This window comes from Saccoglossus kowalevskii, chromosome 22 (assembly GCF_978046115.1).
Source record: "Saccoglossus kowalevskii chromosome 22, keSacKowa6.1, whole genome shotgun sequence".
Lineage (NCBI taxonomy): Eukaryota > Metazoa > Hemichordata > Enteropneusta > Harrimaniidae > Saccoglossus > Saccoglossus kowalevskii.
In genome coordinates this window covers 14,323,737-14,395,825 of record NC_140662.1, presented here as the reverse complement: position 1 = coordinate 14,395,825, position 72,089 = coordinate 14,323,737, and the positions used below count along the sequence as shown (strand labels likewise).

Sequence of the window (72,089 nt, the reverse complement as noted above, 5' to 3'; positions counted from 1 at the left end):
GATTCATTCCCATTTTTTGACACACTACATAAAATAGTATAGTATTATATTGAATAGAATTTATCTCATTGTTTCAGTGTTACCAGGCAACAATAGAGACCGTCACGTGAAAGTTTGATAAATGTTCTCAAAATAAGGAAAACGTATATTGAATATTTACGAACCTAGTGAAAAACTACGTAGATTGCAATTCACCCCGAGGGGAACCTATTTAACTTAAAAACAAATAGGCATAAATTCAACTATGACCTTCTCCCGCGAATTGACACTTTCCATACCTAGTAACTTAAATAAAATATAATTATCATAACCAGATGTTTTGAATTAGTGAGGGATTTAAAAAAAACAATGAACACTTTTAAGAAGTGCTACTGATGTTTTGGCTGTAATAAACCACATAGCACTGACTAAAAGTAGGAATAATTTTGAGATATTAGGTTGTAATATAATAATACTAGGAAGACATAAAATATTCTCTCTTTCTCTCTCTATCTCTCTCTGAACTCGCCTCTGTGTCGTCGTCAGGGCAACATACTATCGATCATAGATCATTACAATTACGTGTACGCATTTTTATATTACCTTGTCATGTCTATGATAATATAATTTAACAAAATTTAGTCAAATCGCAATTTTTAATATATATATATATATTTCTTACGGCAGTTACATAATCTGTTAATCTCGGTAGCGGTTGTATTGGTGTTGACCGCTGTAAGCTGTTGTTTGTTTTGATTGCAGATTATTTGCTTCACGTTATTCATACAACTGTAGCTCAATTTGATGGTGTTACGGCTGAAAATTTTCCTGAGTTTGTTTCCATGTTGGAAACACTTATCAACCAGGGTGAGGAATCTTCTCCCGACGCTGTTAGTGACATTTTTACGGGAGGGGGGTAAACCAGAGGATGTTTTTACGGGGTCTGTTTGCCCTTCTTCTTTCAGTGGAGGGTTCGAATTTGAAGTGATAATCATATCCACTTTGATTTAGAGCTGTCTGGTAGGGTGGTGCGGCTAGATCAAAGTGTCATATGTATATATATATGAGATAATATACTCTACAGAGAATACATGTAAAAGCATTGCTATCTATAGAATGCCTGAATTGTGAATAATTTACGTGTCAACCTATTTGCTGTCCCATATTTATTTGTACATATAATTACAAATATGTAATATAACGTATGTCACATGGTCTCCACAAAAAATGACATGTGTGTTGTGTGTATGGGTACTGGGCCAGTCACCCAGAATTAAACACATTCGCCACAAGACGAAATACAGTTACTTCAGTTAATTGTTCTTTTATTTTATTTAGAATTCAGTAAGCTATTTTACATAGTATTACTACTGTTTGGCTGCCTATTTGTTTTGTGTGTGTATGTGTGTCTTTCTCTGTGTCTGTCGGTGGGGTGTGTCTGTCTGTATGGGGTGTCTATGTGGGGGGCCGTGTCTGTGTGGGTGTACCTCTATGAAATCCGTCCATAACACTTACCTAATTTCAATATTATTAACCAATGTCAAACCCTTTCACTTGTTCAACAGATTTCCATGAAACATGCACAGACCTGATTAGTTTTTAGTTGAAAACCATGCATATAAATACACTAATTTGCGTATTGATTAGTCAATTTTAAGCATTTAGGCCGGGGGTCTGAAGAGATCGGGGGTACATGAAATAAAGTTCAGTTGCTGAGGGGGACTTGAAATAAACTGTACTGTTCAGGGGGGAGGGGGCTTGAAAGATTGCTTAATATCAGAGGACGAGAAAAGGTACAAAGAAAATATTTATTCATGATACTTGCAATGTTAGTATCCACTGTAAAAACTAACAATACTTTATTATTAAAGTAGTACGCCATATCTTAATGCATGGCCTACATGGGTTGGATTTAAATGTTTTACAATGGGTACAACAATTCTTAACATGTCAAAACTGTAACATACTTTGAGTGATATACTGTGTTCGTTACACACACCTGAGTAAAAAATCAATTCAAAAACATTAAATAGTATATGTACAGTCAATTTTATTTTTTAATGCACACAGCTTTGGCAATTTTCAAAGGTAAACAAGTTGTTAGTTTTTTGGTAATTTTAATATTTTTAAATTGGCTAAACGTCATCATGATGATGATCAGACCCCATTTCATTATCATCCGAATCATCACTGGATTCATCACTTTCCGTATTATTTTGGGGGGTTTCACGAGCATCAAGGATTGCGAAGAAGTTTTCAATTTCTTCTTTGCTGTCACATTCCAGACAATATATTAACAAAAGGTACTTTCACAACAACATGTCTTGTTTCATCACCTTAGATAAATTCATTTCTCTTCCTGTGGGTCTAGTTGCATTTTATAAATATTTTTTTTATAAATATTACTTTTTTTCTAAAAAATTACAGATTTGACAAATTTGCTGATATTTCCTAATTTTGATAAGCTATGTGCTAATGCCTGTGTATGGATCACAGTTCTGTCCATACATTGAAACATATTACAGGCAAGCTCACAGAGTTTTCAACTCCTTTGTAATTATGACCAAGTTTATTATAATTACATGAACTTTTTTGTCTTGGCAGGTAAATTATTCTTTCACACATTAATTATTTTCATGTTCTAAGTTTAATTGGGATAAATTCCAAAAATGTTTTTGACAGTATGTGATGTTGTCAGGGGTATGACTATCTACCAATAATCATTCGCAACATTTCATGGTAACACGCATGGCTGTGGTAAGGGATGTTTTTTTTATTCCATTTAGAGAACTGCCTGTGGTCTATAGTCAAATTATTAAAATCAGTGTTGGATAGTCTGTTATATGTTAACACTTGTCATTCATTTTGGCAAGTCGTAATTAGCCCATATATAATTTGTTGAGCCTGAGATAGCTGTGTGTGTTGAGGGGAGGGGTGCTGAATTTATTCTAAACATGTAAGGGGGGACTTAAAAAAATCTACATCTGGTTTTAGGAGGTATTAGGAATCATGAATTAAAATCCATCTCTTTAGACCCCCTAAACATTTTTAATGTGAGCAGCTTACACTTGTTTCTCAAGTACCATTTCACCGATTGTAATTACACATGATATAGATTTTTTCTGGGATAATGGGCCAATATGATTAGTTTTTGGGTAATGACCTAAATGATTGCATATTAATTAGTAAATATTTTAGCTTTTCCACCAAGAGCTCAACCACTCATCAGATTCAATGAAACGTTGTACAAAGATGCTCTGGAATAATGCACATATGTCAAAGTGTTCATTTCTTTGCATAGCTTACTTGGGTGGTGTAAACTTAAATAAACCCTATATAACTTAAACACACGCGTAATTAGTTCTTACTTTGAGTCAATTTTTTTTAGCTTAGTGTTAATTACCTACTTGGTATAAATTGTCACGTTTCTTGTGCCCCGAATAACATGCATAACCGTATTATCGTAAGTGTTGTTGTAGATTGTTCAACTCGTGCTGTAATATATATTGTTGCCTGAAAAAATATATGAGCAATTATTTCATTAAATATTTAGAATTATTAAACCATAGCTACTTGAACCACCCTGGTTATTGCTTGCAGTTATATTGTTTTTCAATTCAATCTGAGCTATGCCTCGCATGGAACTTTTTCAATTTTCCCCCACTTCAAAACGTACCATTTAATACGACATCATTGCTAAAAGTAACACAGCCAATTCACACTGCCATATTCCCCGACAAAATCATCAATGTTACCATGATCAGAGGCCAAGACACACAGTACTTAACTGATATAATAACCAATAAAGTTATTGTTTCATAGGTCTGTTCTCCATAAAAACTAACAATACAAATTCCTCTACAATAATAGCGGTACTGACACTTGTAAAATCCTACTTCTATTTTCAATAGGATAATACATTATCGACGGTGAAGGATTTTCTAAATGTACGCACTAAAGGATATCTTTCCGACAATTCTGCTAAGTTTAATCACAGTTCCCCCACACTTTGGTTGAATGGCCTGGAAATTCTCCAGACTTGCCCCGCCGCTTTTCTAGTATATTTCTAACTAGTTGCTAGGACTAATAACATATGCGAAAGCGAAAGTGTATAGAAGCATGGTCAGTTCCGAGAAAACACGTTTCAAAAACTCGTCACCAAAACGCCACCGGAAATTGTCCAGCAAAGGACTAGACACATAAACATTCACAATACGCTTCATTACTCATAAATATTTATGGACTTGTTTTTACATGGTGTTCTCCATAAAGTATTCGGGCGTATTTGTTCGATCTCGCATGACCATTGAATTTGTTTTCTTTTTTATTTGTAGAAAACATCCCTACATTATTTTATAATGATATAAATATATTGTATAAAACGTCATTGGATTTTATTTTGTACATCGAATTCTTTCTGCCAAATGTTTCGTTTAGTCTACGTATCTCGATGAGATTAATAAGCCATACTTCGACAATAATAAACTGATGATGAGTCTATGTAATTTCACATTAACGTAATTAGACTAATGAAGCATTACTAAGTAATATTAAAAACTGTGTACACGTATTTATAACGATCGATGAAGGATACCATGTTGCCCTGACGACACAGAGGCGAGTTCAGGAGTAAATATTTTAAGTCTCCCATGTATTATTATAGGGGACTATATTACAACTTATGGCTCTAAATTATCTGACATTGAGTCAGTACTATGTGGTTTACTACGATCAAAATAGGGGGTGAATTTAGTTAAGCACTGACTTAATGGTTATAACAACATCTTGTTTCCGACTAATGTGTTTTCAGTGAGGTTACATGAAGGATCGATTCAAGTTCAGTAAAGCATATAAAACCCTAATTTGTGATATGTACGATATGAATATCCCCGCGACTTTAACCTCAAGTAGGAATTGCATAATCATATACAGTGATAACATAGCAGCTGCATTGCTGTCACCGATATTCACAGCAATCTATAAGTTCGAAAACGGTATGTAATTAGTTATTATTCAGAAATAATAGTAACATGTATTACTCTTTATTAGTGATCTAATTGTGTCCTCAAAAACATGATCTCCCGAATCACTAGGCCGTTTGAAAATATCTTGCCTGCTGTTCTCAAATACGCTGCTGATGGCTTTCTTAGTGTGAGACATAAATATTTTGTAATTATGAGATTTGTCTGTGAAATTATTTCTCTGACATTGTAAAGTGCCCTTATGTTGTAGTTTTATTATTTTTTTAAAATTGCAATGTTTAGATTAAATACCATTTTTTTATTGGGAGAAATTTCTTCATTCACGTTCTCTTGATTGGTCAATGGTCGTCTTCCAGCATCCGCCATCTTGAATTTGTGTTCTGCTCGGTTGGCTGTAGTTTTCTTTTTTATCGCTGTTAATCCTAGCCACCCATTATTGACGCAAATGTCACTGATACGCAATGTAGTTTATATTGTAATTTCTTCAGCATTGTATTTCATGTTTTCAATGAGAAATTCATAATTCAAAGTTGTTGTCAAATCATGGCGTCTATGGACAGTCATATGTAGAGAGATTTATTGACAATTGTTATTGTTATTCATAATATAAAACTACAGACTTTTGCACTTCGGGTACACATTTAAGTGGTGCTTGATGCATTTTCTGTTCACGCACTTTATGATTTCATACCATATGACTGTTTTGATGCAAATTTGATTTAGTGTGTTATTTATGCATTACAATGTCGTGCCGAGACTGTTAGCTGAGACCGAACGAATAATGTAATATTGAAGCTGTGTATCAGTTGCGGTTCTACAGTCAAGGTAGGTTTGATCGGCTTACATTTTTTTGTAGGATTATTTACAGATAAGTTTACTTGTTTACTTTGTTTACATTTTTATAGTTTTTTTTGTTGACCATTGTGAACCATGCACTATATTTTCAAGTAAGGCTAATTACTTATGTGTTATTCTGATGTCGTTGACAACATATAAACACCTTGTTTGTATTGTTGACAATCTTGGCGGCCTAAGTTTGTGTCATGATCATGTATATAGAGCTACACTTTTAAGTAAATCAGGTCGCCCAGTGGTAAGCTCGTAGCCCGAAACGAATAGCTTTAATATTCCCAAACATCGTCTGTGTCATGATTTAAGAACATGTATATCGAATAAATGTGCATGTTATGCATGTTTCAGGAGCCGAGAAACGTTTCCACTTCAAAACACTCAACGTCTGTCATATTAATCTACTACGCATGCCAAGACAGTATATCACGTGACTTTCTTGATACTGTCGCAGCGTGATTTCCCATGAATGAACATCTACTGACCGAAACTTTCAGCGTAGACAGGATTCATTGTACTCACTCACGCTGTATATCAGTCCCGACTCAAACAAAACAAATAATGCTAACATAATTGCTGTGCTACTTTTCGAAGTAACATGTTCTTATCGATTAAAATGAAAATTTGAATATGACAACATAAAACGTGTGAAAGCTAGGTAGATGCGCAGAGTTCATTATGCAATATATTACTAGCACTTGTGTGAAAAATTTATGTGGCTTCACATACATCAACAGACTACTAGTATGTTAAAAGAAAATCGAAACAACGTGTTGTGGCACAGGAAGCCCAGGAACTAAAATAAATGCCTGTATGGCTATCCAGTGTGGGATATCGATTGGTATCTAGTGTAAAAAATAAACAAGGAATAAAGGCTCCATCGATCTCACATTTTTCAAACTCGAAAAACAGACGAAAGAAAAGTCGAATATAATTTATAAAAAATACCAGTTTGGAAAATGTTAGTTGCTCCATCGATCCCACATTTTTCAAACTCGAAAAACAGACGAAATAAAAGTCGAATATAATTTATAAAAAATACCAGTTTGGAAAATGTTAGTTGCTCTTACAAATTTCGCCAACGCCCCACCTTCCCTTCAACGATATTTATTTTATTATAATAAATCGCGAAAGCTAAACGGACTGACTCCATTCACAAATTCTGGGCTGTTTGTACAGTTTTACTAATCAGTCAGGCTACGCGTCCAACTGCGCCGGGCAGTAAAAGTTCACAGATTTAATATCTGAGGTTAATGAAGTGACTTTCAGGTTTTTTTTCATGTCGGATATATCATGCTGTTTTTCTTTGACAAGTCTCTGACAATGTGTACCACGTTGCATTGTATCCTGCATAGTGCTCTATTGAAATACTAAACTTGACCAATTTTTCACAAAGGACGGCACCACGAATTGTAAAATTGTGATAATAACCTGTATGGATAGTCAGTAGAATCTTGTTGCGTTTGGTTATACGAATGAAGATGATTGTGGTGAATGACGAAAAATAAACTAGACATCGACACTAACAAATAAACTGATGATGACTCATTGCAATATCGAATTAAATTGGTTTACTCAAGCATTTCAAAGTATTAAAAAATGCATACATGATAGAACCATAATAACCGATATTATTCCATGTCTCCTATGCATTAATATAAGGGATTATGTTACAACTTAAATATATCATAAAACAGATCAAGAACCTGTTGCTTTATTTTGAATGACAATTGTTTTATTGTCTAGATTTAGAAAAAAATTACAGTATTTTCTGTCTATGATATCATCACAATTACCTTTAACATAGTTGAGAAAACATCGAGTTTGGAGAAACACCTGTGGTATATACGTATTGAAAAATTTCCCTCTTCACGGTGGTAGCATTTGTCATTATTTTATGTCAACCATCTGCAGAATAGTGATGAAACCTCATAACGTGTAAGTTCTTTTGTTTTCCCTCGCCAATTATTTAAACTATGAGTGCAGATGTTTTTTATGTGTCCCTGTAGGTTCACTGTATCCTTGAAAACTGATGGTTTCTGTTATTATTCTTTTCAGAGTGTTGTATATATTATAACAGAGAGTTTTGTAGATATATATGCCAGTATTTCTTTATTGTTGTTGATGATGATTTGTATTAGCTACATCCATTTAACACATTGTTGTGGTTCGCTGTAGTCTAGAATACCGTGTTCCCGATTGCAACGCTTTCCTAGACGTGTAGTCTTTTTCGTTTGAAGTAAAGTCCCTGGTTATCGTGTTTTTGTAAGTTGTGTTTTGAATGCTTCATTCTCATCACATAGGAGTTGAGTGAGTGATGTTTTGTGTATATCAATTACATTTTGTATCTATTTTAATTGAAATTTAACATCTCTGTTGTGACTGAATGTTATTTCTGAATTAGTTACAACATGCTGTGAAGAGACATTGTTTTATTGCAGTCGAATACAGTAGAGGAACTATATTTAGTAAATGTGAGATACACAGGATATGAGTTGTTGTGTTGATGGACGATGTGTCTTGTTTGTTTAATGTAGTCTGAGAAAAGCAGTTGGTTATGTGGTGATGTGTGCTCTCAGATTATAGCTATGTGGTCACGTAAATTTCTTGGCACATTCCTGTGTAAAAGGATTAGTGACATAGTGCACGACATAATAGGAGCTTTGAAGCTATGGTATGGTAAGGTGGAGAATTGCGACAACTTGTCGCAGGCAATTTATAAAGACAGCTGGCAGAGATGATATAAAGGGAAATTATTTTGGTTTGAGTCTGAAGTTCACATTGAATGTAGTCAGATATCATGGGTGGATCGTAGATGTTGAAAAAATAAGAGTCTGTGGTGCCATGGCTGTATGGTGTAAAATGAAATCCAACACAAGTTTGAAAACTCAAAGACATTTTATCAAAAACGGATGAACACACCATGGAATAAATAGTAATGTCATAGAGAAGTACAAGTGGTCGCATAACTCAGTAGTTTGTTGGGAGACAATCGGTCAGCAGCAGGCAGTGGATGCATGAAAGTGAAATCAGTAGATACCCCGAGCTGTACAGACCCAGTCGTAGTCAACAACATCATTTTGTGTAAACTACACCCGTGGCTATCTCAATCCATCAAATCAAGAAGTGGGAGAAATGTATGACACGAGAGTAATGTGTTGTAACTATGAGGCAAATGTCATTATCAACAGCTACTTACTAACAATAAGTCTTACATGGCAAATCAAATAGGGTACATCAAAATTGCATCAGTCCAGCAGCAGACAACGACTTAAAGCGTTAAACAACCTGTAATGTAGTCATTGTGGTTAAAAAACTCATTCCACGTCAGAAAACCCATTCTAGGAGTAAGTAATAAGTAATGGAGAAGGTTAGTAGGACTGACACTGAAAGAAACAGTAATTATAAAAAGGTTAAAGTTTCCATGTTTGATTGATACAAGATCGCCAGTTTCGATGGCATTATATGAATACTATTAAGATATTGTGTGTTACTGGGAATAGTACTGTTAGATGAGTTCATTGTTACCGGTGCCAGAAGGGAAACACTTCCATACATGGGATACAAAGAAACAGTTATTTATTCCCTGTATTGTTGTTTGTGTCGTAAGTAGGTGAGTATGGCATACTTAATAGTAGCAGTCCAAAAGTGACATTGTAGGCATCAACTAATTTCTTTGTGGACAGTGTTACATTCCTGCAATCCGTTATCAATCGCAATGCAGGCATCAACTATTTTTTTCTAGACAGTGTTACCTTCCTGCAATCCTATTATCAATCGCAATGCAAGCATCAACTAATTTCTTTGTGGACAGTGTTACCCTCCTGAAATCTTTTAATCAATCGCAATGCAGGCATCAAGTAATTTCTTTGAGGACAGTGTTATCTTCCTTCAATCCGTTTATCAATCGCAATGCAAGCATCAACTAATTTCTTTGAGGACAGTGTTACTTTCCTGCAATCCTTTTATCAATCGCAATGCAGGCATCAACTAATTTCTTTGAGGACAGTGTTACTTTCCTGCAATCCTTTTATCAATCGCAATGCAGGCATCAACTAATTTCTTTGAGGACAGTGTTACTTTCCTGCAATCCTTTTATCAATCGCAATGCAGGCATCAACTAATTTCTTTGTGGACAGTGTTATCTTCCTGCAATCCTTTTACCAATCGCAATGCAAGCATCAACTAATTTCCTTGAGGACAGTGTTACTTTCCTGCAATCCTTTTATCAATCGAAATGCAGGCATCAACTAATTTCATTGAGGACAGTGTTACTTTCCTGCAATCCTTTTATCAATCGCAATGCAGGCATCAACTAATTTCTTTGTGGACAGTGTTATCTTCCTACAATCCTTTTACCAATCGGAATGCAGGCATCAACTAATCCCTTTGAGAACAGTGTTACCCTCCTGAAATCCAGTTATCAATCGCAATGCAGGCATCAACCAATTTCTTTGTGGACAGTGTTATCTTCCTGCAATCCTTTTACCAATCGCAATGCAAGCATCAGCTAATTTCTTTGAGGACAGTGTTACTTTCCTGCAATCCTTTTATCAATCGCAATGCAGGCATCAACTAATCCCTTTGAGGACAATGTTACCCTCCTGAAATCCTGTTATCAATCGCAATGCAGGCATCAATTAATTTTTTGTGGACAGTTTTACCCTCCTGAAATCCGTTTATCAATCGCAATGCAGGCATCAACTTATTCCTTTGTGGACAGTGTTACCTTCCTGCCATCCTTTTATCAATCATAATGCAGGCATCAACTATTTTTTGTGGACAGTGTTACCTTCCTCCAATCCTTTTATCAATCGCAATGCAGGCATTAACTAATTTCTTTGTGGACAGTATTATCTTCCTGCAATTATTTTATTAATCGCAATGCAGGCATCAACTGATTCTTTGTGGACAGTGTTATCTTCCTGCAATTCTTTTATTAATCGCAATGCAGGCATCAACTAATTCTTTGTGGACAGTCTTACCCTCCTGAAATCCTTTTATCAATCGCAATGCAGGCATCAACTAATTTCTTTGAGGACAGTTTTACCCTCCTGAAATCCTTTTATCAATCGTAATGCAGGCATCAACTAATTTCTTTGAGGACAGTGTTACCCTCCTGAAATCCTGTTATCAATCGCAATGCAGACATCAACTAATTTCGTTGAGGACAGTTTTACCCTCCTGAAATCCTTTTATCAATCGTAATGCAGGCATCAACTAATTTCTTTGAGGACAGTGTTACCCTAATGAAATCCTTTTATCAATCGCAATGCACGCATCAACTAATTTTTTGAGGACAGTGTTACCCTCCTGAAATCCTTTTATCAATCGTAATGCAGGCATCAACTAATTTCTTTGAGGACAGTGTTACCCTCCTGAAATCCTTTTATCAATTACAATGCAGGCATCAACTAATTTCTTTGAGGACAGTGTTATCTTCCTGCAATCCTTTTACCAATCGCAATGCAAGCATCAACTAATTTCTTTGAGGACAGTGTTACTTTCCTGCAATCCTTTTATCAATCGCAATGCAGGCATCAACTAGTCCCTTTGAGGACAGTGTTACCCTCCTGAAATCCTTTTATCAATCGCAATGCAGGCATCAACTTATTCCTTTGTGGACAGTGTTACCTTCCTGCCATCCTTTTATCAATCATAATGCAGGCATCAACTATTTTTGTGGACAGTGTTACCTTCCTTCAATCCTTTTATCAATTGCAATGCAAGCATCAACTAATTTCTTTGTGGACAGTGTTATCTTCCTGCAATTCTTTTATTAATCGCAATGCAGGCATCAACTGATTCTTTGTGGACAGTGTTATCTTCCTGCAATTCTTTTATTAATCGCAATGCAGGCATCAACTAATTCTTTGTGGACAGTGTTACCCTCCTGAAATCCTTTTATCAATCGCAATGCAGGCATCAACTAATTTCTTTGAGGACAGTTTTACCCTCCTGAAATCCTTTTATCAATCGTAATGCAGGCATCAACTAATTTCTTTGAGGACAGTCTTACCCTCCTGAAATCCTTTTATCAATCGCAATGCAGGCATCAACTCATTTCTTTGAGGACAGTTTTACCCTCCTGAAATCCTTTTATCAATCGTAATGCAGGCATCAACTAATTTCTTTGAGGACAGTGTTACCCTCTGCAATCCTTTTATCAATCGCAATGCAGGTATCAACTAATTTCGTTGAGGACAGTGTTACCCTCCTGAAATCCTTTTATCAATCGCAATGCAGGCATCAACTAATTTATTTGAGGACAGTGTTACCCTTCTGAAATCCTTTTATCAATCGCAATGCAGGCATCAACTAATTTCTTTGAGGACACTTTTACCCTCCTGAAATCTTTTTATCAATCGCAATGCAGGCATCAACTAATTTCTTTGAGGACAGTGTTACCCTCCTAAAATCCTTTTATCAATCGCAATGCAGGCATCAACTAATTTCTTTGAGAACAGAGTTACCCTCCAGAAATCCTTTTATCAATCGCAATGCAGGCATCAACTAATTTCTTTGTGGACAGTTTTACCCTCCTGAAATCCTTTTATCAACCGTAATGCAAGCATCAACTAATTACTTTGAGGACAGTGTTACCCTCCTGAAATCCTTTTATCAATCGCAATGCAGGCATCAACTAATTTCGTTGAGGACAGTGTTACCCTCCTGATATCCTTTTATCAATCGCAATGCAGGCATCAACTAATTTCTTTGTGGACAGTGTTACCTTCCTGCAATCCTTTTATCAATCGCAATGCAGGCATCAACTAATCCCTTTGAGAACAGTGTTACCCTCCTGAAATCCAGTTATCAATCGCAATGCAGGCATCAACTAATTTCTTTGTGGACAGTTTTACCCTCCTGAAATCCTTTTATCAATCGCAATGCAGGCATCAACTAATCCCTTTGAGAACAGTGTTACCCTCCTGAAATCCAGTTATCAATCGCAATGCAGGCATCAACTAATTTCTTTGTGGACAGTTTTACCCTCCTGAAATCCTTTTATCAATCGCAATGCAGGCATCAACTTATTCCTTTGTGGACAGTGTTACCTTCCTGCCATCCTTTTATCAATCATAATGCAGGCATCAACTATTTTTGTGGACAGTGTTACCTTCCTTCAATCCTTTTATCAATCGCAATGCAAGCATCAACTAATTTCTTTGTGGATAGTGTTACCTTCCTGCAATCCTTTTATCAATCGCAATGCAAGCATCAACTAATTTCTTTGTGGACAGTGTTATCTTCCTGCAATCCTTTTACCAATCGCAATGCAAGCAAAAACTAATTTCATTGAGGACAGTGTTATCTTCCTGCAATCCTTTTACCAATCGCAATGCAAGCATCAACTAATTTCATTGAGGACAGTGTTACTTTCCTGCAATCCTTTTATCAATCGCAATGCAGGCATCAACTAATTTCTTTGTGGACAGTGTTATCTTCCTGCAATCCTTTTACCAATCGCAATGCAAGCATCAACTAATTTCTTTGAGGACAGTGTTACTTTCCTGCAATCCTTTTATCAATCGCAATGCATGCATCAACTAATGCCTTTGAGGACAATGTTACCCTCCTGAAATCCTGTTATCAATCGCAATGCAGGCATCAACTAATTTCTTTGTGGACAGTTTTACCCTCCTGAAATCCTTTTATCAATCGCAATGCAGGCATCAACTAATTCCTCTGAGGACAGTGTTATCTTCCTGCAATCCTTTTACCAATCGCAATGCAAGCATCAACTAATTTCTTTGAGGACAGTGTTACTTTCCTGCAATCCTTTTATCAATCGCAATGCAGGCATCAACTAATCCCTTTGAGGACAGTGTTACCCTCCTGAAATCCTTTTATCAATCGCAATGCAGGCATCAACTAATTTCGTTGAGGACAGTGTTACCCTCCTGAAATCCTTTTATCAATCGCAATGCAGGCATCAACTAATTTATTTGAGGACAGTGTTACCCTCCTGAAATCCTTTTATCAATCGCAATGGAGGCATCAACTAATTTCGTTGAGGACAGTGTTACCCTCCTGAAATCCTTTTATCAATCGCAATGCAGGCATCAACTAATTTCTTTGTGGACAGTGTTACCTTCCTGCAATCCTTTTATCAATCGCAATGCAGGCATCAACTAATCCCTTTGAGAACAGTGTTACCCTCCTGAAATCCAGTTATCAATCGCAATGCAGGCATCAACTAATTTCTTTGTGGACAGTTTTACCCTCCTGAAATCCTTTTATCAATCGCAATGCAGGCATCAACTAATCCCTTTGAGAACAGTGTTACCCTCCTGAAATCCAGTTATCAATCGCAATGCAGGCATCAACTAATTTCTTTGTGGACAGTTTTACCCTCCTGAAATCCTTTTATCAATCGTAATGCTGGCATCAACTTATTCCTTTGTGGACAGTGTTACCTTCCTGCCATCCTTTTATCAATCATAATGCAGGCATCAACTATTTTTGTGGACAATGTTACCTTCCTTCAATCCTTTTATCAATCGCAATGCAAGCATCAACTAATTTCTTTGTGGACAGTGTTATCTTCCTGCAATTCTTTTATTAATCGCAATGCAGGCATCAACTGATTCTTTGTGGACAGTGTTATCTTCCTGCAATTCTTTTATTAATCGCAATGCAGGCATCAACTAATTCTTTGTGGACAGTGTTACCCTCCTGAAATCCTTTTATCAATCGCAATGCAGGCATCAACTAATTTCTTTGAGGACAGTTTTACCCTCCTGAAATCCTTTTATCAATCGTAATGCAGGCATCAATTAATTTCTTTGAGGACAGTGTTACCCTCCTGAAATCCTTTTATCAATCGCAATGCAGACATCAACTAATTTCGTTGAGGACAGTTTTACCCTCCTGAAATCCTTTTATCAATCGTAATGCAGGCATCAACTAATTTCTTTGAGGACAGTGTTACCCTCCTGAAATCCTTTTATCAATCGCAATGCAGGCATCAACTAATTTCTTTGAGGACAGTCTTACCCTCCTGAAATCCTTTTATCAATCGCAATGCAGGCATCAACTAATTTCTTTGAGGACAGTTTTACCCTCCTGAAATCCTTTTATCACTGTAATGCAAGCATCAACTAATTACTTTGAGGACAGTGTTACCCTCCTGAAATCCTTTTATTAATCGCAATGCAGGCATCAACTAATTTCGTTGAGGACAGTGTTACCCTCCTGAAATCCTTTTATCAATCGCAATGCAGGCATCAACTAATTCCTTTGTGGACAGTGTTACCTTCCTGCAATCCTTTTATCAATCACAATGCAGGCATCAACTAATCCCTTTGAGAACAGTGTTACCCTCCTGAAATCCAGTTATCAATCGCAATGCAGGCATCAACTAATTTCTTTGTGGACAGTTTTACCCTCCTGAAATCCTTTTATCAATCGCAATGCAGGCATCAACTAATTTCTTTGAGGACAGTGTTACCCTCTGCAATCCTTTTATCAATCGCAATGCAGGCATCAACTAATTTCGTTGAGGACAGTGTTACCCTCCTGAAATCCTTTTATCAATCGCAATGCAGGCATCAACTAATTTATTTGAGGACAGTGTTACCCTCCTGAAATCCTTTTATCAATCGCAATGCAGGCATCAACTAATATCTTTGTGGACAGTGTTACCTTCCTGCCATCCTTTTATCAATCATAATGCAGGCATCAACAATTTTTGTGGACAGTGTTATCTTCCTGCAATTCTTTTATTAATCGCAATGCAGGCATCAACTGATTCTTTGTGGACAGTGTTATCTTCCTGCAATTCTTTTATTAATCGCAATGCAGGCATCAACTAATTCTTTGTGGACAGTGTTACCCTCCTGAAATCCTTTTATCAATCGCAATGCAGGCATCAACTAATTTCTTTGAGGACAGTTTTACCCTCCTGAAATCCTTTTATCAATCGTAATGCAGGCATCAACTAATTTCTTTGAGCACAGTGTTACCCTCCTGAAATCCTTTTATCAATCGCAATGCAGACATCAACTAATTTCGTTGAGGACAGTTTTACCCTCCTGAAATCCTTTTATCAATCGTAATGCAGGCATCAACTAATTTCTTTGAGGACAGTGTTACCCTCCTGAAATCCTTTTATCAATCGCAATGCAGGCATCAACTAATTTCTTTTAGGACAGTCTTACCCTCCTGAAATCCTTTTATCAATCGCAATGCAGGCATCAACTAATTTCTTTGAGGACAGTTTTACCCTCCTGAAATCCTTTTATCAATCGTAATGCAGGCATCAACTAATTTCTTTGAGGACAGTGTTACCTTCTGCAATCCTTTTATCAATCGCAATGCAGGCATCAACTAATTTCGTTGAGGACAGTGTTACCCTCCTGAAATCCTTTTATCAATCGCAATGCAGGCATCAACTAATTTATTTGAGGACAGTGTTACCCTCCTGAAATCCTTTTATCAATCGCAATGCAGGCATCAACTAATTTCTTTGAGGACACTTTTACCCTCCTGAAATCCTTTTATCAATCGCAATGCAGGCATCAACTAATTTTTTTGAGGACAGTGTTACCCTCCTGAAATCCTTTTATCAATCGTAATGCAGGCATCAACTAATTTCTTTGAGAACAGAGTTACCCTCCAGAAATCCTTTTATCAATCGCAATGCAGGCATCAACTAATTTCTTTGAGGACAGTTTTACCCTCCTGAAATCCTTTTATCAACTGTAATGCAAGCATCAACTAATTACTTTGAGGACAGTGTTACCCTCCTGAAATCCTTTTATCAATCGCAATGCAGGCATCAACTAATTTCGTTGAGGATAGTGTTACCCTCCTGAAATCCTTTTATCAATCGCAATGCAGACATCAACTAATTTCGTTGAGGACAGTTTTACCCTCCTGAAATCCTTTTATCAATCGTAATGCAGGCATCAACTAATTTCTTTGAGGACAGTGTTACCCTCCTGAAATCGTTTTATCAATCGCAATGCAGGCATCAACTAATTTCTTTGAGGACAGTCTTACCCTCCTGAAATCCTTTTATCAATCGCAATGCAGGCATCAACTAATTTCTTTGAGGACAGTTTTACCCTCCTGAAATCCTTTTATCAATCGTAATGCAGGCATCAACTAATTTCTTTGAGGACAGTGTTACCCTCTGCAATCCTTTTATCAATCGCAATGCAGGCATCAACTAATTTCGTTGAGGACAGTGTTACCCTCCTGAAATCCTTTTATCAATCGCAATGCAGGCATCAACTAATTTATTTGAGGACAGTGTTACCCTCCTGAAATCCTTTTATCAATCGCAATGCAGGCATCAACTAATATCTTTGTGGACAGTGTTACCTTCCTGCCATCCTTTTATCAATCATAATGCAGGCATCAACTATTTTTGTGGACAGTGTTACCTTCCTTCAATCCTTTTATCAATCGCAATGCAAGCATCAACTAATTTCTTTGTGGACAGTGTTATCTTCCTGCAATTCTTTTATTAATCGCAATGCAGGCATCAACTGATTCTTTGTGGACAGTGTTATCTTCCTGCAATTCTTTTATTAATCGCAATGCAGGCATCAACTAATTCTTTGTGGACAGTGTTACCCTCCTGAAATCCTTTTATCAATCGCAATGCAGGCATCAACTAATTTCTTTGAGGACAGTTTTACCCTCCTGAAATCCTTTTATCAATCGTAATGCAGGCATCAACTAATTTCTTTGAGGACAGTGTTACCCTCCTGAAATCCTTTTATCAATCGCAATGCAGACATCAACTAATTTCGTTGAGGACAGTTTTACCCTCCTGAAATCCTTTTATCAATCGTAATGCAGGCATCAACTAATTTCTTTGAGGACAGTGTTACCCTCCTGAAATCCTTTTATCAATCGCAATGCAGGCATCAACTAATTTCTTTTAGGACAGTCTTACCCTCCTGAAATCCTTTTATCAATCGTAATGCAGGCATCAACTAATTTCTTTGAGGACAGTGTTACCTTCTGCAATCCTTTTATCAATCGCAATGCAGGCATCAACTAATTTCGTTGAGGACAGTGTTACCCTCCTGAAATCCTTTTATCAATCGCAATGCAGGCATCAACTAATTGATTTGAGGACAGTGTTACCCTCCTGAAATCCTTTTATCAATCGCAATGCAGGCATCAACTAATTTCTTTGAGGACACTTTTACCCTCCTGAAATCCTTTTATCAATCGCAATGCAGGCATCAACTAATTTCTTTGAGGACAGTGTTACCCTCCTGAAATCCTTTTATCAATCGTAATGCAGGCATCAACTAATTTCTTTGAGAACAGAGTTACCCTCCAGAAATCCTTTTATCAATCGCAATGCAGGCATCAACTAATTTCTTTGAGGACAGTTTTACCCTCCTGAAATCCTTTTATCACTGTAATGCAAGCATCAACTAATTACTTTGAGGACAGTGTTACCCTCCTGAAATCCTTTTATCAATCGCAATGCAGGCATCAACTAATTTCGTTGAGGACAGTGTTACCCTCCTGAAATCCTTTTATCAATCGCAATGCAGGCATCAACTAATTCCTTTGTGGACAGTGTTACCTTCCTGCAATCCTTTTATCAATCACAATGCAGGCATCAACTAATCCCTTTGAGAACAGTGTTACCCTCCTGAAATCAAGTTATCAATCGCAATGCAGGCATCAACTAATTTCTTTGTGGACAGTTTTACCCTCCTGAAATCCTTTTATCAATCGCAATGCAGGCATCAACTAATCCCTTTGAGAACAGTGTTACCCTCCTGAAATCCAGTTATCAATCGCAATGCAGGCATCAACTAATTTCTTTGTGGACAGTTTTACCCTCCTGAAATCCTTTTATCAATCGCAATGCAGGCATCAACTTATTCCTTTGTGGACAGTGTTACCTTCCTGCCATCCTTTTATCAATCATAATGCAGGCATCAACTATTTTTGTGGACAGTGTTACCTTCCTTCAATCCTTTTATCAATCGCAATGCAAGCATCAACTAATTTCTTTGTGGACAGTGTTATCTTCCTGCAATTCTTTTATTAATCGCAATGCAGGCATCAACTGATTATTTGTGGACAGTGTTATCTTCCTGCAATTCTTTTATTAATCGCAATGCAGGCATCAACTAATTCTTTGTGGACAGTGTTACCCTCCTGAAATCCTTTTATCAATCGCAATGCAGGCATCAACTAATTTCTTTGAGGACAGTTTTACCCTCCTGAAATCCTTTTATCAATCGTAATGCAGGCATCAACTAATTTCTTTGAGGACAGTGTTACCCTCCTGAAATCCTTTGATCAATCGCAATGCAGACATCAACTAATTTCGTTGAGGACAGTTTTACCCTCCTGAAATCCTTTTATCAATCGTAATGCAGGCATCAACTAATTTCTTTGAGGACAGTTTTACCCTCCTGAAATCCTTTTATCAATCGTAATGCAGGCATCAACTAATTTCTTTGAGGACAGTGTTACCCTCCTGAAATCCTTTTATCAACCGTAATGCAAGCATCAACTAATTCCTTTGAGGACAGTGTTACCCTCCTGAAATCCTTTTATCATTCGCAATGCAGGCATCAACTAATTTCTTTGAGGACAGTCTTACCCTCCTGAAATCCTTTTATCAATCACAATGCAGGCATCAACTAATTTCTTTGAGGACAGTTTTACCCTCCTGAAATCCTTTTATCAATCGTAATGCAGGCATCAACTAATTTCTTTGAGGACAGTGTTACCCTCTGCAATCCTTTTATCAATCGCAATGCAGGCATCAACTAATTTCGTTGAGGACAGTGTTACCCTCCTGAAATCCTTTTATCAGTCGCAATGCAGGCATCAACTAATTTATTTTAGGACAGTGTTACCCTCCTGAAATCCTTTTATCAATCGCAATGCAGGCATCAACTAATTTCTTTGGGGACACTTTTACCCTCCTGAAATCCTTTTATCAATCGCAATGCAGGCATCAACTAATTTCTTTGAGAACAGAGTTACCCTCCAGAAATCCTTTTATCAATCGCAATGCAGGGAGCAACTAATTTCTTTGAGGACAGTTTTACCCTCCTGAAATCCTTTTATCAACCGTAATGCAAGCATCAACTAATTACTTTGAGGACAGTGTTACCCTCCTGAAATCCTTTTATCAATCGCAATGCAGGCATCAACTAATTTCGTTGAGGACAGTGTTACCCTCCTGAAATTCTTTTATCAATCGCAATGCAGGCATCAACTAATTTCTATGTGGACAGTGTTACCTTCCTGCAATCCTTTTTTCAATCGCAATGCAGGCATCAACTAATCCCTTTGAGAACAGTGTTACCCTCCTGAAATCCAGTTATCAATCGCAATGCACGCATCAACTAATTTCTTTGCGGACAGTTTTACCCTCCTGAAATCCTTTTATCAATCGCAATGCAGGCATCAACTAATTTCTTTGTGGACAGTGTTATCTTCCTGCAATTCTTTTATTAATCGCAATGCAGGCATCAACTGAATCTTTGTGGACAGTGTTATCTTCCTGCAATTCTTTTATTAATCGCAATGCAGGCATCAACTGATTCTTTGTGGACAGTGTTATCTTCCTGCAATTCTTTTATTAATCGCAATGCAGGCATCAACTAATTCTTTGTGGACAGTGTTACCCTCCTGAAATCCTTTTATCAATCGCAATGCAGGCATCAACTAATTTCTTTGAGGACAGTTTTACCCTCCTGAAATCCTTTTATCAATCGTAATGCAGGCATCAACTAATTTCTTTGAGGACAGTGTTACCCTCCTGAAATCCTTTTATCAATCGCAATGCAGACATCAACTAATTTCGTTGAGGACAGTTTTACCCTCCTGAAATCCTTTTATCATTCGTAATGCAGGCATCAACTAATTTCTTTGAGAACAGTGTTACCCTCCTGAAATCCTTTTATCAATCGCAATGCAGGCATCAACTAATTTCTTTGAGGACAGTCTTACCCTCCTGAAATCATTTTATCAATCACAATGCAGGCATCAACTAATTTCTTTGAGGACAGTTTTACCCTCCTGAAATCCTTTTATCAATCGTAATGCAGGCATCAACTAATTTCTTTGAGGACAGTGTTACCCTCTGCAATCCTTTTATCAATCGCAATGCAGGCATCAACTAATTTCGTTGAGGACAGTGTTACCCTCCTGAAATCCTTTTATCAATCGCAATGCACGCATCAACTAATTTATTTGAGGACAGTGTTACCCTCCTGAAATCCTTTTATCAATCGCAATGCAGGCATCAACTAATTTCTTTGTGGACAGTTTTACCCTCCTGAAATCCTTTTATCAATCGCAATGCAGGCATCAACTTATTCCTTTGTGGACAGTGTTACCTTCCTGCCATCCTTTTATCAATCATAATGCAGGCATCAACTATTTTTGTGGACAGTGTTACCTTCCTTCAATCCTTTTATCAATCGCAATGCAAGCATCAACTAATTTCTTTGTGGACAGTGTTATCTTCCTGCAATTCTTTTATTAATCGCAATGCAGGCATCAACTGATTATTTGTGGACAGTGTTATCTTCCTGCAATTCTTTTATTAATCGCAATGCAGGCATCAACTAATTCTTTGTGGACAGTGTTACCCTCCTGAAATCCTTTTATCAATCGCAATGCAGGCATCAACTAATTTCTTTGAGGACAGTTTTACCCTCCTGAAATCCTTTTATCAATCGTAATGCAGGCATCAACTAATTTCTTTGAGGACAGTGTTACCCTCCTGAAATCCTTTGATCAATCGCAATGCAGACATCAACTAATTTCGTTGAGGACAGTTTTACCCTCCTGAAATCCTTTTATCAATCGTAATGCAGGCATCAACTAATTTCTTTGAGGACAGTTTTACCCTCCTGAAATCCTTTTATCAATCGTAATGCAGGCATCAACTAATTTCTTTGAGGACAGTGTTACCCTCCTGAAATCCTTTTATCAACCGTAATGCAAGCATCAACTAATTCCTTTGAGGACAGTGTTACCCTCCTGAAATCCTTTTATCATTCGCAATGCAGGCATCAACTAATTTCTTTGAGGACAGTCTTACCCTCCTGAAATCCTTTTATCAATCACAATGCAGGCATCAACTAATTTCTTTGAGGACAGTTTTACCCTCCTGAAATCCTTTTATCAATCGTAATGCAGGCATCAACTAATTTCTTTGAGGACAGTGTTACCCTCTGCAATCCTTTTATCAATCGCAATGCAGGCATCAACTAATTTCGTTGAGGACAGTGTTACCCTCCTGAAATCCTTTTATCAGTCGCAATGCAGGCATCAACTAATTTATTTTAGGACAGTGTTACCCTCCTGAAATCCTTTTATCAATCGCAATGCAGGCATCAACTAATTTCTTTGGGGACACTTTTACCCTCCTGAAATCCTTTTATCAATCGCAATGCAGGCATCAACTAATTTCTTTGAGAACAGAGTTACCCTCCAGAAATCCTTTTATCAATCGCAATGCAGGGAGCAACTAATTTCTTTGAGGACAGTTTTACCCTCCTGAAATCCTTTTATCAACCGTAATGCAAGCATCAACTAATTACTTTGAGGACAGTGTTACCCTCCTGAAATCCTTTTATCAATCGCAATGCAGGCATCAACTAATTTCGTTGAGGACAGTGTTACCCTCCTGAAATTCTTTTATCAATCGCAATGCAGGCATCAACTAATTTCTATGTGGACAGTGTTACCTTCCTGCAATCCTTTTTTCAATCGCAATGCAGGCATCAACTAATCCCTTTGAGAACAGTGTTACCCTCCTGAAATCCAGTTATCAATCGCAATGCACGCATCAACTAATTTCTTTGCGGACAGTTTTACCCTCCTGAAATCCTTTTATCAATCGCAATGCAGGCATCAACTAATTTCTTTGTGGACAGTGTTATCTTCCTGCAATTCTTTTATTAATCGCAATGCAGGCATCAACTGAATCTTTGTGGACAGTGTTATCTTCCTGCAATTCTTTTATTAATCGCAATGCAGGCATCAACTGATTCTTTGTGGACAGTGTTATCTTCCTGCAATTCTTTTATTAATCGCAATGCAGGCATCAACTAATTCTTTGTGGACAGTGTTACCCTCCTGAAATCCTTTTATCAATCGCAATGCAGGCATCAACTAATTTCTTTGAGGACAGTTTTACCCTCCTGAAATCCTTTTATCAATCGTAATGCAGGCATCAACTAATTTCTTTGAGGACAGTGTTACCCTCCTGAAATCCTTTTATCAATCGCAATGCAGACATCAACTAATTTCGTTGAGGACAGTTTTACCCTCCTGAAATCCTTTTATCATTCGTAATGCAGGCATCAACTAATTTCTTTGAGAACAGTGTTACCCTCCTGAAATCCTTTTATCAATCGCAATGCAGGCATCAACTAATTTCTTTGAGGACAGTCTTACCCTCCTGAAATCATTTTATCAATCACAATGCAGGCATCAACTAATTTCTTTGAGGACAGTTTTACCCTCCTGAAATCCTTTTATCAATCGTAATGCAGGCATCAACTAATTTCTTTGAGGACAGTGTTACCCTCTGCAATCCTTTTATCAATCGCAATGCAGGCATCAACTAATTTCGTTGAGGACAGTGTTACCCTCCTGAAATCCTTTTATCAATCGCAATGCACGCATCAACTAATTTATTTGAGGACAGTGTTACCCTCCTGAAATCCTTTTATCAATCGCAATGCAGGCATCAACTAATTTCTTTGAGGACAGTGTTACCCTCCTGAAATCCTTTTATCAATCGCAATGCAGACATCAACTAATTTCGTTGAGGACAGTTTTACCCTCCTGAAATCCTTTTATCATTCGTAATGCAGGCATCAACTAATTTCTTTGAGAACAGTGTTACCCTCCTGAAATCCTTTTATCAATCGCAATGCAGGCATCAACTAATTTCTTTGAGGACAGTCTTACCCTCCTGAAATCATTTTATCAATCACAATGCAGGCATCAACTAATTTCTTTGAGGACAGTTTTACCCTCCTGAAATCCTTTTATCAATCGTAATGCAGGCATCAACTAATTTCTTTGAGGACAGTGTTACCCTCTGCAATCCTTTTATCAATCGCAATGCAGGCATCAACTAATTTCGTTGAGGACAGTGTTACCCTCCTGAAATCCTTTTATCAATCGCAATGCAGGCATCAACTAATTTATTTGAGGACAGTGTTACCCTCCTGAAATCCTTTTATCAATCGCAATGCAGGCATCAACTAATTTCTTTGAGGACACTTTTACCCTCCTGAAATCCTTTTATCAATCGCAATGCAGGCATCAACTAATTTCTTTGAGGACAGTGTTACCCTCCTGAAATCCTTTTATCAATCGCAATGCAGGCATCAACTAATTTCTTTGAGAACAGAGTTACCCTCCAGAAATCCTTTTATCAATCGCAATGCAGGCATCAACTAATTTCTTTGAGGACAGTTTTACCCTCCTGAAATCCTTTTATCAACCGTAATGCAAGCATCAACTAATTACTTTGAGGACAGTGTTACCCTCCTGAAATCCTTTTATCAATCGTAATGCAGGCATCAACTAATTTCTTTGAGGGCAGTGTTACCCTCTGCAATCCTTTTATCAATCGCAATGCAGGCATCAACTAATTTCGTTGAGGACAGTGTTACCCTCCTGAAATCCTTTTATCAATCGCAATGCAGGCATCAACTAATTTATTTGAGGACAGTGTTACCCTCCTGAAATCCTTTTATCAATCGCAATGCAGGCATCAACTAATATCTTTGAGGACACTTTTACCCTCCTGAAATCCTTTTATCAATCGCAATGCAGGCATCAACTAATTTCTTTGAGGACAGTGTTACCCTCCTGAAATCTTTTTATCAATCGCAATGCAGGCATCAACAAATCCCTTTGAGAACAGTGTTACCCTCCTGAAATCCTTTTATCAATCGCAATGCAGGCATCAACTAATTTCGTTGAGGACAGTGTTACCCTCCTGAAATCCTTTTATCAATCGCAATGCAGGCATCAACTAATTTCTTTGTGGACAGTGTTACCTTCCTGCAATCCTTTTATCAATCGCAATGCAGGCATCAACTAATCCCTTTGAGAACAGTGTTACCCTCCTGAAATCCAGTTATCAATCGCAATGCAGGCATCAACTAATTTCTTTGTGGACAGTTTTACCCTCCTGAAATCCTTTTATCAATCGCAATGCAGGCATCAACTAATTTCTTTGTGGACAGTGTTATCTTCCTGCAATTCTTTTATTAATCGCAATGCAGGCATCAACTGATTCTTTGTGGACAGTGTTATCTTCCTGCAATTCTTTTATTAATCGCAATGCAGGCATCAACTAATTCTTTGTGGACAGTGTTACCCTCCTGAAATCCTTTTATCAATCGTAATGCAGGCATCAACTAATTTCTTTGCTGACAGTGTTACCCTCCTGAAATCCTTTTATCAATCGCAATGCAGGCATCAACTAATTTCTTTGAGGACAGTGTTACACTCCTGAAATCCTTTTAACAATCGCAATGCAGGCATCAACTAATTTCTTTGAGGACAGTGTTACCCTCCTGAAATCCTTTTATCAATCATAATGCAGGCATCAACTAATCTCTTTGAGGACAGTTTTACCCTCCTGAAATCCTTTTATCAATCGCAATGCAGGCATCAACTAATTTATTTGAGGACAGTGTTACCCTCCTGAAATTCTTTTATCAATCGCAATGCAGGCATCAACTAATTTCTTTGAGGACAGTGTTACCCTCTGCAATCCTTTTATCAATCGCAATGCAGGCATCAGCTAATTTCGTTGAGGACAGTGTTACCCTCCTGAAATCCTTTTATCAATCGCAATGCAGGCATCAACTAATTTATTTGAGGACAGTGTTACCCTCCTGAAATCCTTTTATCAATCGCAATGCAGGCATCAACTAATTTCTTTGAGGACACTTTTACCCTCCTGAAATCCTTTTATCAATCGCAATGCAGGCATCAACTAATTTCTTTGAGGACAGTGTTACGCTCCTGAAATCCTTTTATCAATCGCAATGCAGGCATCAACTAATTTTTTTGAGAACAGTGTTACCCTCCTGAAATCCTTTTATCAACCGTAATGCAAGCATCAACTAATGACTTTGAGGACAGTGTTACCCTCCTGAAATCCTTTTATCAATCGCAATGCAGGCATCAACTAATTTCGTTGAGGACAGTGTTACCCTCCTGAAATCCTTTTATCAATCGCAATGCAGGCATCAACTAATTTCTTTGTGGCCAGTGTTACCTTCCTGCAATCCTTTTATCAATCGCAATGCAGGCATCAACTAATCCCTTTGAGAACAGTGTTACCCTCCTGAAATCCTTTTATCAATCGCAATGCAAGCATCAACTAATTTCTTTGAGGACAGTGTTACGCTCCTGAAATCCTTTTATCAATCGCAATGCAGGCATCAACTAATTTCTTTGAGAACAGTGTTACCCTCCTGAAATCCTTTTATCAATCGCAATGCAGGCATCAACTAATTTCTTTGAGGACAGTTTTACCCTCCTGAAATCCTTTTATCAACCGTAATGCAAGCATCAACTAATTACTTTGAGGACAGTGTTACCCTCCTGAAATCCTTTTATCAATCGCAATGCAGGCATCAACTAATTTCGTTGATAACAGTGTTACCCTCCTGAAATCCTTTTATCAATCGCAATGCAGGCATCAACTAATTTCTTTGTGGCCAGTGTTACCTTCCTGCAATCCTTTTATCAATCGCAATGCAGGCATCAACTAATCCCTTTGAGAACAGTGTTACCCTCCCGAAATCCAGTTATCAATCGCAATGCAGGCATCAACTAATTTCTTTGTGGACAGTTTTACCCTCCTGAAATCCTTTCATCAATCGCAATGTAGGCATCAACTAATTTCTTTGTGGACAGTGTTATCTTCCTGCAATTCTTTTATTAATCGCAATGCAGGCATCAACTGATTCTTTGTGGACAGTGTTATCTTCCTGCAATTCTTTTATTAATCGCAATGCAGGCATCAACTAATTCTTTGTGGACAGTGTTACCCTCCTGAAATCCTTTTATCAATCGCAATGCAGGCATCAACTAATTCCTTTGCTGACAGTTTTACCCTCCTGAAATCCTTTTATCAATCGCAATGCAGGCATCAACTAATTTCTTTGAGGACAGTGTTACCCTCCTGAAATCCTTTTATCAATCGTAATGCAGGCATCAACTAATCTCCTTGAGGACAGTTTTACCCTCCTGAAATCCTTTTATCAATCGTAATGCAGGCATCAACTAATTTCTTTGCTGACAGTGTTACCCTCCTGAAATCCTTTTATCAATCGCAATGCACGCATCAACTAATTTCTTTGAGGACAGTGTTACCCTCCTGAAATCCTTTTAACAATCGCAATGCAGGCATCAACTAATTTCTTTGAGGACAGTGTTACCCTCCTGAAATCCTTTTATCAATTATAATGCAGGCATCAACTAATCTCTTTGAGGACAGTTTTACCCTCCTGAAATCCTTTTATCAATCGTAATGCAGGCATCAACTATTTTCTTTGAGGACAGTGTTACCCTCTGCAATCCTTTTATCAATCGCAATGCAGGCATCAACTAATTTCGTTGAGGACAGTGTTACCCTCCTGAAATCCTTTTATCAATCGCAATGCAGGCATCAACTAATTTATTTGAGGACAGTGTTACCCTCCTGAAATCCTTTTATCAATCGCAATGCAGGCATCAACTAATTTCTTTGAGGACACTTTTACCCTCCTGAAATCCTTTTATCAATCGCAATGCAGGCATCAACTAATTTCTTTGAGGACAGTGTTACGCTCCTGAAATCCTTTTATCAATCGCAATGCAGGCATCAACTAATTTCTTTGAGAACAGTGTTACCCTCCTGAAATCCTTTTATCAATCGCAATGCAGGCATCAACTAATTTCTTTGAGGACAGTTTTACCCTCCTGAAATCCTTTTATCAACCGTAATGCAAGCATCAACTAATTACTTTGAGGACAGTGTTACCCTCCTGAAATCCTTTTATCAATCGCAATGCAGGCATCAACTAATTTCGTTGAGGACAGTGTTACCCTCCTGAAATCCTTTTATCAATCGCAATGCAGGCATCAACTAATTTCTTTGTGGCCAGTGTTACCTTCCTGCAATCCTTTTATCAATCGCAATGCAGGCATCAACTAATCCCTTTGAGAACAGTGTTACCCTCCTGAAATCCAGTTATCAATCGCAATGCAGGCATCAACTAATTTCTTTGTGGACAGTTTTACCCTCCTGAAATCCTTTTATCAATCGCAATGCAGGCATCAACTAATTTCTTTGTGGACAGTGTTATCTTCCTGCAATTCTTTTATTAATCGCAATGCAGGCATCAACTGATTCTTTGTGGACAGTGTTATCTTCCTGCAATTCTTTTATTAATCGCAATGCAGGCATCAACTAATTCTTTGTGGACAGTGTTACCCTCCTGAAATCCTTTTATCAATCGCAATGCAGACATCAACTAATTTCGTTGAGGACAGTTTTACCCTCCTGAAATCCTTTTATCAATCGTAATGCAGGCATCAACTAATTTCTTTGAGGACAGTGTTACCCTCCTGAAATCCTTTTATCAATCGCAATGCACGCATCAACTAATTTTTTGAGGACAGTGTTACCCTCCTGAAATCCTTTTATCAATCGTAATGCAGGCATCAACTAATCTCTTTGAGGACAGTTTTACCCTCCTGAAATCCTTTTATCAATCGTAATGCAGGCATCAACTAATTTCTTTGTGGACAGTGTTACCCTCCTGAAATCCTGTTATCAATCGTAATGCAGGCATCAACTAATTTCTTTGAGGACAGTGTTACCCTCCTGAAATCCTTTTATCAATCGTAATGCAGGCATCAACTAATCTCTTTGAGGACAGTTTTACCCTTCTGAAATCCTTTTATCAATCGTAATGCAGGCATCAACTAATTTCTTTGAGGACAGTTTTACCCTCCTGAAATCCTTTTATCAATCGTAATGCAGGCATCAACTAATTTCTTTGAGGACAGTGTTACCCTCCTGAAATCCTTTTATCAATCGTAATGCAGGCATCAACTAATTTCTTTGAGGACAGTGTTACCCTCCTGAAATCCTTTTATCAATCGTAATGCAGGCATCAACTAATCTCTTTGAGGACAGTTTTACCCTTCTGAAATCCTTTTATCAATCGTAATGCAGGCATCAACTAATTTCTTTGAGGACAGTTTTACCCTCCTGAAATCCTTTTATCAATCGTAATGCAGGCATCAACTAATTTCTTTGAGGACAGTGTTACCCTCCTGAAATCCTTTTATCAATCGCAATGCAGGCATCAACTAATTCTTTGTGGACAGTGTTACCCTCCTGAAATCCTTTTATCAATCGCAATGCAGGCATCAACTAATTTCTTTGAGGACAGTTTTACCCTCCTGAAATCCTTTTATCAATCGTAATGCAGGCATCAACTAATTTCGTTGAGGACAGTGTTACCCTCCTGAAATCCTTTTATCAATCGTAATGCAGGCATCAACTAATTTCTTTGAGGACAGTGTTACCCTCCTGAAATCCTTTTATCAATCGCAATGCAGGCATCAACTAATTTCGTTGAGGACAGTGTTACCCTCCTGAAATCCTTTTATCAATCGCAATGCAGGCATCAACTAATTTCTTTGTGGACAGTGTTACCTTCCTGCAATCCTTTTATCAATCGCAATGCAGGCATCAACTAATCCCTTTGAGAACAGTGTTACCCTCCTGAAATCCTGTTATCAATTGCAATGCAGGCATCAACTAATTTCTTTGTGGAATGTTTTACCCTCCTGAAATCCTTGTATCAATCGCAATGCAGGCATCAACTAATTTCTTTGTGGACAGTGTTATCTTCCTGCAATTCTTTTATTAATCGCAATACAGGCATCAACTGAATCTTTGTGGACAGTGTTATCTTCCTGCAATTCTTTTATTAATCGCAATGCAGGCATCAACTAATTCTTTGTGGACAGTGTTACCCTCCTGAAATCCTTTTATCAATCGCAATGCAGGCATCAACTAATTTCTTTGAGGACAGTGTTACCCTCCTGAAATCCTGTTATCAATCGCAATGCAGGCATCAACTAATTTCTTTGTGGACAGTTTTACCCTCCTGAAATCCTTTTATCAATCGCAATGCAGGCATCAACTAATTTCTTTGTGGACAGTGTTACCCTCCTGAAATCCTTTTGTCAATCATAATGCAGGCATCAACTATTTTTGTAGACAGTGTTCTCTTCCTGCAATCCTTTTATTAATCGCAATGCATGCATCAGTTTTTTGTGTGGACAGTGTTACCTTCCTGAAATCCTTTTATCAATCGTAATGCAGGCATCAACTAATTTCTTTGAGGACAGTGTTACCCTCCTGAAATCCTTTTATCAATCGCAATGCAGACATCAACTAATTTCGTTGAGGACAGTTTTACCCTCCTGAAATCCTTTTATCAATCGTAATGCAGGCATCAACTAATTTCTTTGAGGACAGTGTTACCCACCTGAAATCCTTTTATCAATCGTAATGCTGGCATCAACTAATTTCTTTGAGGACAGTGTTACCCTCCTGAAATCCTTTTATCAATCGTAATGCAGGCATCAACTAATTTCTTTGAGGACAGTGTTACCCTCCTGAAATCCTTTTATCAATCGCAATGCAGACATCAACTAATTTCGTTGAGGACAGTTTTACCCTCCTGAAATCCTTTTATCAATCGTAATGCAGGCATCAACTAATTTCTTTGAGGACAGTGTTACCCACCTGAAATCCTTTTATCAATCGTAATGCTGGCATCAACTAATTTCTTTGAGGACAGTGTTACCCTCCTGAAATCCTTTTATCAATCGTAATGCAGGCATCAACTAATTTCTTTGAGGACAGTTTTACCCTCCTGAAATCCTTTTATCAATCGCAATGCAGGCATCAACTAATTTCGTTGAGGACAGTGTTACCCTCCTGAAATCCTTTTATCAATCGCAATGCAGGCATCAACTAATTTCTTTGAGGACAGTGTTACCCTCCTGAAATCCTTTTATCAATCGTAATGCAGGCATCAACTAATTTCTTTGAGGACAGTGTTACCCTCCTGAAATCCTTTTATCAATCGTAATGCAGGCATCAACTAATTTCGTTGAGGACAGTGTTACCCTCCTGAAATCCTTTTATCAATCGCAATGCAGACATCAACTAATTTCGTTGAGGACAGTTTTACCCTCCTGAAATCCTTTTATCAATCGCAATCGCAATCGCATCAACAAATTATTGTGGACAGTGTTACCTTCCTGCAATCCTTTTATCAATCGCACTGCAGACATCAACTAATTTCTTTGTGGACAGTGTTACCTTCCTGCAATCCTTTTATCAATCGCAATGCAGGCATCAACTAATTTCTTTGAGGACAGTGTTACCTTCCTGCAATCCTATTATTAATCGCAATGCAGGCATTAACTAATTTCTTTGTGGACAGTGTTACCTTCCTGCAATCCTATTATCAATCGCAATGCAGGCATCAACTAATTTCTTTGTGGACAGTGTTACCTTCCTGCAATCCTATTATCAATCGCAATGCAGGCATTAACTAATTTCTTTGTGGACAGTGTTACCCTCCTGAAATCCTTTTATCAATCGCAATGCAGACATCAACTAATTTCGTTGAGGACAGTTTTACCCTCCTGAAATCCTTTTATCAATCGCAATCGCAATCGCATCAACAAATTATTGTGGACAGTGTTACCTTCCTGCAATCCTTTTATCAATCGCAATGCAGACATCAACTAATTTCTTTGTGGACAGTGTTACCTTCCTGCAATCCTTTTATCAATCGCAATGCAGGCATCAACTAATTTCTTTAAGGACAGTGTTACCTTCCTGCAATCCTATTATTAATCGCAATGCAGGCATTAACTAATTTCTTTGTGGACAGTGTTACCTTCCTGCAATCCTATTATCAATCGCAATGCAGGCATCAACTAATTTCTTTGTGGACAGTGTTACCTTCCTGCAATCCTATTATCAATCGCAATGCAGGCATTAACTAATTTCTTTGTGGACAGTGTAGGAACTCTAAAACTCACAAATGTTGGAAATACCTACTTCTAAGGAATGATAATAATTATCGGAGAATGTGGCCTTATAATACTTGGTGTTTATATTGTTATACAGCTGTTCATTGCAGCAATGACTGAATGTTATGGCCATGCTATAATGATGTGATACAAAATTATATTTCATTATTTGCAAACATCAATATATAGATGAAAATTTCCATGCAATGTAGTGATACACACTGGCGGTTCCAGAGATTATGTAAGGGAACGATCGCTCCTATTGACGTGGCCGAAGTAGACCTCTGGTGGGTTAGATTTGTCACTTGATTTGTCTTTTTTTTTCGATGTCACTACGCACACACACAACCGGTCACTATCTCGACTATAAATTCATTTTATTGATAATTATAAATTTCAAACTGAAACAAGAAGTTTCTATTGGCCGATGAAATGACATTGAAACATGTCACGCGCGTCATTGCGCACTGCACAAGTAGATTGTCTGGTTAGGTTTAATCCACATTAAAATTTATAAAAAAACAAGGTGTCTTCATCAAAAAAATATGCTTTTATCTTATCAACATGCAAATTAGAAAAAAATTAATTACATATAAGTATTCTATTGCTCCAAAACACAAATTAATCCATACCAGCAGCTCGTTATGTGCACATTGTGAACAGGGTGACTATGGATGAAAATATTCCCTATGTTGCGAACTTTAACAGGCCATAGATCAAAGTTAGTTCAAATATTGTGGGCTTAAGTACAATTTATTATTTGACTATGAAAGCTGGACTCAAGAAGAAGTTTGATGCATTCAAAATAATGGCCTACTAGTATATAGGTTTGGTATTCATCACGTGACTATGTATTGGTCAAAATTATGAAATTAATGCAAAAAAATCGACCGAAACGTCAGTCCCATCAGAGCTAACCGCATGCTAACCACATGTATACAAGGGAAAAACGATGGTGTTAGAGCCGGTCAAAAGATTAACCTGGCCAACCTAGATCTGTGCCATCTTGTGGAAAAAAGATCACGGTGAAGAACTGAGGAAGAATGTGCAAATGTGGCTGCACTGACGGCCAAACTCGGTTGATCATTCAAGACCGGCGATAAACTCAGCCTGTCATGACAGTTTCCATACGTAAATGCACAAAATCGCAAGTTTTAGACCGTAACTCATAAATTAAAGTTGTGTAAGTCGCTATGAGTCACATATCGAACAGGACGCGGCGCGACGACAGCCGCCCTTTAAGCTGTCCTACGATACATCGCGATATGATGTCGCGATACACGTTAATGTGTTATACGCCCTCAGCGATAACTGGTATAGAACCAGCTTGTGTGCTCATTGTTTGTTTATACTTTATTTTAAATCAATATATATTATTATGTTCATTTAAATTCATTGCTTTAATTTTATGTTCAAGTGTATTGTACGGGGTAGTGTATTAAATAGTGAATGAGCATGAAACGGTTCAATTTGAAAGTATGACCACAAGTGGCGCTGTCCACAACGTTTTCAGCGCTGCAAACAAAACCAAAAAAACAACACCGTAGCAATACTTTCCATATATTTGTGACAGATAAAAACAGTAATCATTATCAATTCTATATTCGATTAAATACCTATTCCTACAAACGCTGCAAACAAACTACGTATACACGAACACTTTACGACAATATGACGTTATCGACACTGTCGTAAAACGGTACGCCAAACTTATTTTTCTTCGTGGTTTAATTCCAGCATTCGAACATGGGTAAGCTGAAGAGAGTGAGGCAAAAGTTGCACGTGTCTGCAGTGAAAAACATCGATATAAACAAGAAGGAAGAACATAATCAGGCAGTTTATGATCGACAGTCTCGTAGCAAGGTACGCTTCACGTTAGGTGGCCCATGCAGTTGTGTAGTTTTCTCCGGGAGTTTTCTTAGCGTTGCTGCAGCTAGTGCTGTGTGTACAATGTCCTATCAACCGAACGCATCCTCATACACACATCACTGTAGGCATGACTATGCTGTAGCTAGTCCCTTTATTGACGGTATGATTACTTGTCCGTCGTAATCTCACGGCAGAAGAAATGGTCTCGCGATTAACTTATGCAGTCATTGTCCTTCTATCAGATAGAAGGACAATGAGTGAAATGAAATGTTATGCATATTTTGCTGACAACTTTATAGGAACTGTACTACATGATATTGCTTAAAAAGCATTGCTTAAAGTCCGGGGGCGCATAGCGTGTTGTTGTTCACAAACATATGTCTACCCATGAGCCCTTGCATTTTTAGTGTGTATGTGCACAGCTGATGATCCCTTCGCTTTAAATAATACTGTACAATACTTTCACAGAACCCCACACCCTGCCCGTGGCTTTCGTTGCGTATGGAAGTTATTTTCAAGAGTGATGCGGTGTATCCTGTGGCCGTATTCGCTCGTGAAAGTACAGCAGAATACACCCAATCTTGAGTTAAAAGTTAAAAGTTGCTCATTTGGCATTATAATCTTTATTTGGAACTGAGTAACGTCGCCAGCAGAAACCTTCTGGTATCTCGATGTTGATGATTGCAGCTCCATAGTGATCGCTGTTTTTACGGTGGGTGGATCTTCTGAGAACCCTTCAAGGTTTATAAAACTCAGTTTCCAGGTGGTCAACATACATTAAGTACTCCCAATTGTAGTATACCATGAGATATGTACACCTAACATGCCAAAAATGTTGCTGAACGATTTGAACCAGGCAAAAATAGCACACGAAAATGTGTTTACAAAATAAAAATAGTTCAGTAGCCAATGGAAATACCATGTTGACCGTGAAAATACCGAAAACATTATTGCATGGGTGATATGCAAATTAGTTTTTGTCAAAATAAGTGACTGCCAAAAAGTACCATTACTACTGTTCCAATTTTATTTCACTCGGAAAGAATATTCATGTACCCCAAGAGAAAAATATCGTACCGGTACTTCTTAATATTGTTTATTTCTGCTATGTTTCGAAAAACGGTACTCCTGAAGGGACTACTTTGTTTGCTCTCAGACTCATTTGCATATGAGGTGTGGAAATACCGATTTTGATTTCAGGGACGAATCAAAATAAACTGCAGTACATATGTAATAATTTATTTTAGCTGGAATCAATTCTCACTGAAAAGCTTCTGGGTGTTTGGTTATGGAATTTATTTTTACTGATTTTTGATGAGTAGAATGTAAACAACAAGAAAAAAAGTATTTTCAGTATTCCCAATTCGTGTATATCATTTTATGTGCCTTAGTATACTAATACACAAGTTCACATAGTGTCAGTGCGATCATCGAGATTCTATCACCATGAACGTTTATTTATGTTCTTCTTGAGGTGTACACAAGCCAAATAGTGTCATAAACACAAAATAAAAATATTATCTCTGTCCCCCCTCCCATCACTAAAACCTTACAACTATTTCTCAGGGAGTACTGAACTTGCCGGTGATATTTCCAACACAAGGACTGTTCAGCGGTACGGATATAGACGTAAACCAATTAACAAAGTCTTTGAAAAATGAAGAGAACGTGGATACACAGAGCACGGTTACTAATAAAAGTGGACAATTAAAGAAAAAAGTGAAAAGGAAAGCCAGACACGAGTTATTCATTCAAAGTAAGTCATCAGTTATTTACTTGGATCCCTGCTAACTGTATATGTACATGCGATGTTTCAGGGTATGAAAATGCAAAAGTGGGAAATAAAATTAGTATTTGTCATCAACCAAATTACCATAATTCTCAATTTTATTGGACCCTTCTTTTTTTTGGACCCCACCTGGTTTGAAAAAGTATTTAGCCAATATCCCCCACCAAAAGTGGGGGCAGTGTGCCCTCTAACAGGACTGATTTTTGTAAAAGTGTGTCAAAATGGAATCTCCCAAATCAAGTCTGTTGTTGCTGCTGTGGAGGTCAATTTAAAAAAAAAAAAAAAAAATTGTATGTGACTATATCAGCGACTTGAGACACAAATAAAAATGTTATGGACCCTGATTTCCAACTCTGTAGGCAGTGGTGCCTCGTATCTCTCTCCCTCTCTGGGTGGGGGTATACCACGTTATTTTCATGATTCACAAAATACCATATGCATGAGCCAAAGGTGAGTGCATGTATGGAATGAAGTGAATTAGTTAATAATATAATAATAATAAATACAAGTTTATATAGTGCCTAGTATCCATCGCTGTGATGCTCAATGACGCTTAGTTTCACAAATACACTTGCTGAAACAGGTAAGATTTGAGTTTGGTTTTGAAGATGTTAACATTTGGAGCAGAACAGATGTCATTTAGTAATTGGTTTGATAAAAACGGTGAGGAATGGGCGAATGACCGGTCATCATAATTAGTTGCAATATACATTGTAAACTTCATTATTTTGATAAATTTCATGCATTCACTGACAAAACAATGTACAGATCTCTAGATTGAGACCATTTTGGTGTTTCCTTGTATTTGTAAAACATAACTTCTGGCATCCAACATAATTGTGCTTTGCTATCAAATTTTCCAGTTTAACAATTTAAATTGGAATGCCAATAGCCAGGAGAAAAAAAAATCTTTAAGGGCTGTTGTGTATGTTAACATTTATTCAATTTCGTGGATTTCTTGTATCAGCGAAAAATACCCAAATTAAAATTAAGTGAACAGTAGTTAGGTGTGCAGCAAGTTATGGAGAATAATTACGAATCAATGAAAGATTGTTGCTGCAATGTACAGTTACTGTAAAATAATTTTTACTGGGTTTTAATTTCGCTGATTTACCATTTCAGGCATATTCAGAGAGTTTTAAGTTCACGGTTTCATCATTTAGATAATGTGTTCTATGCTAAATTTTACATATTCGCTGGGTTTTAATTTAGCACATTTTCCAGACAGCGAAATAAGCAAAATTAAAACCCAGTAATTAATTAACCCTTTAACAGTATTCAGTATATAGTACAAGTTATTCAAAAATTATACCTAGGCTAGTTTGCACCCTGTGTGTAACAGGGCATACAACAATGCATATTGATTTCAAAGTCAATTCAGCTTCATGCATCACAGCCATACATGTTAGGTGTATAAGATGCATTATACTGCATTAATAAATACGGTATAAACAAATTGTTTTTTTTACATTTATTTATTGCAGTGAAACTCAACTACTTCTAGCCACTGTCCTTGTATTTATGTTCTTTGTTGCATTCAAATCGGGAAATTTTAAAATCTCAATTTATGTTTTTTTGCAGAGATTGATGCAATTAAGTTAGCCAAAAAGAAAGATAATGAGGCGAAAAAACGAGCTCAGATCCCAGTAGTAGGTGATTTACAGCCTCTGGCTATGGCACTGCCAGATTTATCTGAAATACTACAGAAGACAGACAAGAAAAAGCCTTGGTGAGTATGAATAATTGGCTTCGAAACTATAAATCAGTTTCCAAGACGTGTACTTATTTAAGGTGTAGTGCGTGTTTAATTTATGATTAAGGCATCACAGTTTGCATTCTATCTGCACCTTACTTTCTATGGAAATCAGTCCACTCACCTATCAACTTGCCCAATTAAAGACCCAGTTATCATATAACGAAGTATGACTTGATACAAAATGTAGGTGTTGCCCATCTTGAGTTTATGATTGCAACATCAGTCTCCATTAGACTGTACTTTATATTGAGTGTGCATGATCACTCTCCTCACCTATTACTTTAATACTCAAGTGAAGACCTTTTGTCTTTTCATCACAAATTTAGAAAATAGTTTTGTTTATAGTCTGCACTTTCCTTCAAAAGATTGGGACAAAAATAGCCAAATTTTTTGAGTAAAAACTAAAAATTTACTGAAATTTTGTCTGCCCAAAAAAATTAGGATTCATTTCCAGAAATATTGAATATAAGAAAAAAGTACAGAAAAATGTAGGCCAGAAAGTCTGGTGGTGAAAAGGTTAATACTCAAGATAAAAACTCCAAAGTTATTTTCAAAGGCAAGGCATGTCACTTGTGTATTTTAATAATTTATTTTCAAACATTTGTACATGTGGCATGGATGCCCAAGTACGAGAACCCTATTGAACATACTGTTGTGCCACTAGTGTTAGCTGGGTAGATTTCATGCACATAGTCTGTGGTTGCCTCAAGTATTTACTAGGAATAGCTGTACATGGACTTTTGTTGTTTTGTTTTTCAGTGCAGAGAAAAAAGTCAGGCCAACTATGAAAAGCAGTGATAGACAAAAAGCCATGTAAGTATCCATTTAGTCACAGAAAGTGCATTTACTGAGAATTATGGTAAGATACAGAAAGTACATGCAAGTGATTCAGACAACTTTTTTATTAGCATATCATGAGTGATTGTCCGTTTATTTTTTCGATTTCTTCTTGAAAACTACAAGTCTGATTGATTTGATACATGTACATATTGGTACTACAGGTTGATCTCTCTCAGATTTGTTCATTTTGTGTTGATATCTTCAATTGAAATGTGCATTGCTACAAATGTATTATCTCAGCCAAGAGGCTGTTTGTTTTACAAATTGATAGTTCTTCAAAGTTTTGCCCTGAATAAAATTAACCGGGTATTGCGATTCAAAAGGTATCGTTTAATACTTAAGTAGCTTTAATAATACAATCTTAAATACTTAATCACCAACTCTGTCAGTGCTTCATACATTAAGTGGTTGGATAGAGAGGTGATGTTGTCAAGGTTACTACAAAGTATGCACCCACTGTTTATTACCACCTTGCCCATTTCTGGTAACTTATATCACACATTTTTCCTTGTTTACATTGCATGTAGCAGCAATCTAGTGTGCAAGAGAAATAGAATCCTGTAATCATTGCACAGACACAAGTTTTGTGAACATATATTGATCACTGGCATTTTGGGCTGACATGTATGGTTGGTGTACTTAGGAGTATTTAGTCCCACAATAGTTCTTAGCCTTGAGGGCAGTGGTTACAGCCAGGTAGTATCTTTGGACTCGTATTGATCACAACACGGCAACCATCAGCTTTTAAAATGCCAAAGTCTGGAGTTATGAGTTCGTGCAACATTTACTATGCAATGATTGGGGATGAGTAATTAGCTGCAGAATGTAAATCAATATTAATATCCTCCTAAATTAAGCTACATTTGTAAACAACAAATACTTACCGAGTTAGGGGGATTTGTTTGTTCTTGAAAGTTAGTTACATTGTATGTTTGTCACAGAATTACTTCCTCCAGTAAAGTAGGGCAAGTTACCCACTTTTACATCATGAAAAAGTGAATATCCAACTTTGATTGAGGAACAGGATGAAGTTCCAGCAAAATGACATAATCTGACTGTTTTCTTAATTTTTAGGTTAGCCGATGTTACAAGATTTCAACAATTACAGAAAAATTCGGATTTGAAAGTCAGTCCACTATCAAAAATAAAAGAACGTCTCGCACAACGACAAGAAGAAGATGATATGGACCAAGGATGATAACACTGCCAAACTGATGAAGTGAACGTGCAGTTGATGCTAATTTCCGCAAAGATTTTGTTCCATTTATTTGCAACATCACAAATGGGGTGATTGTCGGTTTGTCACTATGTGAATATTTATTCCACCAAATAATACAAATGAGTACAGACTATGGCAACTATGTGCTGCAGTTGATATAGTGCAAGTCTTTGTTCAAAAAATTAGAATATTCAGATTAGCTGTTGGCTACACTTTTTGTCCTTTTGTTTTTACCTGATGCGTCAAATTAACAATTTATGAATGTTAAATGAAAATAACCCATGAAGTAACGTTTCTGTTAACAATAAAAACGAAAATAGGTGCGTGTAAGTGAAAAAAACTTTACTTTATAATTTTTTTTTTTTATTATAAAACATGCTGGGCATGTTAGTTAATACAAAAACATTTTCCATAGTATGTAATGACAGGTCACATGATCACGTGAAAAACTAGTCCAGCAAACAGTTGCCGCTGTCATCATTGATGACAATGATATTCATTATTAAAGTTTCAACAGTGAAGAAAAGGCAACAATGATGACTGATAAAGGCTATCAATGTCGTATCCAATACCAAACTTGAATCATTCCTGTTCCAGAATTGTTTGAGTGACTTTAAAGATAGTTTGTTTTTTTTTAATAAAGAAACAAATGAAGATTACAATGTTTTAATTTTGTCATTACATGATCCAAGAAGTGGGAGATAATTTTGTGTATGGTACATTGATCTAAAGTTATGAATATTTTGTGCTTTCCGCAAACAAATTATCCATTTAACTCCAAAATCGCTGCAGCAGAAAATTTCTAGATTCCAGTAAAATTACACAACGCGTTTTTAGCTCTGATGTCATTGAAGATGACCGAACGGGGCTCATGGGTTGACTGGACCTGTCTGCGTCTGTCAAATGTTTTCTTACATTATATATGGGCTATGTATAACACATGGATTGCAATAGATATGTCTATTGTTGGGTTCTGAACTACCCGGGCCAATGCTTTTAATAAGAAATGTTGAATTTCAGGTCAAGGTCATTTCAATGTTGCTGCTATTAGACATCTATGTTGACGTCAAGGTTTTAATTTTAAAAATCTTGTCCTGACTGGTCATATCATACTCCATGATCTCCATTTCTTCAAACTGGTAATAATACAATGACAGGTTTCTTTTCTGGTGCCAAACTTTATCAACATCACTCCACCCTACGTTTCCGACTCGCAGTTAACAATTACAGCGGAGCTCTTTCGACGACATGGTCGCTTGTTTCTAAAATATCCGAGTCGTCTCAATCTTGGCCACAAACAAAATATTCATTACAATTTAACTGATCGGAGACTAGTTAATAAAAAGTGGACAAACTGTTTTTATGATCAAATTTACATATGAAAGCGACTTTATCTTGTGCGTCAATTTGTCCATTCTTGTGAAATTCAAAAAGATAAGTGGTTTACTGTATTCATGCAATGGTCTTCAATAGAGATCACCTCACTGCGTCTTTGTAATTGGAAACCACTGTTTCTAAGGTATCAAAGGCATCTAAGAAGTCTTGCTGCAAAAACAAAAGTGAAATTGGAGTTAATATGTATCCACAAGCATCTGCATGTTTGTAGGTTTGACCACTGCGAGTACATGCAAGCTAATGGAAATTCTGTTAGGATTTAAAGATTTACAGCTACATATTTTGTTTCTCTCCTGCTTGAATAAAACAGATATTATAGACTGGCCCATGCTTGGCAATTCTTTATAGAATAAAAACCTGAATAGACCAGTCATGATGATTTCATGTTGGATCCAGAAATTTTCAAATTTATTCTTAGTAATTCTTAATAAAAATTGCCACAACTGGGCCAGTCTAGTATCTTTGTTTTTAAGTCTCCCAATACTCAACCAGAAGATATTTTCGAGCATGTACTGCTTGGAAATATGCTACTGTGAGGGGTTAATTATTCACTGGGTTTTAATTTTGCTTATTTCGCTGACTGGAAAATGTGCTAAATTATAACCCAGTGAATATGTAAAATTTAGCATAGAACACATTATCTAAATGACGAAACCGTGAATTTAAAACCCACTGAATATACATCATTTTACAGTGTGTACATGTACACATGTCATGAATAAACACTGATTATAATCTGTTGAGATGCATTATTACAAAATTCAGCAAACAGAAGGTACTGCTAATACATGTATCTCTGGGATAGTATGGGGACCCCCCCCCCTCGTCCCAAGTGCTGGAGTAGTACAGCTGAAAGGCTCTGTACGTACACTGAAATAATAGAATGACTACTCACCTGCTCACATCCATATTTCCAGTACCAATGCAGGTAAGCTTTAGCATCAAACATTTCTTTAGATCTTTCCAAGATATGTTCAGTATATTCGATAATGTTACTCCGATTTGCTGCAATGGTCATGGATGCTGTACCAGGAAATGAAGCTGGGTTCGTATCACCTAGCAACAAACAAAATAATATTTTGATCAAAGCTAATTGTAGTGTTATTTTACATCTAGCACCAAAAACAATATAATCTGTCCGTCCATCTGTCTGTTCGTTTGTTTGTTTGTTTGTCTGTCTGTCGCACAAACATGTTCTATTGTCATTATTTAGAAAATGTTCATCAAGTGCAAATGTTTTCTTTACATTTAACGCACTAACAATCTAGGGTGATTGGAATAGAATCACGTCACTGAACGCAAACATTTGTGCAGGCACAAATAATTTTCGCTGGCATTTTGAACTGTTTTTTTTTTTTTTTATTTTTATGCGGGAAAAAGATGTAGATTAATAATAATAATAATAATTATGGACTCTGGAAGTAAGGAATCATGTCGACCTCTGCTATGCATTGGTCGATATGATCACGTCACCTTACTGCCTTAATGCATAATTTGCGGTATCCTTGTAATAACCTAGTACATGTACATGTATTATATAAAATAAACTGCTATAGGCTACATCAAAGGCATCAGAAATGTGCCACAAATAATATAGATGCTCCAGTATTCACCCCCAAACAACCAATAAAATCATATTCAATCAACTCCTCCCCACAGTATTTTTCAAATGCAGCATAAGTCTTATACATATATGCCTTAAAGCAGCCTGTAAATTGACTTCTAATGCGTATTCCAACAACAATTGGACTTGATTTGAATAGTCCTTTGGTCAAACGTAAATAATTATGTATTCAAAGACTTAAAATTAGAATAGAATTAAAGTAGGGGAGTCACCTGCAGTAGACAGCCATAGCATTTTATTAACAAACAATTGTCTAGCCATGTGTCTTTGCGTTTTAGTATGCTTAGGAGTCAATTCGTGTACATCCACAGCTGATGACCCTTGCGCTTTAAAAGCAGAACTCCCGCTGCTTGCAAAAAATTTTAATCAGATTGTCAAATCATTTTTTCAGATATCAAAGTCAGACTCAAAATGTGGTGATGTCAGATAACATAAAATTTAATTGTACTCACTGATCCAAAAATCCACAGGGAATGGATTCCAGGAAACACAGTTATACACATGTTTAATTTTATCTTCTACTGTCCTGATGTATCGTGGGAAAGTGTTAGTTGAATCTCCTCTGACGACACACACGGTTGACATAGCTGAATACTGAGATGCGTCAAGAAATACGTCATACAAATAACTCTCGCATTTATTTCTTGTAATTTATTCATTAGGACTGAAGACGAGTTTCCAAATGTCATTATTTTACTCTTTAAATAAATTCAGATAATAAGATACAGAAAACTGAATATTATTGAAAAATGTATCAAGAAACAAGAGTTTCTTAGGAAAATATTAAAATATGATTTGTTTATGCATTGGTTTCTATGGTAATCACTGTTCCCTCTGAGCCTTATTTTTGCTAAATTTTCTCAGATTCAATTGTAGTTTCTCAGTGTATGTCTTTTGAGAAACTTTCCATGTATTTTGTATGCAGAAAAACATTTCAAGGGAAAATGGGCAAATTTTCACAGTATTTTCAAGATTAAAAAAATTAAAGGGAACAGTGATTGGTAATGGTATTGATATCAAAATATTTAGTTCAGTGATACAGGCCTTGATATTTGTACAAGGTGAATTTTTGATGTACATTGAAATTACCACCAAATTGCCATGACAACATTCAGTTAGTTCCCAGTGGTATATCTTTCCCAGTGGTATCTCTTTCCCAGTGGTATCTCTCTCTCATATGCTCAATATATTCTAAGCTTTAACTCTTAATTGACCCTAGATAAAAATGGCTACTGAGATTCTGTTGAGATCAAGAGTAAGAGTGAGAGTAGAGTAAGAGTAAGAGTAGTGAGAGTGAGAGTAAGAGTAGTGGGAGTGAGAGTGAGAGTGAGATGCGGTGAGAGTGAGAGTGAGATGCGGTGAGAGTGAGAGTGAGATGCGGTGAGAGTGAGATGCAGTAAGTGTGAGAGTGAGATGCGGTGAGACATTAGATGCGATGAATGTAAATAATGTATCAGAGCTACATCACAGAGCATTTTATACAATTTTATTTCTATGGGCTCTGTGCGAGCTACTGTGGAACGCTGGTCTAAGAAGTTTTTGAGATTTTGCCTACATGGGTAGAAATGAGATAATCAATATGCAAATTAGCTGCTTATTATGCATGAACATGACCCTAAATATAACCATGTCTGTGCAATACCCATGCACTAAATTAGATTGAAATCCACTCAGAAGTTTTTGAGATTTTGCATTATACACAGACAGACACGCCAAACTTATTATATACCTATCTTGCATTCTTCACACTCACAGGAGCTAAAACTATCATGTGATGCGCAAACCCATAAATGGTCTTGTATGGTAGGGTTTCTTTCCATCTGTAGACTTGTTTTTAGAAAACAATTCATTGTTATACAGACATACATGATTTTGGTTACTCTGCATTCACAGAAATAAATTTATACAACTCAAAAAGGATACAACATCACCATGGATACCATGGCGTGGAACCGTGTGTAGAAGAGAAGATGCCAAAGTATCCCATGATGCTTTGCTACAGGAGATAAAAAAAATGAGTATCATAAGAAATGAAATAAACGTGAATATAATACATGGTTGCATAATATATTGACAATCATGTGAGCTTACAAGAAGTCTGCAAGAAGGCAATACAGTGATTTTTCAATCATATAAATATAATTTTAAGCTCAAAACCATTTATGAAGACCTTTTCTTGATATAATTTGTCTGTTTTATTATGTTGGATATAAAGATTATTTGTTCCATGAGAAGTGCATATAAGAATGATATGATTATAATGTGCTACTACTAGAGCAAATATTGCAGCAGGTAATTTTTTATTTGTGTTCCAATTTTATTAATTCTCACCTTTTAGTGATGTGATTGATGGATGTAAACTTTACAGAAGGCATTGGACAGATAGACCTCACCATTTCCCAAGGCTCTGCACCAATTGGCATTCCACTGAAAAAACAAAAGACCAGTTACACAGACAGCTTGAGGGCGCTCTTTAATAGCACATAATGAATGGTGTAGAAGAAGACTTAGTTTGAACCTAATGCTGAAGAATGACTCAGCTTACAATACCAGCCTTGTTATCTAGGATTGTAATCCGTGATTTTTTTCTCACTGCCAAGATCTTAAATAGTGGAAAGACGCAAAACGAACATCTGCTGAATTGAAATATTTGATTTAAGGTTGGTTTTCTCTATTTTATAGTTCAGTGTAGAAAGAAGAATATTGCATTGAAATGAACTTACTTATTTAAAATTGCCTATCATCAAAAAGTGTATATTGAGCATGGAAATACCAAAAAAATGTTTTGTGATTGTTGAATCCCATGCGTAGTTTTGAGGCTACAACAACGCTATGACTTGTTTGCACTGTTTTTACGTTTGATTTCACGCAGGATCTCACAGGTATCGGAAAATGATCAATTGGTAATAATTATTCTGAATACATGTATCACGGTAACACCAAGACATGACAATGCATAGTCCCTGTCTGGTTTTATTGGACATCGATCAGTACATGTCTCCCAAATGGCTCCACACATCTTATCTGTGCCAAGATTGAACAGAACAAGCCATTGCAGAGACACTAGCATGACCAGCACCTGCAACCCCGGGCTGCAACCCAATACTCATGATCATAATACAATCTCTTAAAAATATTTTGAAAACTACGATTTCATGATTTTAGACAAAAATACTTTGACACACCTGATCAAATCACGAAACAACCTAACCTACCATATTATCTAAGAGTATACTGGTAGTACTTGTGTGCTAATTGTCATATGAATAGGGTGATATATTAAAGAAGAGGATTCAGCATGGACATGAATAAACAAAATGGCCACTATTAGGCCATTATTGTCTGAATATCAAAATAAATATGCCTTGCTGTTGTAACTAAATAATCAAAGAAAGCTTAGAAAGAACTCCCATGTGCTGAGAGTATTGGAGACACATTAAATATAATTCGAAATTACTTAGCTGAAAACTAATTATGCAAATCAGAAAATTAATATGACCAGATTTGAGTGTAAAACTAATGAGGTCTGCGCAATGTAACAGAAAATCTATGTCTCCAAGTTTAATTGAAATGTGATTAGAACCAAAAAATTATGAATTATTATGCTTATTAGGGAATTAATATGAACAGATTTTTACCCCAAACTAATTAGGTTTGTACATTGTCCTAGAGCATCTTTATACTAAGTTTCATTGAAATGGAATAATTAGTACCGTGAAAACTCCAAAATTTCGACCCCTCTAAAAATTCGATCGCCTATTTATTTGCCGGGTTTCGGTGTTTTATTTACCTCCAAATTTTCGATTCCACTAAAAATTGCCGACTCATTCTTATTCGAAAATTGCGACCAGTTTTAGTTTTCCCACAAACGAAAAAAAAAAACGATGTGAGCGTTCAAACGGGACCTTCCTCGAAGGCATGAATCCGGGTTTCTGATTGACTGAGAGATTTTTATTTTATTGGTAACGAAAATATATTCTAAATAAACGAAGTTTGAAATAAAAACGAACACAAAAATCTCGGCATGCTGCGTTTCTGAATTGTTGATTATTACTGTACTCAGTAGTGATTATAATAATGTACACAAAATAAATTTGTTGAATGGTTATGAAATACAAATAAAAGTCAACTTAGTTTCATCGTAAGCGAATGATTCCGGTCTCGTATAAACGTTTGATGCTGTAGGATATCCGCCATGTTCTCTTAGGTCAAATAGGTCAAATCGCTAATTAACCAATCAAAAAGCTGGATGATGCCAACGTGTTCAAATTACCATAGCTTATTTAAATATGTTAATGTTATTGAACGCAATGCGGAAGAGATTGGTGTTGTAGTACGATGTTTTGGCTTGGATTTTGATGCGAAAACGGCATGATTTTTTTTAAATAAAAAAATTAGTTGTTTTTAAAAAATAAACTGGTCATCTGAAGAATAATTTAACATTGTTCACAGTGATAACAGCTCATTCTCGAAAGGAAGCTTACCCGCTCACGCTAGGCTAGTCACGATAAAAATCATACACGTGTACTCTTGAATAGACAAACGTCAATGACTACGGTAAAACTTAGACTCTATTTTAGCCGGCAGGATTGATTGAAATGTCCGAAAAATGACGCCAAAATACACCTTAAAAGTCCCATTTTATTTTCTTAAATCCCATTTTATTTTTTAATCCAAGGGCGAATTTACGGCAGAATTTGGTCCCTCAAATAAGGGACACGTGAGCTTTGATTCTAACCGGATACATTGCACTGGGTCGGGGAGATCGTTTGCTAAACTTCCATGTATCTTTTGTCCAATGGGTACCTGTACTTCGAACATTCGCAAGTTTTTCTAGGTAGTGCGAGACAGCTTTGTCTTTTGACCTATTAGTTTTGTGCTGACCTCTTCTCCGCGTCTTGATGTTTTGTTTTGCATGTCATAATACTCACTGATTGATGACTTTGTTTAGATTTTGAGTTACAACTCGGCCACGACCTTTGCTTTTACCGTGAAACATGAGGAAGTTTACGTCAATTGACGGACATTGCATTTTTTAAAAACTAATGAAGCACACTATCATCCCCATTTTTTCATTTGCTGATTTCTATTCTGAAAAATTCGACCGTCCGAAAATGTACCTTAATTTTGACTCTAAAAACACGTCACATATCTAACACCAATTATTTAAAACCGGTCGAAATTTTGGAGTTTTTACGGTACTTTAGATATCAGTGTGAAAGCTTAAAATTGGTTAATTATGCAAATTAGGTAATTAATATGTACAGATTTTAACCCGCAATTATTCAGGTCTGTCTATTGTCCTACAGCATCCATGTACATTCATTGATATGTGATGTATAGTACCTGAGATATCAGTGTGAAAGTTGGTTAATTATGCAAATTAGGTGATTAATATGCACAAATATTTACCGGAAACTAATTGGGTCTGCATAATTCTAGATTCATGGAAATGTGATGATTAGTACTTTAGATATCAGTAGAAAAGCTGAAAATTAATTATGCAAATTAGGTAATTAATATGCACAATTATTTACCCTAAAACTAATCAGGTCTCTGCATAGTCCTAAAGGATCTATGTACCAAGTTTCATTGAAATGCGATGATTAGTACTTGAGATACCCGTGGAAAAGCTGAAAATTAACTAATTATGCAAATTAGGTGATTAATATGCACAAATATTTATCGAAAACAATCAATCTCTGCATAGTCCTTGAGTATGTAAGTACCAAGTTTCATTGAAATGTAATGCTAACTACTTATATCAAATGCTGAAAATTAATTAATTATGCAAATTAGGTAATTAATATGTACTGATATTACCATAAAAACTATCAGGTCTGTGCAGTGTCGTATGACATCTATGTACCAAGTTTCATTGAAATGTGATGATTAGTACTTGAGATATCAGTGGAAAAACCGAAAATTGACTAATCATTATGCAAATTAGGTAATTAGTGTCCACGGATTATTACCAAAAACTAATCAAAACCTAGCATTAGTTCAGAGCATCTATGTACCAAGTTTCATCAAAATCCAATGAGTGGTTGTTTAGATATCAGTGGAACAGTCATGGAACCACTAAAAAATAGCTAATTATCATGCAAATTAGGTAATTAATATGCACGGATTTTTACCAAAAATTAATCAAATCTGCGCATATGTTCAGAGCATCTATGTACCAAGTTTCATCAAAATCCAATGAGTGGTTCTTTAGATATCAGTGGAACAGTCATAGAACAGCTAAAAATTAGCTAATTATCATGCAAATTAGGTAATTAACGAGCATGGATTTTTACCAAAACCTAATCAAATCTGCGCATTGGCCCAGAGCATCTATGCACCAAGTTTCATCAAAAACCGATGTATGGTTCTTGAGATAGCAGTGGAACAGTCGGACACACATACACACACACACACATACACACACACACACATACACACATACACACATACACACATACACACATACACACATACACACACACATACAGACACACTAACTGCAAAGACTCCCATTTTGTGCTTCGCACATGGGAGTCAAAAATGATCAACAAACTAAGTCTGGGAAACAGCTCCAGAAAATTTTGTGTACAAAATGACCACAAGTTGGCTATTTGTGCTCGGGTCATTAAATAATTTGTCGTGCATATGTAGGCCATTATGTGTTGTCTTTGTGTTAAAGAAATTGGCTGGTGCATGCCCGAAAAATAGCTCCAGATGGACCCAAATAAAGATTATGAGTTAAAATTTACTTAGGCATTCCAAGGGTTGAGTAAATTATATACAAATGTATGCAAACAATATGCTAATTGTACATCTTACAGACAGGTGAGAAGATGTCTCTTAAAGTATGCTGCATTATATGTATAATGCTTACCATGTAGGTGTTAGTGATGTGACGGGTAAGAAAACACCTCCGATACATGCTGCTATATGCTGGTTCATATTGGCAAATGAGATCCCGCTGTCAGATTTCTTATGCATTCGTTTCAGTTGATAAAGTACTTCATCATTTTGAAATAAAACAACAGAGTCGGTATTTCTGAAAAAAAATGTATTCAAATCAATCCTGTATTTCTATGGTCTCTGTTCGAACTGCTGTGAAACACTGGCTGAAAAGCCAATGAAAACAGCTAAAGTCAAGAAACAGCACAAAGTCAACTTTGAAGTAATATTGAACAACCAAATTTATATATGCTGCACACACAGGGGTAATCTTGTTTCAACAAGTATCTCAAAGCACCATTTTCTGAGTGTTTTCAGTCTTTGTTTTTAACGTGATGGTTGCGAGGTGGGGAAAATGCCCAGATGTCTGTCCTGAGAATAGTTTTAAAAATTATATTTATATCATTTGCAATTTGCATTTAAAAATGATAATGATTATTCTTCAATGTTGAGAAATGTTTTCTGGCACCAACAAATAAACAAAAAACATGAAATGATTTCCATGACAAAGGCTTTCAGTCATTAGGTTCAGTTCACATACACAAATATTTTTTTTTTTTTTTTTTTTTTTATTAGACGCATAAAATCCTTAGGAAAGGATAAAAAGGGTCTTACAGAAAGAAATTAAAACAAACTACAATCTAAAAAAGAAAACAGAAAATAAAAACTTTTCTAAAAAAATAAAACAAGTCAAAAACAAAAAAGACAATTTGCAGCCAATGGTGAATACAGAATATAGAATGAACACAAAATGTAGCCTAATACACTGATAGTTGTTGCTGTTTTGTTCCATAGCTGTTTTTTAGGAAGACTGCTAAAGGCTGGTGCTAGAGTATGGTTTGCCATAATCAAAATGAATTTATTCTGACTATTTTCTTTATCAAAATTTTGAACTTTATTTTGTGCAGTCAGGAATAATTTGTCCCTATGGTGACTGTAAGCTGGACATTTCATTACAAAATGTTGCTCATCTTCAATTATATTTTGGCTGCACATATCACATGTTCTTTTATCCAGCGGCACATTATTATGTCTGCCTTTCTCAATTTTAAGGTCATGGTTGCTTGTCCTGAATTTTGCAATTAACCTTCTAAGACCATGGTTCTGCATATTAATTAGGTAATTTTCAATTTTTAAATCTTGTTTGAAAAGTCTGTATGTTCTTAGTTTGTTTTTAGCCAAGGTTTGTTTTCTATTATCATTATGCATGTCTAAGATCCATTGGTTCTCAAATGATTTGTTTATTTTTTTATGAATAAAGTCTAAATTTTTCTTAATTATTTTTTCACTTGAGTTTACAATGGTGACAACATCTATATCTTGCATGAGGGTTTCTGCACTAGTAAACCATTTACTTTTTACATTCTTATTTACTAAGTAGGCTTCTCTTAGTAATGTGTTATCAGAGTTTGTTACCCGGTCGAAATATTTAAGTCGTTGTTTCATGATAAAACAGTCAATGGGGTACCTTCCTACAGTAGCTCACCATAAACAGCCATTTTTGGTGTGAATTTTGAGAGACCAAGAATGAACCGACAAAATGAAAGATGGACATCCTCAATTGCAGACTTAGTTGTGCTTTCATCACCCCAAACATCACTACCATATACAATAATGGGTCTTATCAGTTTGTCAAATAAAGATAGTTGGAGGGGTATGTTTAGTGAGTTGTCATAACCGAGTTAATATGAAAACTTTGGTGAGATAACTTGGTGAGAATCTTTACCTTTGCAGCTTGGCTAAACATAATAGAGAATTGTAATGTTGTAATGGACTTTCTCCTGAAAGATGCGGTGCTATGACAACTGACATCATGTAGGGCAACTGATACTCATCCCGAATACATTCACAAATATGGGCACCCAGACCTGAAAACACAAAATCAATATTTCATGCTAAGTGTCAATGTTTTTCTTAGCACATCGATTTCTGAAGCCATCTCATTCATCATGGGCTATCGATGAAGACGTTGTGTTATCAATGTAAATTTTCTGGTACTTAGAAATAAGAGAAGCTAGTGCTTAAAATTGACTAATTAATATGCAAATTAGGTCATTAATTTCAACAAAAAACTTATCAAATCTGAGCATTATCCTAGAGTATCTATGTACCAAGTTTCAATGAAATCAGTATACATGTAATAGTACATGAGAAACAAGTGAAAATGTTTAAAATGTTTTGATTAATATGCAAATGAGGTAATTTATATACACCAAAAGAATTCAGGTTTGCTTATTATCCCAGAGCATCTATGTATCAAGTTTCATTATAATCTGTTGAATAGTACTGAAAAGCAAATAAAAATGCTTAAAATTGGTTTATTAATATGCAAACAGGATTTCAACTAAAATCTAATCACATCTGAGCATTATCCGAGAGCATCTATGCAAATTTCCATTAACAGTGGGATAGACAGATGGAGGGACACACACACACACCCCCACACCCCCCCACACCCACCCACCCATGTGTTGAACGGTGTCAACTGTGGACATTGTTTTTAATATATACCAACCAACAAAGGACATAAACACCAACCGAGTACCTCATAGTCCTTGGTTAACATAATTTATATTAATAGTTAATTCGATTATTAATATGTTTTGCGTAGCTTAGGTTTAGTAAACAGGGGGAAGGTATGGTACAGTTTATATTAATATAATTTTACCATACCTTCCCCCTTTACCTAAGCTTTGCAAACATTTCTATGTTCAGACTAGGGATATTCAACTTTTATTCAATTGAACGTTGAATTGTATTGTAATTGAGTTTAATTAAACTCCAATTAAAACGCAACCCTATATAGGAACATGTTTTAATCGAGTTCATGTCGCAGCTTTATCAAAAGTTAATTCAACTATTAAAAGTTAATCAAATGAAGTCCTTGGGTCACACAAAATACTAGAATGGGTGCACTAACTGCAAAAACTCCCCTTGAGTGCTTCACACACAGGAGTAAAAAACATTTGATCTATACATGTAAGTAGCACAGAGCTGTGTCCATGGTCAAAATAACTTATACTTTAATTAATGATACAGCATATAAGTAAATGCAATTTTTGGTTTGTACATTAAAGTTTCGTTTTTTCATGAGACAAGCACTCATAATGATTCTAAATTGCATTAAATTGTAGCCAAGAATAAAATAATGGCTTACTTGCGAGAAAAGCTTGGTTACATTTTTAACGATGGCGACCATACATTTTTGTATTTGTATTGACATCTCCTCATCTAACAAATTTGTGCACAATGTCATAAAGTGAAAATGTATACCAGCAATGACAGGAGGATTTTTGATGTCTTTTTATTTTCAAAATCTTGGTAACTGACCTGATCCGGTACCTCCACTTAGGCTATGTAGTAAGACGGTGCCTGAGAAGGATTCACATCGTTCTATCTCTTTTCTAAGAGACTCAAGAGTTTTATTCAGTAAGGAATCGTCAGCACATTCTGGTTCATGTCTGGTTCCATGGTAACCTGAAAATATCCAAATGTAGAGTTGGTTACGTAATAACATAAGCTGCTATCAACATAGATAATCAGTATGCACATTTCATCAAAATTTGGAACTCAAAATTTCAAAAATTCTCAGCAAAACGTAAAGCTGATTGAATTAAAGAAAATGTAAAAAAAATATACATGTATTGCTTTATAACACATATATGTTGATTCAATGTGACAAAGCCATGTCATATTTTCCTATCACATCCTATTGGCTATTTGAAGTTGTGATGTTATCAACTGACAATCGTAAAAGACACCAGCCAAAATGTACCTCAATATGAAAAAGTTTTTTTTTATTTAAATAACTATAACCTTGAAACTAAATATAAATGTTTCTGCTATATACTAATATTTCAGACATCCATCAAAAAATGTTTTTCATTTTAATTCTGTGAATGTCTAATATTTTTTCCCATCGAAAGTTTGGGTTGAATTTTCTGGTTCTGATCAAACTTTTGAAAATATTTAAAAAACTATACCGGTTTATTTTGACAACAATTTGAATTTGTTTCCTCCAATGTTCCAATTACCATTTTTTTTATGTGGCATGTCTAGGAAATTAATTACTTGTTAATTTAGTAAAAATGTTACTAAAATGTCCTTGTAAATAATATACAATCAGAGGTACATTACTTGGGGTTTGCAACTATGGTGACATGATACCAAGATTCCGTTACAATCTCGCTCTCGCATAAGCGTTCCAACTCAGAAAAATGCGAATGCGCATGCCTGAGGTAACTAGGATACTGGGATGTCCAGGTGGATCAAAATAGCTGCCCATGATATGACGGATTACGAGAACTATATTTTCTGTACATTTTCGATGTATTACATTTTTCACTACGATAGTGACAAGAAAAGTTTTATTTTTTCATTACAAACCTTGAACATTGATATGTGTCATGTCAGAAGGTCGTAGCCTCAGTCTCGCTATCTACGAGATGAGACTTCAATGGGATCTTGACATGATGTCACCATACAGTACTATGCGAGTTGCAAACCCCAAGTAATGTACCTCTGATACAATATAATATAAATAACAAATATTCAAACATAGATGATATATTCACAGTAACTTGTAGGGAAGACCATGATACAAAACCATGATCATTACGTAGAAAATCAACTCTGGTGTGCAATAACAAAAAGTTTATTGAGTTGGCTCAGGTAATGAAAAAATTTAAATTCAGAAAATGGTAGAAGGTACTAGTAATTGTGGTCCAGAGTGTCATATTTATCGGTCCTAGCAGCTTTCTTGTATTTTTTTAATCAAAACTTAGAAACTTAGAACTTGTGACATTGAATTTATTAAAGCGAGGTGGTCGTCACGCAGCGTGTGTCCGAATTTCATGTAAATAAACAATACACACGTTGTACACGTTGCTATGAGTCCCATATCGAACAGGATGTGACACGACGACTGTCGTCCTTTAAACTTTTGTGTCAGAAATCTTCTCATCAAAAAACTAAAACAAATGCATTACTATTACACTCATTTTAGAAAGCTGATATCGGGCCAACATATAAATGGCTTTCAAATCAATTAGTCTGTTGACTTATAAAAAAAAAATACATGGTAGCTTACCTAGTGCCCAGTTTGTCCCTCTTCCTCGTTTTCCAAGTATGATGTTAGAATCTCGAAACCAGCTGCAGGGAGCACAATAATTATTGGTCATTTCAATAGTTCTTCTAAAAATATATTTTGTTGATGTTGATAACATGAGATTGTCACAAGATTACAGCAAAGTATGCACAAAAGTAGGATGATCGTATCAATTAACATGTTTGGAAGGTTGATGTGATCCTGTTCTACCTGAGTACATACTTTGCGGTATCCTTGTGATAACTTTATTATTATTATATTTTTCCTGCTTGTACAATGTTTTAACAACTCAAAATGACAACTGAAAACATTTTGTGTTGTGCGAATTTTTGCGAACAGTGATGGAATTCTATTTCCATCACGTTTCTGTATCAGATGTTTTAAAACCCACTTTCTGATTGAGGCACTCTCACAATGCAACATGACTAGCATTGCAAACCATCCCAATGAACACCAATTACGGCACCATAAAACTAGAAATACTCAGAATCTACACTATTTGGAACAATCAAATACATCCATTATGTACAAAGCAACAGTTTGATCTGACAGATGATAAAGTAATGTCATCGGTTGTATTCCATCCCAAAAAAAAGAGGGTCCATGCCAAATTGAGACCATGTGTATACAAATAACCAGGGGTTTTTCTAGAAAAAAACTGCAAGAGGGAGCACTGCAATTCAGCGGCGCCACCAAGTAGGGGAGATAGAGTTCTCCCTACCAGGGTGTGGAGTTTTTGATAATTCTAAGTTAAACTGAAGCATTTTATGGCTTCCTTGGGCCCAAAATTACTATCAGACAGGTCACAGTTGAATTTTATTGTTACCAGAGGATCTGCTTCCCAGGGAAAGGGGGCGCATGGCCATGGCATGAGGACACTGCGCACATGTTCCCTTATTTAAAAAAATCCCTGAATAACCACTATCAATCTCTAGTGACTACCTGAGTTCATGACTAATTTCTGCTAAAAGGTTCTAGTGACCCCCTAAGTTTGTGATTAATTTCCAGCTAAAATTTCATAATATATAGAAAAAATTACCTTTTCTTTGTATCTTGTAGTAATGACCTTACAACTTTGGGTTCACTGTCTACATTAATAGATCTAAGTTTTCTATCTCTGGTATGGAATACATAACTGCAAATCAAATAAAAAGTGTAATTATATATTATTATTTAATATTGTCTTTGTTCAGCTGGGTAAAATATGAGTAACATAAAAGCTGTATATAAATACTAGCAGTTCTATATGCAAGTTATAAAGAACTTTCTTCAGTTGAACGATGACAACTTTCCTCAGTTAAACAATAATATTGTTATAACAGTCATGTTTGTAGTTACAAGTAACGATAATTTGTGGGTCTTTCATCGTTTTACATGATTTTCTTTGTTGACAGCATCACGAAACTTGTGATCTTGACTCTTGAAAGTAAATGACTTGTGCAAAGAGTTGTGCGGCCAGCCTGTAATATGCACACAGGATTTGTATAATATAACATGACGAATGTTATTATGTCATTAATAACCATGAAAGAGAGAGTGTCGTCACCTGCGCATATGCGGGAATTGAGTCCCAGGAGATGATAACAACACACTCTAAAAATGCAAAGGCTCATGGGTAGACGCTTGTTTGTAAACAATGACACGCTATGGCCATCTGACGCATGCGCAGGCGACGATTCCCTTGTTTCAACCTTCGAGAGCCACCAATATACTATTTTAAAAATATTGTTCAAAATACCATACTGTGTAAGAAACCACAGGATATACTCATATACTCGTATAATAACATAAGGTAGGAAAGCGAGCATGCGCAGTTCCAAACATATACGCATGCTCGGGCCTCTGCCTCAAAATATCCGCGTAGATGGGTTTATTCATATTGCTCTGGTGTTTCGATTTTCACAAGATTTAACCCATTTTAGTTTGAATAAAGGAAATGTAAGTCGATTAATAGTTTCTACCAATATCATGCTTGAGTTGTATGAAGCAGATCGAAATATAATTTGAAAAATAGTGTTATTTTCGGGAAATTTCGATGTCATGGTGTCAACGCTTTCCTACCTTGTGTTATTATATGAGTAGTAGGGGAATGTACCGGCGACTGACTAACTATGCCGATCTCAATTTAGGTCATTTTTTATTATCCAGGAAACGTTCTGAACGGCTGTGTAAGAAACATAACATTACACACCCTACTAACAATGATCAGACGTGCATTTGGCATCACACATTTTCATTATTGGTCATATTTTGCATGATTTTACTACCATATTTCTAAATATACTTTTCGTGGCTAGTTTTTTTTTTTTTCTGCTATAAAATTAAATATTAAAAACTCACTCAAGCATATTAAGTTTAATTCAAAGTCTAATTACAGAAACTAGTTAAGTTTATTAAAAAATAATTTCCATGAGCACCTCCCACCAAGGTATTAGTATGTGATAATGCAGTTTATCAGGTGGAGTGTGTAACAGCTGTAGCAAAATAATTTAGTAAGTGATCTGAGGCATTCTCCATTTTTTATTATAGATTGTTTGTCTAGAAATGATGTGCTACCTTCTCAGCCTTGAATTTAACCTTTTGAAGGCCCTAATTATTCCAGCCCTAACTCTAACTCTACCCTCCAGCATTCCCCAATTTGATTGTATTTGCCTTTCTAAGGACACCTGTAGTTATCTATAGTTATCTAGAAAGGGCAAAGACAATTGAATGGGAGGATAAGAGAGAGAGGGTTAAGGCTAGGGTTAGGCATGGGGTTAAAAAAGAGCTCTTTTCAAAATATGAGGGAGGGGGGCTTAAAAAAGAAAGTCTAGTCTCTCAATTGTATTTGTATGTATATGTTTTAAGCCCAGGAATGGGCCAGGAAGGGGGTTCACAGCGGTAACAAGAGAAGTCGGCCAGCAGGAGAAGTCGGCCAGCAAAACAACGGAGAAGTCGGCCAGTGCGAGAAGTCGGCCAGTGGACATCGGAGAAGTCGGCCAGTGGGGAAGTCGGCCGGTAAAACATCGGAGAAGTCGGTCATTACGTACATACTACGTTCAAACATATTTACATTTTTTTTCTCGAAAAGTCGATCATTACTGGACATGGTACTTACTACGTACATATCGACTACAAATATGTTTTCGTGCGTCAAGTACAAAAGTGAGGAGTCGGCCATTTCGGTACAGACATCGTTCGTACATCCAGCAGAACCAGGAATAAAAACAAAGATTCAAGTCACCAAAAAGGTACACCAGAAAGCAAAAGAAAATATTTTCCAGTCAGCGCCAGCAATAATCGAAGAAGTCATGTTAGCCGAGTTACGACCTGAAGACCCTGCATCAAGCCGTCCTAATCCGTCCAACCTTGCGCGAAGCAGTAATTATCAGAGACAGAAAGAGCGACCCGCAGAACCAACGGACCTTGATTTTGAACTCGACGTAAATTGGATACCCGCAGATTTTTTTCGTAAAGACATCGTAGTTGAAGGAGCCCGCCATCTATTTTTCGCCACAGTTTTACAACTACAGTTACTAGCAGCGGCCACTAGTATTTTCCTTGACGGCACTTTTAAGGTAATCCGCAAACTTTTTTATCAACTTTTTTCTATTCACGGTTTCTCAGGGATCATAATGGCGACAACGTTAAGCAAGTACCGGTAGCTTTTTTTTTATGTCAAGACGCCGTAAACGCGATTATAAGGCAATTTTTCGCGCCGTCAAAGAATGCTGACTAATAAATTTCTCTAGTGTTTTTTTTTTCAGCGCCGTTTACTTTCGTTTATCATCGCAACTCGATTACCTTTATGTTATGTACTTTTCATGTTTTAAAATAAACTTAAATGCTGACTAATAAATTTCTCTAGTGTTTTTTTTTTCAGCGCCGTTTACTTTCGTTTATCATCGTAACTCGATTACCTTTATGTTATGTACTTTTCATGTTTTAAAATAAACTTAAATGCTGACTAATAAATTTCTCTAGTGTTTTTTTTTTTCAGCGCCGTTTACTTTCGTTTATCATCGCAACTCGATTACCTTTATGTTATGTACTTTTCATGTTTTAAAATAAACTTAAATGCTGACTAATAAATTTCTCTACGTCTATGTTATATATCTTATCGAAATTCCATTAGCATTTATAATATGTAATGTGTATTTCAGGTTTTGACTATTTAGATTGTTGTTGTAATATCAGTTACGTTTACGTTATATATTTTTCGTTGTTCTAAATAAACTATTTTGAATAATTCTATCACTTTGAAACGTCTCTAGTTTTTTTATTGGCATTTTCTGGCAACGGAACTGGGCTACTTTTATGTGATGTATTTTTACTGTTTGGAAATAAACTATGGAATGCTTGACTTTAACATGTTTCCAGTTTGATTTTATAAATAATTGTCATCCAACATCCGTAAAAAACAGAAATAAATAAGTATCTGTGATCCGTAGTCTAGACTCAAGCCAACGTCTCTCCATTTCCACATAATGTGTCAGTTGGCGGCGAGATGACTGTAAGTTCATATCACTTGTTTGGATGTAGTACCTAAGACAAAGCATTGTAATCCAGCAATAATCGCTTAACATTTTGGAAGAAAAATACATCTATTTTATGAAACACCGTACATGTACTTAGAAAACGTTGTTAGTTGCCATTTATTAAACCATGGATCTAAAAAATAGCTCCATGATTAAACGTACATTATACGTAACGAAGACGGCAAATACATTTTTTTGTTCACGTTAAAATGAATATAATTGATGTGTATAATAAATGGCAACAAATGACGTTTTCTAATGTACATCATTTCATAAAATCATTCGGCAGTTCAAACAGTAGAGTTGACGTGAACTTACATAACAACTATGAAAGTAGCGCACTTCACGGGTAGCAGTTAAAATAGGCAGTTCAAGCACTTCCATTGTGATGCATAACTTCACACTTTCACACCCTCGGCAAGTTCAAATATTAACAGTTTAGACAATGAGTATAGTTGTGATTAAACACGACATTATTTGTTCCTTTTAGATAAATCATTGTCATTGTTATGTATTCTGTGCAAAACGAAAAGACTTATATTTTATGCACAAAACATAATTAGTTCTTTCTGGCTAAATAACTATGACCTTACAGGTAATCTTCCCTCACTGAACTTCCGTTTTGCCATAAGATTTTACTGAAAGAGAAAATCAAACATTGTTCTAGTAATCACCATGCACCGACACATTGCCACCCCCGTGAAAAGGGTGGTAAAGCCAGGCTATCCACGTAACAATATGGCCGCCGGCACGTTCTCTCAACTACAGGTTCGCATTGTTTATTTTTCATGGCACACATGTGTGTAAGACTGCAAGATTTCGTTTTAAAAAAATGAAGATCCAATGATAACGTATGAGTAATAAATATCTGTCAAAAGTTTCTAATAAGTATTTCAATGCGATCACCCTGAATGAGTCCCAAAACTGCCATGTATCGGCGAATGGTCAATATTTTTGCTTGTCGAATGCTGTGATGTAGGGGTCGCCTGGTACCCAACAGCCCTACATGCAGTGGTTGTACTATTATAGTAGGTAGCCTATATGAACTCAGCAATTTGCTCTGTAGCTTACGAACATAGATTTGTACAGTCTCCCTGCCTATTAGTAGAGTTGAAGTGGCCGACTTCTCCGCCCGGCCGACATCTCCGACAGGCCGACTTGGTGACTGGCCGACTTCTCCTGCAGGCCGACTTGGCGATTGGCCGACTTCTCTCGTATTCTTCACAGCGTGTGAGGTATGCATTATGGGTATTTTAACACTTTTAACACAATTTGACCTACCGTACACAGAGGCTTATCAACCTGCGGCGAAGCGTAGAGGGTTTTTACTACGGTCTTCGTCGTGAATTGACAAGCCTCTATGACCTACCCAGTATTTTTTCTATCTTTCTCAGCCATCTTCCAAAATTGTTGTCCGATTTGGTTTCCACATTGTCCGACTTGTAGAAAGACTGTAGACATTCTGGATTAATCAACGACGACCAGCAGCAGTTCAAGTTCATTAATGACTGAAATGAAGCTTCGTGTTCGTGGTTGACCTGAATTTCGTACAACCTCGCAAAATTCAAATCAGCCGCGACATGTCGGTTCGCGATTCACAGACAAATGGCTGTTTCCAATAACATAAACCGGAGTATATATTCGATACCAAAGTACCCAAAGTACAAATCGTTATTCAAGATTGTAATCCTGAAACACGTGACATTTCTGAAATCCCATCCATACATAAACATCAACCTCCAAGAATATTTACCAAACATGCAGCGAGATTCATATTTTGGTCAATTACTTCCTGGTGATGGCGCTATGTCATTCTCCGCATTTTGTCGACAGAGGGCGGTACGCTAACATATTTCGTACGTCATGGTGCAGGTCTGTTCACAAGGGAAGGAAGGCGTGAAATTTGGCGGAGTGTCACTCTTTTTTCAGATGCAAGTAACAGGCATAAACAATATAATGGTATACACACAAAAAATATATAATTCTCAACAGCACAAAATAGTCAAAACTATCTTTTATTTTAATAGCTTTGTTAATATCAGTAGAGTATTATGGTTGAATCACCTTTATTGACAATGTTCACTTATTTCGTAATACGTTATCAATCACCTTCAATTTTTGCAACGTTGTCTATGTACGTTGACTGTAATTGCATTGTGATCATGAACTTGTTTTCCTTGTGCAATGTTCGTTTAATCATCTCCGGTTATGTAAGTAATGTTCACTCCACCATTATAAGTGTTCTTATTAATCTAATGTAGAGGAAGCTACATCAACTTTTCATTGACTTGATACAATTGTTTCACACTAATTGAAACTTTCTCATCATTATTACTGTTGTAAGTAGACAACATAAATATTATGCAACTCAACTCTGGTAGTGCAAAAATAGACATTTATATTATAATGGTGGATCAAATGGGAACAAACCATTTTCTTAATCATGATGTTATCGTCCAATGAATGCAATATTGAATTCAACTTTGTTATAATTTTAGTCTGAGAGAAAAATGAAATGTCATCTTATCGCCATCTTAATATCGATTGCACTTGGTGCATTAATACTATCAAATCACCCTCATTGCGTCTAAATAAAGTAGAAAAGTATGTTGTTGTTTATATTTTGAACGTCACCCCAAATATCACATGAGCACAGTATGGATATTGTGAATATTACAGATTTCGAACTCAATACGTTATTAACATATTCTCTCATTTTTTCATTCGATTTTGTTCACATAAAGACGCAACAGGTATGTGGAGGTCAGTACTTGTTTTATTAGCTTTTGTATTGCATTGAATTAAGTACAAGGGGTGTTATTGTATTGTGCCGTTGTCATTTTAAATAATTGAAAACGTTTTTATCCAATCAGATTTAACCTTGGACATTTTATGCGTCAATAAAATGTAGCCGTGATTTTGTTCTATTATTATTTTATTTTTTTTTCTCTTTTTTTTTTAATTGTTTACAACATGAATCATTGATACATATTATGAAATCCACAAAGGAATATGACCAAACTAAACATAACAAATCGACAGATGGAACAATTAATAGGCTTATGATAACAGCAGTTTTATTAGCAATATTTATTGTAAATGGGAAATACAAGTTGCATGATTGTTGATAAAAATAGGGCAGAGAACAAAGCCACGCTGAAATGATGAGCAGAGTTGAATAAATTTAGTTGACAAGAAACGGCTGAACGCCGAAACGGCTGAAATCAAGTAATAATCATCCAGGGAAATTACATTTTCGAAACTGTAGAACGACTAGATGACACAATTCAATGCAAAATTTAATTTTCACTGTAAACTGTAAAAACGTCTTATTTTTCCTTGTAAATTGTAAAAAGCCCTTTTTATTTCCCGTAAAACTGTACCAGCTACCCCCATTGCCCCCTCATTATTCTGTTTCCTGTGACCTTCTTCATTTATATACACCTGGTCGTATATTTCGTTCTTCCAATAAGTACATTCTTTGCAACACCAAATATAAATTTAAATAATATAGGCAGGGACGTGCAGTTTCACATGCTGATCCTCAACTTTAGAACACCCTTCTATATACGTCAAGTCATTGATGTTAACTTATTTGGAAAAAATACTGAAAACATATTTATTCAACAAAGCCTACAGCGTGGAATAACCTTCTCAGCGTCTTTGAACAGAAAAATTAGTTTGGGATCCAGATTATAAATTTTAATGTTGAGCACTACGATAAAGATTTTCTGTTTTTCGGCACTCTTCCGTTTTGGGGAGAAAAAAAATGTAACAAAAAAAATCAGAAATATATTAGGAATAATTCATAACGAAATGTATTCCATATGCACCCATAAATAATTATCATAATTACCGATTACACAAGAATATCACAGAAAAAAGACAATTTGATATATTTACTATAGTTTTGCTTTTTATTTGTCTTGAATTATGACTAAATGAAATTACACAATTTGTAGTGTGTTCAACAACACATGAACAATAATTTTAAAAGGCGGTGGTCGTCGCGCAGCGCGTATTCGAATTTATCTTAAACAAATAATGTATTTTACACGCGTTGTATACATCGCTATGAGTTTTACATCGAACAGAACGTGGCGCGACGACACCGCCCTTGAATAAATATGATTTACTTGGTAAAATATACTGTATTTTTCTGCATAAAAACGAAGGAATTGCACAATGTCCAAAACGGAAAGTCTTTATCACAGTGTTATTGATTGATTGACTGATTAGGGCAGCTACTTCAGTTAAAACCAAGGCTAACAGCGCAACCTCGCTTGAAATCAATATACATCACCGCATTTGTCGATTGTCATCTGTATTTTTTGTATAATATGTACGGACCTACATGTACTGTCAGTGTTATGGTTGATCAGGTTGTTTTTATTGTTTACTTTGTCATGGGTATGGTCGGATTGGTACATTTTGGTAGATAAAGTGTTATTTAATTCCTACTGCAAAATGGCCATAGTGTAAACTTATTTTAAGTAAAATATAGCAGCATTATGTGTGTAAAATAGCATCAACCTGTTTTATACAGTCACATCATAGTTGTTTTTCACCGGGCGCTGTTTTGAAAAGAATGTGTCACGTTTATTTACTGTTTTTTTGATAAATGTTAAGATATCGCGAAGTTGCACGCTGAATTAAAGCAATGTGTAACTTACAGAATCAGGCACACTTTATTGATAAGATGTTATTTACCACCGTCATATCACACCAGTTAGTAGCACGAATATATATGAATTATTTATTTATTGAGTTCTGCTTGTGGGGAAGGCAGACACAATCATATAAACACATATTAATTGATAGTTGTATTTTGTAAGCATCAAACAACATTAATAAATTACACACACATAAAATACTAAGGTACACTTGTAGGCCTCACCCAACAGATATGGTTTGGTGCAAGAATAATAATAGCATTCTCGACAGGGTTAATGTTTGATCACTATAAGTATATACTATTGGCACATGTTGCTAACCTACGATAGCGAATAGTTTTCATTCAGCATTTACTAGAAAAACGCGTACTTCCACTTTTTATCTGGGGAGACTGCAGCGTGTATGACAAAAAAATAGTTCAGCTCAGTTTCTTAGGCAAACCTCGGTTGACATGTGTCTCATGTACATCGAACACAATCTAATGTATATAACAAATTGTCTGCGAGTCTAAATATTTTAACTTCACCTAGTAATTAGCATATTTGAATATAAAGTGCTGTTTCTATTTAATAATATTTTTTATACATATCAAAGCATTGTAGTTAACATAACTATTATTATGATGGTAAGAAAAACTTAATATATACCTGTACATATTATAAATTGAAATAAAAAACAATGGTTTAATGTTTTAAAGGTAAATTATTATCTAATATTAGTTTTTATATGAACGTTCTTTTGACATAAACACGTCACTAGCAGACCATAATATATACTAACGCCGCGGCAATTCACCGAGAAAAGATTCGCCAAATTAGACTTTCGATTCTTCGGTAAGGTCCTCATCCAATCTCGGGTTAGTTCGTCGTGCCTGTGAGCAGGGAAAATATACAGCAAGTTAGACTGCACTGCAAGTATTGAAAAAAACTAACGAGTAACAAGTTATACTGATGTGGGAACAGCAGTCGTTTGTGTTATTTTCTTCTTTGATGGGCAATAATTATATATTGATAACACACAGATGTTATAATTTCTATAACGTGACTTACTGTCAAGAATAACGTATTTATTGCTTTGGACTTCTCTTTTGCTTCTCGTGCCTTCCTTTCACGCCCTTTCTTCCGTTTACCGCGGTATTCATCAATGGTCTCTTGATTTTCTTTGGTGACTTTGAGTCTCTCGGCTTCAATATCCTGAACTTGTTCCCATGCGTGTTTGTAATCATTGTCATTCACGAACAACTTGATATTGATACCCTGTAGAAGCTGGATAGTAATGTAGTGACGTCATCGCATTTATATCAACATATTGATATTACTCAATGTAAATCATTAACACACAGTTTGACAGCAGAACATATCGAACAACTTATGACTGCATTATGAAGTAGATTTCTCTTTTTTAATAAATAACGCCTTCTAACAACGAAGATGCTGTTGTTGTATTTGTGAATTGAAAACATTTGTCGTTGTGTTTGCTCGAGTTCGATTTTTGTTGAAACTGTATAGATATTATTTATAGGAAGCAGAATACAATATTGTGTATATAGTGTCTTACCTCGTTGTTTGTGGCATAGAAACATAAAAATACAAAGGAACCCTGAAAGATAACCACAAGAACACTTCTATTGATGAGGCAATTGCTTTGATCATTAAATGACCATTCAGGAAGAAAACACCCTTCTTCTGTATATCAATATGCAAATTAACGCAAAACAATTTATAAATCTAAATATATGATATATGGCTATATTTGCTCATTACAGAGTTATCACATTTACCTCGAGGAACACGGCGCCAGCATATGTGTATTTCATCTCTAGCGAAGCGTCTTCACTTAATACAAGGAATCCGGACACAGAACAAAGGATATGCGCTGATGTCACAAACAAACTAGATCGTATCTCTTTCCTAAATCGGATTAATGAAACGAAATTACACATTAGCGAATTGCACATGTATTGCCATGAGATGAATGAAAATGGTCAGTACGTGTTGTACCAAACACTGAGCTCGATCATGTCATTTCCCGATTAGCTACATTTCCCGATCAGCTATGAATTGAATGGAATCTTCCATGCTGTATACACGCACTATTCTTCACGTATCTGTAACACTCATGTAACCTCACCATAATTTCTTGTCTTGAGTATTCCAAGGCTCATTAGTAGATTGATTGAAATGGTACCACGCATATACCAGTAACGTCACTGTTACCTGTAACAACATTTACAAACCACGTAACTATACAATTATGCTTCGCGATAGCTAATGCTCCTAATGGTCTACGCTATTAACTGCAATTCTGCATACACATCTCGTCTAAAGGACGATCGTACAACGGCAATTTATGTTGGTTAGTCGGTTGGTTAGTAAACTACATTCATTTAATAATATATGTACATATACATTTTCATCTGAATGTGGCGACTTACAATGATTTACTATGTCTTGCTATGACTTATGATAACTTGCTATGATCTGTGATAACTAACTATACTTACCAATATGATCAGTACGGTATGGATTACTGTGATGTTCCCGATTACTACACACCTGAGAAAAAACATAGCTAGTTCTCATCAAGGAATGGACAACAAAGACACACCTCCAAATACACAACAGGATATACTGTGTTAATCAAATTAAACAGTTTCGCATGCGTGACTTGTACTGACGAATACATACGGCAAACCACACGACTCGGCGAATCTTTCATACGTCAACCGTTTTAAGTAAATCATTTGAGATGAAATAATGCTTATTATTCACTTACCTGGTGTGTGTTTCATATGCGGAAAGATCGCTAAATAGGCATACCAATACAATAAGTAATGGAATGATCCACCCGGAGACAAAATAACACAGTCTAAATATAAAAATAAAAATATTACATTTTGAGTCCAACCCAACTGCTGTTTTGTTATACAGTGGTACAAATATGCAAATTAGGTTAAATAAAATCGTTGGGTATTTTACCTTGCTTTCAGTGATCCATAAATAAGTAACTTGACACGTGTATACAACTGTATGCTCATGTTTAGTATCCACATAGAGATCACTTGTAAACAGAAATCCATTAAAAAGGACATTACTCTGCAATACATCTGAAATACGGTAATGTAAATACTTGGTAGCAATAATGGTGTTGGCTTCTTATATTGGAAGTGAGCTGGATTGTCTTTTTTTGTAGTCGTCTTGATCCCCCTGATTACCTCGATGTGGAAAAATTGTCGTGTACAGTACTGACAAATATTGATATTCGCGAGCGAAATAGCAGACGTACTCAGCAAAGTTAATGCAAACGATTTTGAGAAAAGGCATGATACGATGGCCTAAATTATTACACTGACTATGTATCAACGTTAACAGTACTCATATGACTGCCACGTGATTTGAAAAGTGTTATTTGAGTACTAAATATTTTCTTGGTTGCACATTCCATTAGTAAAAACCGAACATTGCAACATATTGCATCTTTAGAAACCACGTAATGTTATAGCCAGTTTATTATAGAATACCTTATCATGTTCACGGTTATATTGAAGGTTCAGAAGCAAGATCATCAACACTGGATGTACAAACAATGGACACACCATTTGGCGGAGAACAAAATATCGATCCGATTTTAATCTACAAGAAAATGTAACACAATGTGAGGCGCGAAGCTAATGCATTGATTGTTGCGCATGCTACATCATTACGTCATTGCAACGAGACAGTACTATAACTACCTTGGGATGTTTAGCATGATACTTGTTATAGCCATCAGAACCACTGCTATGGCACAGCTAATAGTGGTGATAATTTCAACAGAATCTTCAAGAAATGGCTGCATTTGAAACATAGTAGTTAACTATTATATAACAAACAAATACACAAATAGATCAGAAAAAAAGACTGATCACAATAATACATTGACACTGTTTATAACAATTTAAAGCTCATTCAACATTTCGGTATATATATATCAACATACCAATAAGGGTTTTCCAATCGTCATAATCACAGCAAAACTAGCTAACAGATTGCATTTGCATTTTATAAATGAACCCAATGAATCAATTCCCTCTTGCACCAAACTGCAACCAGCGGTAGTCCAGATCCTTCAAATCAAACAAAGACAGGTCCAACAAAGTCATGACATCATACAGAATAACTGTAATTAATTAATTAATTAATTAATTGTGCATATGTTTTATCTAGTAAATAGAATCAATTAGACGTAAAATTCAGTTTTCTGTATAATACTACCTACCCATGACGTGCTTCCGTATCAATGTAAGAACACTGTGGATCATATCCCTCCTACAAGACATTATATATTAATTGATGCATGCAATATATTTCATAAACAAAAACAATGAAATGAATGCACTAGCATATAAACCCATTAATACATGTTTCTGATCGGATTCGACAGTGACTCGAACCAAGGCAAACATATACAACACGATGGAAGTGTTTTCGATTTAGGTAAACTATTACATAATGTAATGTAATGTATTCCCTACCTTGTTCTTATATAGTATGACTTGGATTATATCATCATGATTATCAAGATTGTCTAGCACAGATGTTGGATGAATTGACACTGACAACACAGCTGTGTTTACTTCAATGACTTTCTCGACTGCTGTGATAGACTTCACCCACGTTCTTTGTGTAGGTCTTAAAACAAGAATGATTAGAAAAGTCACACATTCATGAAACAGAATTGCTATACCTGGTAAAGATAACAATATATTTATGTGCAGTGGAGTGTAGTGCAGTGCAGTGTAGTGTAGTGTAGTGTAGTGTAGTGTAGTGTAGTGTAGTGTAGTGCAGTGCAGTGCAGTGCAGTGTAGTGCAGTGCAGTGTAGTGTAGTGTAGTGCATTGCAGTGCAGTGTAGTGTAGTGTAGTGTAGTGTAGTGTAGTGTAGTGTAGTGCAGTGCAGTGCAGTGCAGTGCAGTGCAGTGCAGTGCAGTGTAGTGTAGTGTAGTGTAGTGTAGTGTAGTGTAGTGTAGTGTAGTGTAGTGTAGTGTAGTTATTTGTTCGATAATTGAAATATTTCAAACCTTTCTGAAGCCCCATCTGTTGGTAGGATGTCATTTGGATTTCTGTGAATGTAAGCCAACACTGCCAATGGCGTTTCTGCGGATGATATACAAGAATCATTATGTCAATGTTACTTAACTCAGTGACTAAAAAATGATTTCTATTTGTGTAACTTGACGGGCATTGGAATGGTTGTAACATATCGGGTAGAGGAAGAGGATAAAGAATGCATATGTTACCATACAGAATTTATGGTTAAACGTGCTTTAAATCGATTCTTTACAAGATGATAGATATGTCAGTAAATGGTTAAGACTGTGACGTAGTGGAATATGAACTGGTGACATCGGGACAAAGAAGCATAGAGTGCATACATGGTTGAATGAGTAAAATTGTTGTCCCTGGGCATTGGCCAAACGGCCAATCCCAGAGAGCAAACAAGTGAACTCAGAAATATGTCTGTGTGTCCCTAGTATGAAGTAACATGTCTTTTTATAAGGTAAATCACGCGATCCAAATTGATACATCACATGACTCAAAACACATCTTATGATAGAACAGTGATTCAATACACCCGCATAGTTTTCCAGAAAATACGTTGAATAAAAATACAAAAGTGATTTAACACTTCCACACCGTGGTGAAATGCTTTCCTGGCTGATTTGTCGCATGTGATAATAGATTGTCAGCTGCCCATATACCTCATACTTGCTAAGAGCGACATTGATATTGCTTTAGAAACCACGCTTATTGATATCAATGCGAAGATACGTTGATATTATTTCAATACAAGCCTCACCGGTGGGAATTCTGACAATGCCCATGATGGGTGTCCGTACGAGTGATATGAGAGATACATTAAAGTAAATACAATTATCACACTCTGAAAAGTCATAAAACGTAGAACGAGTGGTGAAAATATCAGTACAATATAGTGTTAATATATTTATACGTTATTATTTATGAGAAAACGTGTAAATAATGTAATGTATAACTGCTATTGTTCCATATCTTACCGGTTTCTGATTTAGTTAATTTCTCCAACACAGGATATGATATTATTAAATCGGGCGTTGGTACATCGAGTTGCACTGATCGTCTTCTTCTTGTAATGTCATACACGTTACTATCGTTGTTGTAACTCATAAACCTTCCCACTAACTCTGCAATGCATTCATATGTTGTTATTTTATCAATAATTCCTTCCAAATAAATGATGTTTGATAGGGATTGAACCATGACACTAATTCCATCAAGATGAATGATGTTTTATCGGGCATGTGAAACACTCACACTAATTCCTTCAAGATAAATGGTGTTTCATCGGGCATGTTGAACAATGACAAATTAAATGACGTTTGGTAGGGACTGTGGAACACTGTCAGTAATTCCTTCAAGATAAATAATGTTTGATAGGAACTGTGGAACAATGACACTAATTCTTTCAAGATAAATGATGTTTAATTGGGCCTTTAGAATAATAACACTATAGGGCATTATTTGTAAATATGGTTCCGGTACACAATTTTTGAATAATTTCTTACCTATGTGTTCACCGGATAGATGCACATTCTCCCCAGTTATGACCATATAGTCATAAACAGAATCACCAAAATTATTCATTATATTAAAAAGGCTGGCAACTCCTTCATTTGAACCATATCGCTGGAAATGAATTTTTGACAATAATTATGTTCAAAATCTATCAAACCATAGAAAAAACGCTAATAGCATATGCACGATTATTCTTGTTATACAAATACACTATTGTAAAGAATATGTCATGAAAAATAAAATATTTTGGTTTGTTTTTCTAATTGTTGTTTCCATCATTTCTAAAATGGTAAGTGTTTCTTAAACCCTTTTTTCGTCACTGTATGGTCACAGCCGTTTTTCTGTTGGCACACTAAAACAAGGACAGGCGACAAAACACCGTACTTTTGGGAAAAATTCAGGTCAAATTAGGTTTTTAGAAATATGCAGCTTTGATTGGGTTTGGTCACTATGGAAGTTACAGTCAAAGACATTTTCCAGCAAAATACTGTTGTGTTACCTTAGTCTTAACTTACACTATATTGTGTGATATGTTGTCAACTTTTCTTCTTCCCTTCCAAATGTTGTCTGATATACAAGATAAGTATCTTAATTAGAACTAAATATTCAACGTTATACAATTCATAACAATAATTTAGACATACCTGTTGTAAACTTTGCCATGTTGCTTTTAAGTCAGGACTCAATAACAAATCCAGAATGTTAACCAGATTCTACAACGGGACAATATATCCTATTATATTATCGTACTCTGATCGTATATTATAGCGTGTCTACTGTTGTATGCGAGGTAGGACGGTGAGGACGGTTCAATAATGCTGAGATGGTGGCCGGGTCCAAACAAGCATATCTGAAAATTGCTAGATTGTTTGGCAGTTTCTGTTCATACGTAATTGCCAATGAAAAAAATGTAAATTGAAAACCCATTACAATGAACTATTTCTTTGTATATTTGTTACATAGTTGACCTTAGATCATATCGATGCATAACAACACTGGCAATAGCGACGTACTGCGCATCTGCAAATCAACTTCCGGTTATGTATATCGAACACATAACCATTCTTTGGGATCTTACTCGGCGAATGAGTGGCAATTGGGAAATTACCTGTAATGCTCCGATATTCTCAGGTTCCAACTCGTTATTTGACAAAATAGAAAGCATATTTTTTACTATGAACACATCACCACTTAGAGGTCGGTCTTCAGGAATTATGTGTGTGAGGTTGTCCAACATGGCTGCTGCCTGGCGGGGATCAGTTATGTCCATCACCTGTGCACGAAGAGAGGAATGACTCAACTTACATATATATATATGTATGTAACTTATATATGTATATATATATGTATATATATATATATAGGAAGGTAGTCGATTATTCCAGGTGAGAGTGCTCGATACTAAACGATGAGTTTGTAGAGCAGATTTACATACGTGGACAGAGAAATTAAGACACGACTACATGAGTAAAGTTCACTCTACAGTACTGACCAAGCGTATTTCCAACAGGGAAACAAACTCAGGAAAATTTTCAGCCGTAACACCATCAAATTGAGCTACAGTTGTACGGATAACGTGAAGCAAATAATCTGCAATCAAAACAAACAACAGCTTACAGCGGCCAACACCAATACACCCAGTACCGAGATCAACAGATTATGTAACTGCCGTCAGAAATCTGAATGCCCCTTAGACGGAAATTGTTTACAATCGGCCTTGGTTTACCAAGCTAATATCAGACGGCAAGACAACAACAAGTGTGAAACATATGTGGGACTAACAGGAAATGAATTTAAAACCCGGTACAGAAACCACACAGCATCGCTACGCAACCAAT

At 36.2% G+C, this 72,089-nt stretch overlaps 2 protein-coding genes across 2 annotated transcripts; one reads left to right on the top strand and one right to left on the bottom strand.

The window, feature by feature from the left end:
• The first annotated feature begins 33,604 nt into the window (after positions 1-33,604).
• LOC100370405 (ribosome biogenesis protein SLX9 homolog) lies at positions 33,605-40,057 on the top strand. The gene is made up of 5 exons (XM_002734270.4): positions 33,605-33,785; positions 35,358-35,547; positions 37,162-37,309; positions 38,096-38,149; positions 39,251-40,057. The coding sequence occupies exons 1-5, from the start codon at positions 33,669-33,671 to the stop codon at positions 39,372-39,374; spliced, it is 633 nt and encodes a 210-aa protein (XP_002734316.2). The 5' UTR covers positions 33,605-33,668; the 3' UTR covers positions 39,375-40,057.
• Positions 40,058-40,553: 496 nt separating this feature from the next.
• Positions 40,554-60,747, bottom strand: LOC102806359 (tubulin delta chain-like). The gene is made up of 11 exons (XM_006815866.3): positions 60,356-60,747; positions 55,509-55,604; positions 54,452-54,513; positions 52,693-52,839; positions 51,089-51,230; positions 49,295-49,459; positions 44,746-44,841; positions 44,338-44,410; positions 42,867-43,008; positions 41,686-41,846; positions 40,554-40,940 (listed from the first exon to the last, which is right to left on the bottom strand). The coding sequence occupies exons 1-11, from the start codon at positions 60,445-60,447 to the stop codon at positions 40,872-40,874; spliced, it is 1,245 nt and encodes a 414-aa protein (XP_006815929.3). The 5' UTR covers positions 60,448-60,747; the 3' UTR covers positions 40,554-40,871.
• Between the last annotated feature and the right edge of the window lie 11,342 nt (positions 60,748-72,089).

What these genes read in the sequence shown, in the direction of transcription:
- LOC102806359 (XM_006815866.3), bottom strand. Translation starts at nt 60,447, where the DNA reads ATGTCTACAGTCTTTCTACAAGTCGGACAATGTGGAAACCAAATCGGA. An exon ending in CTACAAGATACAAAGAAAAG is followed by an intron (nt 54,514 to 55,508) that starts GTAATTTTTTCT and finishes TGCTCCCTGCAG; the next exon opens with CTGGTTTCGAGATTCTAACA. An exon ending in TGTTTAGCCAAGCTGCAAAG is followed by an intron (nt 49,460 to 51,088) that starts GTAAAGATTCTC and finishes ATTTTTTTTCAG; the next exon opens with AAATACCGACTCTGTTGTTT.
- LOC100370405 (XM_002734270.4), top strand. Translation starts at nt 33,669, where the DNA reads ATGGGTAAGCTGAAGAGAGTGAGGCAAAAGTTGCACGTGTCTGCAGTG. An exon ending in ACACGAGTTATTCATTCAAA is followed by an intron (nt 35,548 to 37,161) that starts GTAAGTCATCAG and finishes GTTTTTTTGCAG; the next exon opens with AGATTGATGCAATTAAGTTA. An exon ending in AGTGATAGACAAAAAGCCAT is followed by an intron (nt 38,150 to 39,250) that starts GTAAGTATCCAT and finishes CTTAATTTTTAG; the next exon opens with GTTAGCCGATGTTACAAGAT.